Raw genomic sequence first — 70432 nt, 5'->3', positions numbered from 1 at the left:
CCCGGCTTTGGGATGGGCCCTGGGCCTGGAGCAGGAGCAGCTCTGGAGGGCCCCAGGGCCGGGGCTCTTGTGCTGGCCTGGGCAGATGGGATGGCAGCAGGGGCTGCAGAGCTCTCAGCACCTCAGCCCGAGGGGAGCAGGGCACCCAGGGAGCCTCCTTTGGCCTTGGCCAAGCCCCTTCCCCCATGGCTGGGGCTGAGTCCTGGCTGAGCTGCAGCTGCTGCTGTGCCCTGGCCAGGGGCTGAGGCCGTGGGGCCAGTGGCCAGAGCAGCCTGGGCTGAGCAGAGCTGTGGGGCCAGAGCCGGCTGGGCTGTGCTGGGGAGAGGCCCTTGGTGCTGCACAGAGCTCAGGGCAGCTGGCAGAGCTTGCAGGGAGCTGGGCTGGGCTCAGAGAGCCTGGCACAGGAACCATCAGTGTCCATCCCAGCCTGGCTGAGCGTGCAGGGCAGGACTCAGCCCAGGCCTTGTGGGGCAGGGCCAGCGCCTGTGCAAGGCATGGAAAACAGGCAAGTGTCTGAGAGAGGAGGCTGCTCTGTGCCCTTGGGGGCAGGGACACAGCAGGGAGGGGGCCCAGGACATTTGTCTCCGCCCGCCTCTGTCCCCAGCCCTTGGCAGCCCTGGCTGCTGAGCCCAGCTTTGCCCTGGGCTGAGTTTGGCTGTGGCCCAGCTCCATCCTCCTGCGGGGCTCAGGGCCTGTTCCCGGCCATGGCCAGCCCTGGCCGGCCTCTCTGCTGGCCCAGAGGCCGGCAGAGCCCGGGGCAGGGCTGTCTGTGCAGCCCCACAGGTGCCACGGGCTCTGCAGGAGCTGGCAGAGGCTGCCCAGCAGGGAGGCCATGGGGCACAGAGCCCCAAGGCTGCTGTGGGCACCACGGCACAGGGGCCGTTCCCAGCCGCAATGCTCCTGTCCTGGGCTGGGCCTGCACAGGGGCTGTGGCACCATGGCCGGGCCAGCACAGGGTCACAAAGGGGCCACGCAGCCGCTGCCGAGGCTGGCAGCAAGGCCGGGCACAGACAAGGAATTGCTGAGCATGGCCTGCGCTGGCCAGGGCTGACTGTGCCAAAGGCAGAGCTCAGCTGCCCTTGGTGGCTGCAGGAACACTCAGGAGCCCAAAGAGCCTCCATGGCTGTGCTGGAGACCAAGGCTGGAGCAGGGAAATGCAGGGCTGCTGCGCCATGGGGAGGGCATTGAATTCCAGCACACACCTCAGCTCTCTGATGACCCCGGCACCATGCTGGGCCCTGTTTCAGACTGGAGCAGAGCAGATGTTGATGGCACAGGAGCCCTGCGGGGCTGGCAGGGACCTGCAGCTTGCAAGGTGCTCTGCTCTCCCTCAGCTCCACTCTGAGAGATCCAATCCCAGTTCGGCACCTCAGGGCACAAGTGGCACTGCCTGTCCATGGGCACACAACTGATATCTGCCTGGAAAGGGGCACAGGTTTAAATTCTTGTACATTTCATAATATACAAGGACATTTTTATTATCTGGGTCACTTGAGTACTTTTAAGAAATACCAAAGTCTTCCCTCCAGGAACAGGAATTTCCTGGAAGTGTATTGATGGGAGAAGGAGAAGAAATACTGATCTTCCCCTTTACTTGAGTCACCAATATTGTTTACTACATCATCTCTCTCTTCCTTCAGGTATTTCCACCTCTTCTGTTGAAATGGCCATGTCTAAGGACATCTCTTCACTAGACCAGCTGGATCTATGTCCTTCCTGTTACTCCCAGATTTCCTCCTCCAGATGCTCTCTGGTCACGCAAGGGCCTCTCAACTGACTGGTTACATGCTTTGAGCTTCAGGGAGTTGCCCAGTCTTTAAGAAGTTCAAAAATAAATATCACATTAATCAACACCTTACTTATATTAATATCTGTCACAGTATTGCCTTTTCTTATGTCTCTGTCTAAAACTGTTCCTGTATGGAAATCCCTTGGGGATGGGGGACATGTCAGATGCTGCTGGGACATCACAGAGAGCTGAGGGAAGAGCTGTGATGGTTATTAAACTGTTCAAATGTTCAACTTGTGTTTGTTGGCAAGAAACCTTTCTGTGCTTCTGAGTGTCACCAGTCCCTGAGCCCAAAGGACACAAACCTGATGAGTTGTGGTTCCCTGCAGGGGCCCTTGGACCTTGGCTCTGCCCAGGAGAGCTCTTCATCCACTTTCCCGCTTTTCCTCCCTCTGGGCATGGAAGGAGCTCGTGCCTTCAGTGTGTGATTCATGTGTGCAAAGAGCAAATCTGGGCAGAATTGGGGCAGGGAGGGTTTGGGGGGACCTTGGGACCTGTGCTGGGCACAGAAGGTGTTTTCCATTGCTCTGAGACTGTCTGCTGTGCAAAGTGGATTTAATATCCAGCAGAGGAATGAGTTTTGCATTTGATGGAGCTGTGCCTTCCCTTGGCTTTGCTGACTGACAAGAAATGAACATCCCTCTAGGTCTGGGGCAGCTCCTTCTCCAAGGAAAGCAGGTGGGAGTTGGAGCCAAGGAGCTGAAACTTTGGCAAAAGGTTTAATAAGACATTCAATGAACACAAAACACTTCTCAAAGCTGTATATTGGTCCATTCAACTTCACAAACTCTAAGCCATCTGAGTTTTAAGTTGCTCAACATTTTCAAGAAGTCAGAAATAAAAGAACGAGAGACAGAAATAGAGAATGATGAAAACGATTTGGAGAAGCACACACAGAGCTACCATCTCCTGGGTTACAGCACTGTTTAGATAGAAATTCCAAGAGGAGGTAGGGTCAAGATGTGTGCTCGCCTTGTGCTCAGCCTTAAATACCCCTTGGTCTTCCTGGGCCCTTCCCCCAGGTGGGACTTGGGGTCATTTGGTCACTCAGGAGCTGGGCTGGGGGCTCCAGAGGTGGCTGTGGAGCATTGCCTGTGCTGTGCCAGGGACTGGCAGACACTGCTGGGCTGGGATAGAGGCCCTGGGGGGATTGGGGTTCCAGGGCAGGGCAGGGCTGGGGTTCCAGGGCAGGGCAAGGCTGGACCTGCCCCTTCCTCCCCCCCACACAAAATGTTTCCAGCCCACAATCTCCTCCAGTCTGTCACAACAGGCAGTGTTGGAGGTGAAATCCCAGCTGTGGCCATGGGCACCTGCAGGAAGAAGGACAGCTCTTTTCCATAGGAATGAAAGCCCCAGTTCTCGGTTTATTTCTGATTTAATTGCCTGGAATTTATTTGGTTTTGTTGTTGCTTTGTTTCCTGTTTTGTGCCTGAAGTGTCCAGTCAGGAGCAGAGTGACTCTTGCCAAGGAACTTTGTGGTGCTGTTGCTCAATATTAAATCTGGTTTTTGCTGCTCCCTTGCTGGGGATTTTTTCAGCGCTCTCAAGCCCTCGTTGGCAACAGGGTGAAGGAGCCCTGGGCCAGGCTCTGGCCCTGGGGGACACGGGGACGCTGCCGGGGGGTCCCTGTCCCCTGTCCCGCCCCCCATGGCCCTGTGTCAGGCTCGGGGGTCGATCTCGTGGAACATCCTCTGGGGGAGGCTGCGGCGCCGGGGGCGGGGGGACCCGGGGGGACAGGGGACCCCGCTGTGCACGAGCAGCGTTGGACTTCTCTGGGGGAACTGGGAGGGGGGGCTGGGGCAGAGTCACCTCCCCACTGACCTCACACAGCCCCTGTGATGTCACACAGCCCCTGTGGTGTCACAACCCACCCTTGGATGCCACATAGCTCCCTTGTGATGTCATAGGCCCAACTCTGCGATGTCACTCTGTGATGTCACAAAGCTGTGCTGTTACAGAAGATTCTGTGATGTCAGAAATTCACCCTGTACTATGATGTCACAAAGTCATCCTGTGACATCACAGTCTGTTCCATGATGTCATAGCCTGCTCTATGATGTCACACAGCCAACTCAGTGATGTCACAACCCACACTCTGATGTCCCTGAGCCACTCTCTACATGACGGCAGAGTCTGCCCTATGGCCTCACACTATGATGTCACACCCTGCTGTGTGATGTCACAAGCCCCTCAGTGATGTCACAAAACCCTCCCTGTGATGTCATACTGCCACTCTGTAATGTCACAGCACACACTTTGACCTCACTGCCCGCTCTATGATGTCATACAGCCATGCCATGATGTCACAGCCTGCTCTCTGATGTCACACTGTCCCCTCTATCATGCCATAGCTGCTTGATGACCTCACACAACACGCTCTGTGATGTCATAGCCCAATCTGTGACCTCACACAACCCACGCTGTGCTGTCACACAGCCCCTCTCTGACATCACAGCTGCTCTGTGCCTCCGTGACACAGCCACAGAGGCGCTGCTGTGACACAGCCCCCTCTGGGACACCCCACAGCCCCTGCCAGTGCTGAGCCCCTGTGAGCTCTGTCTGCGCCCTGCTCGTGTCCCTGCGATGCCCTGGCAGTGCCCCAGCCCTGCTGGGCTGTGCACAGGAGCTGCTCCTGGCCACAGCTGTCTCTCTGCAGCGCTGCCCTTGCCAGGAGCTGCCTCTGGGCCAGGAGCCTGGCCCAGCTCAGCAGCACAGACACAGCACCAGGACGTTAATGACCCTCTGGGGCTTTGGTGCTCTTTGCATCGGACCCAGACCTCAGAGTGTGCTCAAAGAACTTCTCAAGAACTCAAAGTCAGATTCAAAGCCCAGACTTTCTTTAACTTTTAAGGGGTCCCACTGAGGGACACAACTCATGTGAAAGTGTCCCCGGGTTCCAGTTAGAGCAGAACACTGGAGGCAGTGATGACAGCTGGGGACAAACAAGGCAAAGGTGTCTCTGGTGCTGAGCAAACCTGGATATCACCATGGTGTCCTTGGAACTGCATTGTCACACTGACCTACGGTTCCATGAGGTTCCCCAGTGTCACCATGGTCACTGTCAGAGGCTGGATGAGATCAGTGTCCCGAGACACCTTGGGTTGAGCTGTCAATCAGTCCCACAGCTGGGACAGCGCTAACCCGGCTCTGAACGCCCCAGCAATCACAAGACCCAGCTGGGGGGAGGCCCACGAAGGCCCAGGGGCTTAAAACCAAGGAGCACAAGGTCAGCCCCTGCTATGGACTCTGCCTTCTCCTGGGGTTTGTGTCTCACCCACACTGGAACCCCAGGAGCTGGGAGCCACACGTGTGTCTTTCTGTGGAGCTTCTGTCTCTCTGTCTCTCTGTCTCTTTCCTCTCCTTCTAATGCTCTTTCTATGGAACATTTTTGGGTCCCTGAACAACTGAAGTGTTTAAGGCTGAGAGGTCCAGCTTGTTCTGGTGCTTTCCATGAACTGATTGAACTCTTGATTTATGAACCCATGCACTAGATGTGGAATCCTCTACACTGAACTCAGAAACAAACGCCCTCTGTCAGAGCATTTTCATCTTCTAGATCACTTCCAAGATGCCCATGGTGATGTTGCAATGATTATCACACAGCTCTCCATTTCTGGATGCAGGCTCTGCAGATTCTTTCTCTGCATTCAGTCAGGCTTGCATTCCCTGACAATTCCTGGTAGCCCGTCATGGTTTCTTAGGGCAGAACAGTAACAATGAAAACCTTACCAATGGCACAACTGCCCAGCCCACAAGGAAAAGAAAGAACAAGCTGTCAAGTTCTTCAAACATTTGTCCTGCTGTGCTGCAAGAGTTGAGCTGCACACAAGGTGTGGAAAGCCTAGAGAAGCTGCAGCTGGTGGCACATCTTGTGACAGAAGCTGCACCTCGTTCTCCAGGAAAGGTTCTTGGAAAGAGCAAACAGGAGTGTGGAGAAGATTCTGGGAAAACTGAAACAGCTTTTAGGAAATGAAATGAAAATGGAAAGAAACAATCCAAGGTGTTTTTCTCTGTTTATTTTTATGCTCCCCTTTTCCATGGTGCACTGCTTCTCCATCCCCTTAATCCAAATAGATCTCAGCTCTAAGATCCATGACATGGCAAGTTTTAGACACTGTAAAATACCATGAGCTACACACAGTTTTTGCCTTCCCCTGGTTTACTTGGAAAGCAGTGATGGAGACTAAGTGCAGCCCTTGGGTCAGGTACAAATTCAGCATTCAGGGAATGTGCTCCCCTAGGGTTTGATCCTCAGCGGGGACAATGCACAGCAGCGCTCAAGGGGATTCCTGTTCCCCTGTGCAGGAGTCTAGACTCTGAGTCTGGGCTGAACAGGGCAAAGTTCCCGTGTTTGGACAGGCTCAGGGGCTGCCCCCGGGGAGCGGGGGGCTGGGCGCGGGGGCGAGCGGGCAACGGAAAAACAGACACGGGGACAAACGGCCCCGGAGCTTCAGTTGCAGCGGCAGCAGCAGCGGCAGCGGCAGCGGCAGCGGCTGCAGCAGCGAAAGCAGACAAAGCAGTGATTTTGTCGCATTCCTCTTGATTCTCCTCTCCCTTTCCCGCTGTCCCCTCCTCTCCCAATCTCTCTCTCCCCATTCCCGGCCGGGCCATGTCCTCAGCCCGCCCCCAGCCCCGGGCGGGTCTGCCCCGGCCCCGTCCCCGTCCCCGGCCGTCCCGCCGGGGTCTCGTCTTCGCCCGGCTCTGGTCGTGCTGGCGGTGGCGCTGCTGGGCGGGTATCAGTGCCTGGGGCTGGGGCGGCACCGCCGCCCTCTGGCTCCGCCTGGCCCGAGCCCGGCCCCGGCCCCGACGTGGGCTCCAGTCCCGGCCCCGGCCCCGGCTCCTCCCGGGCCCCGCGGAGGACACACGCGGCGCGGCCGCTCCCGCCGCCCCCGCTGCGGCTTCCCCGGCCCGAGCTCCGCCGCTCGGCAGCGCGGCCGTCGGCCCCGAGCCGCCGCTGTCCCGTTCCAGGGACAGAACGCCTGGGGAGGGCCGGCCCGGGGCACTCGGGGGGCGCTCGGGGGCCGCTCCTGGCCCCGGGCCGAGCGCTGACAGCCGCGTCCCGCCCGCAGGGAAGGCGCAGGAGGAGGCCCTGCAGGAGCGGTACCGGCTGGGTTCGCTGCTGGGCAGCGGCGGCTTCGGCAGCGTCTTCGCAGCCACGCGGCTCTCGGACGGCGCCCCGGTGAGCGGCGGGGCCGGCGGCGGGCGCAGGAGAAGAGGGCGGAGGAGGAGGAGGATTAGCAGGAGGAGGAGGGGGAAGGAGGAGGAGGTGGAGGGGGCGGAGGAGGAGGAGGATGGGGCTCGGCGGGGCGGGTGGTGCGCTCAACCCACTGCTCTCCCTTGCTCGCAGGTGGCCATCAAAAGGGTGCCACGGAACCGCGTCCGGCACTGGGGCGAGCTGGTGAGTGAGCGGGGCCAGCAGCAGAAGCCGGGCCGTGCCGGGTGGCGAGGAGCCGGGGCCCGGCAGGGTGGGAGCCGCCGGGAGCCCTGCAGGGAGAGCGGGCATGGGCTGAGCGGGGCATGCAGAGCATCCCGGGCTGGCTGGGGGGTTCCCCAGCCCTGGCACGGCCTCAGCCCCACTGACGGCATCGCGCTCCTCCCGCAGCCCGACGGCACCAGCGCACCCCTGGAGGTCGTGCTGCTGGACAAGGTGTCCTCTGGCTGCACTGGTGTCATTCAGCTCCTGGAGTGGCTTGAGCTCCCTGACAGCGTCGTGCTGGTGCTGGAGCGTCCGGAGCGGTGCCAGGAGCTGTCGGGTTTCCTGGCGGAGCGGAGGTTCCTGCCGGAGGAGGAGGCGCGGGGGCTGTTCCGCCAGGTGCTGGAGGCTGTGCGGCACTGCACCAGCTGCGGGGTCCTGCACAGGGACATCAAGCCTGAGAACATCCTGCTCGACCTGGCCACCGGGCAACTGAAACTGATTGACTTTGGCTGTGGCGCCTTCCTCCAAGACACAGCCTACACCCAGTTTGCAGGTGAGCTCTGCCTGGGGATGCTCCTGGGCATCTCATGGCCCAGCCGGGGTGCAGCCCCAGGGCTCCCCCTATTGCAGCCAGGATGGGATTAATGCTGGAGCCAAGCTGATTTGGGTGGGGGTGTGAGGGGGACCAGCTCCAGCCCTGCAGACAGCCTTCAGCACCCACTGTGGCCTGGGCTAAGGCTGGAGCTGAGGCAGCCAGCCTGACAAAAACCCCAGTGGGGGTAGCAGAGAGGGGCGTCTGACCCTGTGCCCTGGATGGTTTGGTGTGCAGGCGAGAAGGGCTTGGACTGCTCTGCTCCCATTGTTTGCCTTGACTGGTTAACATTTTTGGGGGGCCGTGCAGGCGGGGAGTAGAGCGGGCTTTCTCCACCACTGGATGAGTTTTGCTTTTGTGTGTCATGGTTGGGCCTTCCCAGGATTTCTGCTGCCCTCTTCCAACACCAGTGGCTTCTTTTCCAGCCCCAAGTCTGTACACAAGTCCCAGGTGCTGGTGAGAGGGCAGCAGTCACCCTGTGTGCCACTGGGGCAGCCCCCACATGCCATGGGGTGCTGGGGCCAGGCTCTGGGAGCGGCAGCGTCCCCCTGATGAACTCTGTGTTCCACAGGAACCCTGTCCTACAGCCCACCAGAGTGGATCCACCACCAATGCTACCACGGCGAGGCAGCGACGATCTGGTCCCTGGGCCTCCTGCTGTACCACCTGGTCATGGGGAAGCACCCGTTCAGGAGGGGCCAGGAGATCATCTGGGGGCGGATCTTGTTCCCACGACGGCTCTCTCAAGGTGGGTCCTCATCTCTGGCCATGGGGGCAATACCAGTGCTGGGAGACAGCAGCAGCTCATGAGCATCCTGCTCTGGCAGCTGCTGAGGAGGTGGCACATGTCCTGCTCTCCTGCTCTCCTCCAAACACAGAATCCATGGGGAAGTTTAGGCCCAGCTCTGGGCAAACCCAGCATGGCCTGGGCATGGGAACAGGGGGGCAACTTCTCCAACTGACTGGTGATTTCTGGTTTGTTTCCCCAGAGTGCCAGGATCTCATTAAGAGGTGTTTGTCCATGCAGCCCTTGGACAGGCCATCCTTAGAAGAGCTTTTCCGTGATCCATGGGTGCAGGGTGGTCTTCTGCCCTAGAAGATGGGAGAGATCCACGTGCACAGTTGGATCCAGGGGCCTGGCAGGTAACAGCTCCACACATGTCCTGGCAATCAGTGGCAAAGCCAACCAGACTGGTTTTGTCCTGCCTGTGTCACTGCCCAGGGGGCATCAGATGGGAACATGCAGCCCTTGTGCTGGAGCTGAGCTGCTCTGCCCAGCACTGCTGGCCACCATCTGAGCTGGTTTTGCTTGTCCTGGTTCCCTGACAGCTGGGGCCCTGGGCAGAACCCTGACAGCCTGGGCTCACCCCAGGGAAGGAGAAGAAGCCCCTGGAGAAGCTGTACCAGGTGGGGCTGCTGCTGCTGGGGACAGTGAGGACGACATCAAAAATGACAACCTCTTCTTCCACCTGGCCACCGGCAGCTGAGGATGATGGACTTTGATTCTGACACCTTCTCCAAAGCCAGGCTCCACAGGGAATTTGCAGGTGAGTCCACACGCAGGGGGATGCTCCCAGATTTGGGCATTGCACAGCCTGGCCGGGAACCAAAGGTTCCCCCTTTGCTGGGGCGGATGCAGCTGATCCTTCAGTCGGCTGCCAGGCTGCTTTTGGCAGGGCTGGGGGGATGGGCTGGGGTGCTGATGAAATGGGAGTGGGCTCCTGGCCCTGCCAACAGCCCCAGCACCCACCGTGCCCCGGGCTGGGGCTGGGGCAGCCAGCCCGACACAAAGACACCCCCATGGTGGGAGCAGAGGTGGGACTCCAGAACCTGTGCAGGGGCTGCTTTGCTTTGCAGGCAAGGAAGGGCTTGGGCTGCTCCACTGCCCCTGTTTGCTTTGGGGTCACCGTTATTTTGGGGGGCAGTGTAGGGGGGAAGGGAGACAGCCTGGGCTTCCCTCACCTGTGGGTGGGTTTTTCCCTGGCATGCAGGGGTTGGGCCTTCCTTAGCCCCTGACAGAGATAAGATTTTTGACCTTTTTTCTTGTTCCCCTTTTTGTCTGTAATCTATTTTCAATAATTTGTTGTGTGTTTTTCTAGAGGAAGCGTTCCAGGTGGGGTCCAGTTTGGATGGGGAAATGCTTGGGAGCAGCTGTGGCGTGGATGGGCCGTGCCCTGGGAGAAGGATGAGGACATCGTTTGGGACCAGCTTTTCTTCCAGCGAGGGATGGCGTGAGGTGGGTCCTGTCTGCTTGGCATGGTGGGATCAGAGCTTTGGGGAGATGGCAGCGAGCACAGGAGCATCCTGCTCTGGGCAGCTGCTGAGGGCTGGATGTGCCGTGGCCGGCTGCAGGCTGGGCACATGTCCTGCCCTCCTGCTCTGCTCCCAAAGGCAGCAGGGATGGGCAGCTCTGGGCACAGCTCTGGGCACGGCCAGCATGGCCTGGGCACCGCGGGCGGCTGGGACAAGGGGACAGGAGCCTTCAGCTGACGGGTGCTTTCTGGTTTCTCTCCTTGCAGCCGGGCTCTGCGGGTGCTGAGGCTGCTCTGGGCTCTGCCAGGGCTCTGCTGGAGCTCAGCACCGGGCCGCAATCAGCCAAAGAAGAAATGGGGTGACCTGCAGCACAGACCTGCTTGAGCATTTCAGCATCACGGCTCAAGTTTGCAGAGTGTACACCTCCAAGGGCAAACATGACACCACCCAAAAATTAAACTTGTTCAATAGCTTCTGAAATTAAATCAATCTGGGATGACCCCAAATCACATTTTGCAGCTTGCTCAAGCTGTAGCTCAGCCCTTCTCTGAACTGTCTTCTCCCCCACCTGCCTTTTACTTCCCAACTGCTCCCTCTTGTCCCCCAGTGAGTTCCCAGCCCATGGCAGTCTCCATCACACTGTTGCCTTCCTTGGTGCCCCTCACCATGAGGAAGGCCGAGCCCCAGGCTTAGGGACTCATCCTGTCACTGGCTGAGGAGCAGCAATGTCTCAGAGCTCCAGTGGGATTTTAGTGTCATTCAGAGCTGCTCTCCAGCCCTCAGCTCTCCTCACTGCTGAGTTCCCACTCCCTTTTCCTCGTCCTTGCAGAAGGATGAGCTCAGTGAATCCCCTTGAGCCTCCCCACTCTTCCCAGCCCACGCACCCCCCTCAATTAGGCTGAAGCTGCAGCTTCTCTGTCTCCTCTGGCACACCAGTCCAGTCCCCTGTGCGGGGAGCCCCAGCCCCAGAGCACAGCACTCAGCAGTGCACTCCGGGCTGGAGCAGCTCCCTCCCAGTCCCAGCCCAGGGACCCCTCCAGCCCCGGGGCTTGGGGCACTGTCAGCACCCGCTGCTCCAGCCACCGCTTCTGCTGGCCCTGACAGCAACACCCAAACTGGGGCTGATCCCGAGGGAGCAGCAGCAGGGCCTGGATCTGATCCCTGACTCTGGGGCAGGGCTGGACAAATGACCCCCAGCAGCAGCAGCAGCACGTGGAGCTGACTTTCAGCACAGCCCCTGCCACTCTTGCCTCCCGTGTGCAGCGGTGTCACAGCAGCCTGAGGCACCTGGGAGCCCCCAGGGCCAGCAGGGACTTGAGATGGCAGCCCTGGGCTCCTGGAGCTTGTGCAAGGAGCGGGGCTGGGGACTCCCTGTCCATGGGGAGCTTCCAGATGGAAAAGGCTGCTGTGCCCAGCCAGCTCCAAGGGCAGAGAAAGGAGGGTCTCGACCACGGGATCTGTGCCAGTCCCACAGTCCTGGGCAGCAGCCACCGAGCCCTGGGGGAGCAGAGGGCACAGCAAGAGGGACAAAAGCAGGCAAGGTCAGAGACTGGAGAGAGCCAGACCCGGCAGCAGGAACAGCTGCTCCATTGCACTCTTGGAGAAAGCTCTTGGCTGGTTCAAAGCGCTGAAAGGCGTGCAGGGCAGAGAGGAGGCCACACCAAACACTGCTCCTGTTTGCACAGCCTCCCCTCTCCGTGTCCCAGAAGGAATTGGATGGACTGTGCTCTTCTCTCCGAGTGTCTCGTTCAGCACGAGCAGCTGAGCACCAGGAGCTGAAGGAGCTGAAGCCTCAGGCCTCAAGAGCTGGGCCTGAGGAGACTTTGTGAGCAAATGAATGCTGCTAACATGGACCTGGCTGAATGCAGCAGATGGAATCATGGAAACACAGAATCCTTTCTGTTGGAAAAGACCTCTGAGCTCATCCAGTCCAGCCGGTCACCCAGCAGTGTCGAGCCCAGCACTAAACCACGTCCCTGAAGTGCCAAGGCCTGGACAACAGCCCTGAGTGAGGCCCTGAGCCAAAGGTGGCCTCTGGATGAACCTTCCAACCAAAGGTTATCTTTGTATCTGCTCACTAATGAAATATGCATGGTCATTAGCGCTGTGATAGATGTATCCACTCATTAGTGAAACATGGATTGACCTTTCTGTGTTTAGAAGGCAGACAAGGCCATGAAATCTGACATCTGGCCTTGTCTGGGGCTGAATGGTCAAAGTCACCTCCCTTGGTTCCTCTTGGGCCCTGGCCAGGCTTTGGGAGGAACCCAGGAGGAGGATGAAACCAGATGTTGCCGCACCAGAAGCACTGTCAGTTTGTTCATTCAGCGCTGTCAGAGCTGGGCCCTCTCCCAGCGAGGCTGGAGCCTCACCTGTGGCTGGAGGCACCTGCAGGAATTCCCAGTGTCCAGGAGTGGCTCTGCAGCCCTTGGCTGTGACAGCTTCCCCAGCTGCAGTGTGGATCTGGGGCATGGTAAAGCCTGAGGGTAACTGGGGCTGGATCTTTCTTAATCACTGCTGCAATCTCTGGTGCTGCTGGCTGGGTGCATTGCTGAGCTGCTCCTTTTGTGATTCTTTGCTGCTTTGAGCTACAGTCAATGACACTGAGTCCTTCAGTTGGTGTCTGTGTCTTTGGTGCTGACCCTGCCCACTGGGGAAACAAAACTGGCACAGTCTGGCCAGATCACAACAAAATGTCACTTTTTAAATGTAAATGTGAGGAATCAGTCCCATCAGAAATTCCCAGATGGGAAGCCCTTCCCTGGAGTTCCCTGCCTCTGGAGTGGGCTGAGGTCAGAGCACCCTGTGAGCAGTGGGGCACTCGGTTAATAGAGGCTGAACCCCTGGATGTCTTCAAATGCATCCCAAAATTGCATATGGAAGAAGGAAAAGAACTTGTGGGTTTGGGAAGATGAGGGAGAATTTTCTTAATGGCACATTGGAAACAGCACCAACAGAAGGAAGAATTGGTTTTGGAATGCTCCCACATGGAGGGACAGAGGAAGGTTTAAATCTTGGGCTCAGGTTCATTTGTGCAAGTGAAATATAACATTATTATTATTGTCATTAATAACAGTTATATAAAAAATATAACATGATTATACATTTTTTCAGATAGAATTAAAAATTGATACTGTGAAATAAAGGCTGACAATGCCAATATGTTAGTTTTGGCTGCTGAGTGTAACACTAAATACCCTACAGAAAAGGACTGGCCAAGACCCAAATGTCACAATTGAACTTTGTGAATTGTGTATCATGAAGAAAGGAGGAAGGGATGATGTGGAAACCCAGGACACCGGGAGTATTTCTCTGTCTGCCCTGTGTTAAGTATTTATTCTCTATCTATTGATATGATTGATAACATCTTCCACTTACTACCATACTGTAAAATAAGCAATTAAGGCTCGATCAGGATTTCAGTTTCTTCCCAGAAGTTACAGTGATTTTATTTTTCACAAGCCCACAAGATTTCAGGCGAGCTATGTTCAGTGTCCTAAAGAATTCTTTTCTCCAAGGGCTATCCTTGAGGTCCAGTATTTTTTCTGGCTCCCATTAAAAAATACCATAAGCCTTCTGCCTTGTTATTTACCTTCTTGCTTTCCACAGAGCAGTTACATTGCAGTAGGAAAGCCAGCACCAGCTGTATTCATGCTTTAAAATCTTTAGGAATTAATTGCATTTATATAAGTGCCAAGAAATTTTATTCTTAAGACTGTATTTTACTACCCTTTCTGCTGGAGCCAATCTTTGCACCCCACACGCACACACACAAGCCAAAACCCAGAAATGACTGTACTCAGCAACACGGCTACAAACCTCATCGGGAAAACCAAGTACATTATAAACATTAATTAATTTCAGCCACATGCCCTCCTCAGTGAAGTGGGTAATTACTACCCCCATTCAGCACAAGTGGGAAAACTAAAGGAGAATGATTTGCCCAGGTCAAACAAGGTGTATGGCACAGAACAGAGCGCCCATAACCCTAGCCAGCAGCCATCCTTTTCATCCTATAACACACCTAACTAAATTCTTTCAGTCCAGTAGGCAAATTACCAGAAGTCCATATGATAAAAGCAAGGCTACTGTTTCTTCCTCAAATATAACTAATATGTCCATCTCCTCACTTGCCTACTTTAAGTATTCTCATGAATATTCACAGCAGAGTTTCCCCCTCAGAATGTTCTGGAGAAAGAAAAAAAGAGGAACGACCTACTTAAAAAAATCTATATCTAATGACCTACTGCAACCTGGAATCTTTAATTGGCTGTAAGGTGATTAACTGTGTATGCACAGCCTAAAAGGCAAAAACCAAAGTTTGTGGACTGGCCTGCAGTAAGGAGGCTTGAACTGGCAACCTGACAGAAGCTTAAGAGATTCACCTAATTTACATATATATTCGGATTTTTTGCTTTTCAGGGGGGCAGAGGGAGGGACAGGGTACATCATAAATAAGCCCAGTTTCCTTACCACAGCAATAGAAGCACTTTGTTAGCTGATTTCATCAGCAGTATAAACCTGCACCTAATTGTTTCTCTCTGCACCCTGGGCTTAAAGGAAATAAGTTAGCTGATGGGTTAATTCAGGAGAATTAACTCCCATAAACACAAAGAACAGTTGGGTTGGAAGGGACTTTAAAGATCACCTGGTTTCATACCATGCTTGCCACCCTGTTCCCTTCACAGTCTCCACTTCCCTTCAGCCTGTCTCAACTCCTTCATGGGTTAAAGTGGAGGGCACTAAAATTTTTTATAGGGCTGGGTGGAATAAAAAAAGCCCACAGTGCTCTCCAGAATCACTAGAAGAAGTCAGAGCCTGCTGTGCTGACTCTGCCACCAAGCTTTTTCCATCAGCCTCAGGAGCCCCACCTCACATCCTTTTATCACTACTTTCCATTTCCTTACCTCAGCAATTGTGTCAGATGTGAGCAAGGGATATGTGGTGGTCACACTATCTCAGCTCATCAGTCCACCACTAATGCCTTCCTGTGTAAAGACATCCCTTGGTTACATAATATATCCTTGACACCATTTCTGTTTACATTAAATTAAAATTAATCAGCCAGGCACTTGCCACAGCAATCCATGTAACTCAGCTTGGCAGCTTGATATTATCAGTGGCTCAGCAACATTAGCTTTGTAGGGTTAGGATCTCCTGGGGACTCCTTCCACGAGAGGACTGCAGGTGTTGTAGTCATAAAACATTATGCTCCCTCCTAAGCATCTGTATGACAACCTCTTCCAAGGACAGCAGAGAAAACTGCAACGGCAGCTCAAACCTGATTTATTAGCGTGGGCATCACAGGTACACAAGTCCTTAAGCTATCAACTCACCCTCCAGCAAGAAATCCCACAGTTCATTAACCCTTTCAGTAGGTGTCCCAGTGCAGGTCTGCCTACTGTCAGACATCAGACTGAGTCACATCAGGGAGGCTTAAATCAAGTTGGCCTTTTCCTTACTTATTCTGCCCCCAAGATGTTCAGTTCTTCAGACTTTTGATGCAAATTATTCCCAAGTGTTTACTAGCATTTTAGTTCCTAACTACTGTAGGAGCAACCCTGCTTTGCTGTTGTCAGATCAGTTGCCCACGCTGAGCTGCTGGGTATCAGCTGGCAAGGGTAGACCACAACATCTTCTGGTGACCTGCTTATTTACTAGAAATAAATATCTGTAAACATCCCTGAACCCATGCCAGAGTATTCAGATAAACCATTTTGGGACAAAACTAAACAAAAAAGACACCAATGCATGAAAAGAAACTCTTTAGAAACTAGGTTTTCGGTCTCTGCTGCTTTCTTAAAGATTGGCATGGTCATTTCAAAGCCTGTTAAGGATAGCATCAGAACAGTCAGGACAAACAGTGACAGTCTTTGCACCCAGACAAGCAGATTGTCCCAGCCAGAGGAAAGGCTGCCTAAAGGTACAGCTTCTGCCAGAAGAGAGAGCAGCTGTTGCACTGGAAACAGAATCAACTTCAGCATTAGATTACAACCAATGTGACAGGGTTTTGTTTTCCCTTTACATTTTCTGTTAGCCAAAGAACATTTCTGTGCTTAGGTTTCATCCCATCTAAAGGCAGGCTATTAACCAGGATGGTTTCCCAGGAAAAGGGCAAAACACACATACAAACAAACAACACTTTTTTTTCAAAAAAAGAACATTTTTCCTACTACTATTTTCAGTGCAGTGAATAACCCAAGCCAACCTATACATTAATAATTTTCCTAGAGACAGATATGCTTCACTCTTGACCTGCAATTGCTAACTTGTCTAGACACTTGTGCACATGTGTACATGCATGCAAAAACATTTATATAAATCTATACTTGTGTGTGAAAAAAGACTTGTTAAATCAATGCAAACCCCACTGACATCCCTCCTTTCCATGTTCATGGAAAAAAAAAATAATTTTCCCATCTGAAACAATTCATTTCCCTGCCAGCACTGCAGTGATAATTTTTTTGTAGTTTTAAAGATAAAACTTTTTTGTTTTTCTGGTGTGGAGAGATTTAGAACAATTTGTCGAAACCTTAATTAACTTGAGAAACCATGGGAGTTGCCAGACAAAAACTATTCTTTTTAGAAAAAGCCAGGAAAATATGAATACTTTCTTCCAGCTTGGAAGTCTGCTGCTTCATTCTTTAATTAGTCATATTGCTGAAGGTTGGATTACTCATGGAATTACCTAAAAGGTGTCATAAAAAAGATTTGCAATTTTACTACTGAAGTTACACATAGGTTCTAAGATTTGAAGAACCTGACATTCATATCCATATATTATGATGCTGAGGAAAACTCGAGACAATACCTGCTACCTTTAAAAGGCTCCTATACCTGAAAAAGGAGGAAAAAAGATTGTTAATTTATGCTAAACCTAGCCAAAGAAGAAGGATGTTGAAAGTGAATTTTCAGTAAGATCTGAAGATGAGAGAAAAGGGCCAAACTCTGTGCTTATGAAGAACAAGCAGTTCACAGTCATTATTAGGCAGCAAAAAAATCCAGGGATTTCACAAAGATCTGATTCAATCACATTCAGTAGAAGTGCAGTGTTTTCACTGCTGCCTTCGCCACTCTGAGTGCACAGGTGGCTACAGGGGAACAGGCTGAGGCTGCACTCTGACCTGAGATCTGTTTAAAATCTTCCCCAGTTTTGTTATTGTTACAACTGGACCCAGCCAGTCTGTTAACTGTGCTACTGAAATAAGGGTTTAGAGAAACAGAATCAAATCAAGCATGGGATATAAATCACTCTGCTTAAAAGCAAGTGCTTTTATTCTCACTGTTAAGAGTCCTAGATCAATTCAGCAGATCTTTCAGACCCCCAGCAGGAATGGGCACAGCCACTTTTTGTCTGGTTTCATCGTAACACGCACAGGATTTCAGTAGATCATCCGTAAACCTGAGCTGCCGAGAAAGAACCAAATGTGTCAATGCACAGTGCAGTGCCCAGGAAAGGTCAAAACGAGGGACCAAAGGCAGTGTGGACCATCAGCCATCATGAACCGTGCTGAGAACACTTTCTTTGCTTCTAGAGTACCTGCACCATGTTGGTCTTTCTTAGCCATAATAAGAAGAGATCAGAGGGATGAACATTAAAGTGCCCCCTTCTTTAGGAGTTCCAGCATTCTCTCAAGTATTTTCCTACAGCAATTATCAAGACAGCATCCTCTGCTGTCATGTTTTATTATGGCTCTAAATCTGCATTCCAAAACCAAACTGCTAGTACCAACAAGATCTCTGTGTGAGTGGCTGTGGGGGCGTGAGAGTTAAGGAATGGCAACAGAATCACCCAAAAAGAAAAGCTTTCCATTCTGCAGTCCCAACCTACCCACCACTGACTGTACCTGTTAAAAGCAATATAAACCAGTAAACTCAGTACCAGCAGACCACACTCCTGTAAAATACTAAAATAGCAATGCTGCAAGTACTAAAGACTAGAAGAGGATGTGAAACTGCCAGCAAACTGCATTTAAGCTGGAAGAGAAGAGACTTGTGTTTGTCCTTATTACTGTGAGGGAGAAAAAAATAACATATTCAATGTAGCACATCCAAAGCAACTCCATTTTATCATCTCAGGCTTCATCTTTGCAGCCAAAGAAGGATTTCTGCTGATTGATTGAAAGCATTACCTAGAGTTTGTGCTATACTTTATTTATTCATTTGCAAGGAAGGAGTCTCAGCGCTCATTAGGTATTTATTCCATTGACCCGTCTTATCAAGGCTTTTGAAGTGCTATAAAACAGGCTAATCAGGTGAGCAACATTTATATTCATGGTTAGAGTGGCTACAAATGAATTGATCAGGTCCAAGGAAGCTTTCAATGGACGAGGTTTGAGGTTTTGCAGCCCAATACTCAGAGATGCTAAGGCTCTTCTAAACGTTACCTTAGGGATAATAACTGGGAACCTCCCTGTGTGAAAATGAACTGCTCAGCAAGTTTGGTTTTCCCCAGAGAGGGTGGCAAACTTTGAAGAGCATGATTCCAGTATCATGGAACTGGTACATCTCTAACCCACAAGTGGGAGGAGCAAACTTGTGTTTACAATAATGACAGGAGAGTCACTACAGCCACTGGGCACACCTGCAAGGACAAGGGTGACTAGCTTCAGACACGTTGTGGTATTTAGAAACATGTCCCTAAGAACACAGTGCAACTGCAAGAGCAGGACAGAGCAAAGGCACCGTGCATGTCCAGCTGCCAGCTGGGATGGAACACGTCCAAAAAGGCATGGCAGTACTTCACTTGGTGTTTCCTTCCAGTACCCTGCAGTGTAAGGACAGCCAGCAGAATTTTTAAATTTTTATTTACAAAATAACGGCATCATTTTTTCATCCAGTGCTGAACCAAGCCATCTTGTGCTGTGCTTCAGGAACTGTTACCTTTCAGATCAGATGTAAAGCCAAGCTAATGCCCTAATCCCAAGAAGCATTAAAGATCACTCCTACTGCATTTTTTCATTAATGGTAATCCTGATGCCCTGGCCATATTCCCACCGAGATAATTGCTATTTACCTCTGCAAATTCCTCCCTTTGTTTCAACAGGGCCTAAGCAGACAAAAATCATCCCTATGTAACAGCACCAGCATGTTTATTCTGTTCTTCCCCCAGGTTCTCTGCTTGCTGTATTGGGAACATGGTGCACTCCTGTGTCTTTTAGCAGCAGCATTACCCTGTGTCATTTCAGCAGGGGATGGTGCAATGCCACATGCAGAGTGGAAAGAGGGCTTTTGTCAACACTAGACTGAATATCCTCCAGGTGCTAAGAATTTCCTGAGTAAGCTGAAGCAAACACACATTAGTCAATGTTAAGTTCGAATCTCCCCAAGCACAAGAAGGAAAAAAACCCAAGCCTGAGACCAATGTGACTTTTACCAGAGAGAGTACAGAAGACAAATCCTTGGTGAGGAGTGAGTGGCACTTGAGTGTGCAGACACCACACTGCACCATCCAGGACTCTGGCACCAAACCCCAGCTTCAAGGTTCAGGGAGATGGTACACTTGCATCTTCCGTCCTTCAGCCTCATTTTTAATTGCAATTATTTTATGTACAGGTAGGTTGTTATTCACTAAGGCGGAATTCATCTCTTGGAAATTAAGCTAAACTTCAGGAATGAAACCTGGTCATGTGGACATGACCAGGAAATTGGTGAGGCACTCCTAGAGGGAAAAGTCTATAAAGAAACATTTAAGACATTTCCTGGCTCACCGTTTGCAAGTTGCATCACCTCCTAGCAGGAGCTCAGGCACTAGTTTTTACAGTACAGACGTTTTTTCTTCCCTACTTTTAAACACAGAAGAGGTGTTTTACTTTAAAAAGGTATTTGTCCAGAGCAAGTGTAGCAGAGATTAATCTCTCCATTCTTCAGAGCTGGCAGCACAGTCCCTCCAACAAACATGAGAGATGTGGGAACTATTTAAAGGAACGCTCAGCCAGCTGCATGCAGCACACTGCATGAAACAATATTCCAATCATTAAATACACCCCATGGAACATCCTTTCCTTGACATTACTGTTTAATGGCACAAGGTAATAGCCATCAAGTTACTGTATGAAATCCCAAAATATTCAAAACAGAGGGAAGCGACAAGGGGGTAAACCTATTAACTGTGGCCTGTTAATGGGGCGTTGGCTTCTGCTCAGGTTCCAGTAATCCATGGGCACAGGGGGTTCACTTTTTACCCCTTTAAGCTGGCATAGGCCAGAGAGACCATGCCCTCCTTCGTGGGTCACCAGGCTGCAGGTGCCAAATACTTTTTATTTTCTGGGCAAGCAGCAGGTCTCGAATCTGCACATGGCATACTCAAGACTGCTCAATGCATATTAAAGTACTGTCTTTTTGCAACCTCATCTCTCCTTTAGGCAAAGCATGGACAATTTTAAGGAGCAATTTTCAGATTTTTTCTCTCACTGCTGAGCTAGCACAGCCAATGGATCATCACTCCCATTTTCCTCCTTCCATCATGGCTTGTCAGTCACAATTAGAACCATTGCTCAGCTCCTGGATTGCTGCTTATGAACAAAGGCAACTTTGAAAAACAAAAAAAAGTCAACTTCAAACCATCTGATCTCTGCTTTCATCCCTAGCCAACAGCAAACAACACTAAAACACAACAAATCCAGATGTTCATGCATTCAACAGAAATGATCAGAACATGTCACTGTCCTAATCCAAGCATTAAAAATGCAACAATCAAAATGAGGTATTAACAAGGGACAAAAGGATTTAGAGAGTACCCAGTGGCGTTCCTATCATTACCCAGAAATTATTTTTACAGTTACTGTGCTTTTTGAAAGTTTTGTAACAGATCATTAATTTGACACAGAGCAGAAACTTCCCAAAAACAGTCCTAGTTTTTGAGCGGCACTAATCCAGCTGTACAATTTGTCAAAATTTTATCCAAATTTATGAAAACAAATTCTTTACTATATTCCAGAAGATGAAAAACACTCTGCAGATGGAATGCTGGATATAATTCAGTCAGTAAAGACAGTCATGTTCATCAGAAATCAAAGGTATTAAATGAGGTTCAGCTTTGCACAGGATGTGCAGAAAAACATCACCTGCCTCATGGGAATTGTGTAGCTAACGCTCCACCCAAAAACACTTATAATTTGAACACAACATGACAACTTGCTTTTCATCACTTCCCACGAGCCTTCTGGCTGATGAGACTCTCCAGGATTTGCAGCAGAGACTGATGGCAATACCTGGCCATGGCTTAAGGTTGGCATTGGAGAGACACGTTGTAGTTTAACTTCTGTTTTAGAAAGAACATCCAAAGCTGGACTAGAGCTACTAGAACCTAACTTCTTAAACCAAAGCAGGACAAAGCTCTACTCATGGTGCTCACACTGTGTCTGTGTTTCCACAGCAGGGGCATTAAATTCAGCAGTTGGTTCTGGTGGATGTTGGGTATAAGGTCACAATTCAAGATTCAGCCCATAGGTTGCTGTTCTCCTTCCCCTTCATCCTCACCAAAACTAGTTCATCCAGGTCTTAGACATGGTCTCCCAGTTCAGAGAAAAATTTAGGAAAGAAACTGTCAGGAAAAAAATTTCCTCCTATCCCAACAAACTGGTACTAACACCTGAGGGATATAAAACCCATGACCACACATTAATGATAACCAGCACATCTACAAATTCAAGATTGCAAATATTTACTATCTCATTTCAAAATAAGGAGAGCACCCAAACAATGCCAAGGGAAAAGGGAAGGAAAACCCTTCCACAAGCTCCCTGAGAGCAATTGGTGTCACAAGGACTAAAATGTTGGGAAAACTTCTGTGTTGATGGGAAAACAACATCAGAGGTCAGAGATGCTCTGTATGCATGTCACTACCTGCAGCACCATTTCACTGCAGCTGACATGTCTACAGAAAGGATTTCCAGCTGCCGATGTTCACTGAGCTGAAAAAGGTCAAAGAAATAGAACTGACCTTTTCATGTGAGCCCGCTGGGTAAACATGAGGCATTGCTAGGCTTGAAAATGGATTAAAGGGGGCAGAAGGGGAGAAAAGCTCTTGAAAGAGCCTCCATGGATAACATCCAGCAGTGCTTCCCTGCTCCATCTAGTGAGATCTCAGCAGTCATATGGGCTTCACTTTGTTGCATTTTCAGAGTAGGGGCTTTTGGCCAAGTGTCACATCTGACAGCATATAAAGACTGGAAAGCTCTCCTGCTCAGTCACCTAGGAAGGCAGACCCAAATGAGGCTGCAGGTGCACCCTGTGCTTTACTGCTATCACCACTTGAGAGACACAGAAACAATTGCATGAAATCTTGATTTCCCCATGGTCCTTCATTTGGGGAAAAGGCAGCACTTTGTCTCTTTAGGCCAGGGACAGAAGCTGCCTTAGCTTTGCACAGCCAGTATTTCAGCAGTGATCTCCTCTCACACCCCAGCTCTTCAGCAGTAAGAGCTAGCCAGGCCCTCGCTCTCACTTCAACACACAGCACCACCTTATCTCTTCTGCCACTGCTACTAAGACCTCTTTAAAAAGTGTCAATAGAACAGGATTGCAAAGAGCTCTATTTACCAGACACACTGAACATGCATGATCCAACATCAGCATGCTGCTTCAGCAGCATGCACAGGAAACACTGAGCAACTCCAAAAAGCTCAAATTGCATGAAGGCAAGCTTAGTCCAACCCTCAGAATTTTTTAAAAAAATCTCGACCAAGAGCTGACATCCAGTTTTCAAGAAACAAGTATTCACAGTGTTAAAGACTGCATGCAGGATGAGAGCAACTGCAGGGCTTTGTCCTCCTTTGGAGATCCTGACAGCAGTGAGATACTGGGGAAAAGCACAGCACCAGGACAGCCTGGCCTTTGGATACAAGACAGTGTTCCTCTCTGGTTTCAGATCTTGTCTCGCTGCTTCCAGACTGTGGAGGACATGCACAGAGTAGAACTGAGGTCCTTACAGAAACCCAGAAACAGCAATAACCCCTGTGAAGGGGCAGGTTCAGCGCTGAGCAAACACAAACCCTGCACTTTTGAAGCCATAGTGAAATTTGTAGAAGTACAACTACTCAACTTGCTCTGATCATATCAGCACGAAGCTGCTCTTGTGAAGTCATAAATAAAAATGGTCAGCAGCCAACAACATGAAAGCTTCATAATTCCTTGGTTTTTAATATAGCAAAGCATTGTCTCAAAAAGCCTATTTGTCCTAACTGTAGCATTCTTCCATATCATGTTAAAATTCAACATTTTGGTGACTTAAAAGCCTGCTGAGGCAAGTGACTATCACCATGTGAAATGCACATGAAAATAAGCAAGCAGGAAAAGAAATACAGCCTGACCAGTATCACATTTAGAACAGTCCTGCCATTTGAAGAGAACGTGTCATTTCACAAGCCAGAGCAGTATTTCCCTTTGTGTGCATTCTTTTTTTTTTTATTTTACTTTTTTCCTAGAACATTCAAGTGCATCTTTAATGTATTATTCAAACAGAAGCATTGATTAATTAATCAAAACTCTGTTGTATAGGGATATTGGGGTTCCCAATATTCCGACAGAGACCTGCCCGGGCTTGCCTTTGTTATAAACGCCAATCACTCGTTTTAAAAATTTATAAAAGTTTACTAAAAATAAAATGGAAAAAAATAATACAAGTATAGTAATAAAGATTAAACAATTAGAGTTAGGACAATTAAAGAGACAATAACAGCAAAAGGTTACAGCCCGGGCTGGGTACCTCTCTCTGGACAAAAGTGAGCCAGGAGAAGGACCCCGATAAAAAAGAATTCCCTCCTTAAGAGGGGTAACCTGTTGCATACACAAATCACTTCATGAATATGCATATATTTATTTAAAACAAGAAGTTTGTCCGGGACTTGTTGAGGAATTCCTGTTAATCCCAGGCGCCTTGAAGTCTAAGTCGAGTTTGGAGAAGTTCGGTTTTTTGTTGATAAGGAAAGCCATAAATTCCTCTCCTCTGGAAGATTTAGGGGTTTTTGTAATTGTTATCTCTGTGTGAAGAATTTCTTGATTATCTTCTTCTTCTCTTGAGCAAAAAGAATACCACACACACATATTTTCTATTTTAAATACTGAAGCTTAATTTCAATTACAAAACTACATTTACTATATTATTAAAATGTTACTACAGCATAACTTTCCAACCTAGCATAATACATATCGTAAATATCTGCGTAGAGCCATACATTCTGCATTTTTCACAATCCTTCCTCTTTCTTTTTATAATTATTTTGGCTCGAGCAATATTTACTGCTTTCTAGTCTTCACTTTTCGTTCATTTTCTTCATAAATCAATCTAGCCTCTTGAAAGGGGTCTTCTATATTATTTTGTTTCTTTAATACCATAATCTTTTGCACCGTTTTTGTTGTATCCAATTTTTGATCCATGGTCACTAATTGCATGCCTTGAACTACACTGGTGATGAGTCGAATGAAACAGGGGATCAAACAAGGAAGGAATATTAGACCAGCTGTAGCACATAACAGGAAGAAGCCTAGCTTTTTCCACCATTCTATTTCCAACACATTATCCCACCAGCTAGTATTCAGCATTGGTATACAAATTGTCAAGTGAGATTGGTACAGGTTTAGGTGGTGGTGCCGGCTTAGCTTTTTTGGTTATCAATTGCTCTTTTACCAGATCTTGTGCTTTATTCCCAATAGCGTATGTGAAACAAATCCATTTTTCCCCTTTTGGGCATTCACTTCTCGCCCTGTTACCACTTATTCCTAAATTCTCAGTAATCCAGTACTTTTGTCCACTGTGCATGCAGTTTCTTAATCTGGATGGGTTATAACAGTGACTGTTGACATGAGTGTGCGAGATAAAAAAAAGGAGCCTCGGTGTCTTTCCATATACAGCTTCTGGTAACACCTGTAGCATGGCTTTGTCAATATCCCAAAAGGGAAAAGACAGAAAATGAGTGACAGAAAAAGGAGAGGTCCAGTATGGCTTATACTCCCACCTCCCATGCCTATGGGGTTGCAACCCACAGCAGGTGTATGTGATCTTCTTGGTGGCGATTATAGAGGCCAATCTGGTCTTGCCCTCTCTTCTTTTGTCACTTTCTCTTAGCTAATTTCCAGGCAAATCGTTTTTGACACTCCTTAACGGTGGTCTCCCACTGTTCCTCAGCTATTTCCCATTCAACAGGCACTAATAATTCCCATCCACAAAATAAAGTTATTATTTCAGTTGTTTCGAGCTCTGCTTGGATAGGGGATTTAGTTGACACTCGACACTTTTTGCAATGGGGGCGTCACTTGTGTGAACTACAATACCAATTATTCCCACAATTCAAACATTTACATTTAACCCAACTAACATGCCCAGTATTTGGGTGAATCAAACAGGGTATATTACGTGGCACTGATTGAGGTTGTAATCCGCCCTCCTCTTTGTATAAATCACAGGCTAAGGCCAAAATACAGGAGTTTTTTTGTCCGAAACAGTCCTGATCCTCCTGTCTGTGGTGGCAGTATTCCTTCCCAAGGAGGGTACCGGAGGCACCTCAAAGTTTGTCCAGGCAGTATTTGAAACTACTGATGTAACTCGGTCTTACTTCCCAGTTAGGTGTGATCCTGTGTATATTTCTTGGATCATTCAGGTCTTCCCAGTTCATTACCACCCATTCCCCGTTTAAGAGTCAATTTTGTATCACCCGGTTCAGAGGTTATCGTCCACTCTTTAGGTTCTTCTACAGGTCCTTTGATTCTGCTGGCGTGGATCCACCCTCGTTCCCTGGTCCGGATCGCAGCCTCGGTCGTCAGCAATACCTGAAAAGGACCTTCCCATTGTGGAGTTAAAGATTGTTCTTTCCATGTTTTTACCAACACCCATTCCCCTGGATGAATATTATGGATTTTAAAGTCTAAAGGTGTGGTTTGGGGGATTATTCCTTTTAACCTTAAATTTTCAAGAGTTTTGGCAATAGTGTTCACATACTTTTTAACATTTTCTTCCCCTACCTCATGGGTAGCATTTTCATGTAGAGTAGTCAAAAAAGGTAATCCAAACATCATTTCATAAGGTGACACTCCCAGGTCTGACCTGGGTTGTGTTCGAATCCTCAGTAAGGCTAAAGGTAGGCATTGTACCCATGACATTCGGGTTTCAACTATTAATTTAGTTAAAGTTCTTTTTAAAGTTTGGTTCATTCTCTCTACTCGGCCAGAACTCTGTGGATGCCATGGGGTGTGTAATTCCCATTTTATCCCCAAGGTCTGAATTAATTGTTGTAACACTTTTGACGTAAAATGTGTTCCTCTGTCTGAGTCTATCCTATTAACCATTCCATATCTTGGAATAATCTGTTCCAAAAGGGTTTTACTTACCACGTTGGCTGTAGCCGTGGCAGTGGGAACCGCTTCCACCCAATGAGTTAGATGGTCTGTTATTACTAATAAATACTTCCATCTTTGAACTTGAGGGAGTTCAGTAAAATCTACTTGAATACTTTGAAATGGCCTAAGAGCTAATTCCCGACCTCCCAATGTGGTTTTTCTCATTACCTTTTTATTTATCCTTTGGCAAGTTATACATTTTTCAGTAACCTTCTTTGCTATCCCAAAAATCCCAATATACCCATAGTTCCTTAGAAAGTGATCACACAGAGCCTGAGTACCCCAGTGAGTTTTTTGATGCATGTCTTCTAATATCCTTCTAGTAAGTATTTTATTAAGTAATTGTCTTCCATCAGGAAGTTTCCATTTCCCTGATTCATCTTGTAAACCTCCTATTTTTTTTAATTCTTTTTCCTCTGCTTCACTAAATTTTGGAATTTCCAATTTCTCCTCATTTGGAGTTAATATTAGCATAACTCTTTCAGTTCCATTTTCTGCTGCATCCTTAGCTTCCTGGTCTGCCAAATTATTTCCTCTTACTTCTGGAGTCACTCCCTTTTGGTGACTTTTAATATGTACTACAGCTATTTCTTCTGGTAATCTTAATGCTTCTAAAACCTCTAAAATGAGCCCCTCATGTACTAATCCTTTTCCCCTTGAATTAAGCAATCCTCTTTCTTCCCAAATTTTTCCAAAGGTATGTACTACTCCAAAGGCATACCTTGAATCAGTATATATAGTTCCCTTCTTGTGTGCTAAATATTCCAGTGCTCTTTTTAGAGCATATAATTCACAGGTTTGAGCTGACCAGTTTGAAGATAACTTCCCCTTTTCAATGGTTTGCATGTTTTTCCCATCAACTACTGCATACCCTGACATTCTTTTTCTGGTACTGGATAATTTCTAGACAATCATGTATTAGATTTTCTGTTGGTACACTATAACCTTTTGGAATATTTAACAAACAGGTTCTTTCTGCTCTGGTATCTACTACAAATTCCAATTCTTCTTCTTGGGGACCTACTTTTAAAGTTATCACAGGCTCTAGATGGTATCTGTCCCCTAGAAAATAGAGCCTTGGACACCCCTATTCTTCCTCTTTGCTCATCTCTCAGAAGATTTTCAGATCTGTTGCTCTCTTAGGACAATCTCTCTTATAATGTCCTTTGTTCTTACAGTAAAAGCAGACATTCCTGGAATGCTCCTGAGATTTGGTTTGTATTGGGGTTTTATTTTTTTTTTGCTCCCCTGTCTCTACTACTGTCATATCTAGGAGTAGTGTTTGTGTGTTTTTGATTTTTTTCTTGTAATTGTTTTCTCACATGGTGACTGCCACAATCCTTGCTTTTAGTTTGGCTTTGGCCATAGACTTTCTGAGCCTCCTTTAATAAATCATCTAATAATTTGTCATTCTGATCTTCAATTTTTTTCCATTATCTGGCCAAGCACAAAGTTAATCTTTAACAAAGCTTTTTTCACATCAATTTCAGGATCCATTCTGGAATGTTGCCTTATATTTCTCCCAAGTCTGTCCAACCATTCAGTTGGAGTCTCTTCTTTCTTTTGCTGTGCTTCAAAAGCCTTTTTAGCATTTTGCCCTCGAGGTGCCGCCCCTTTTATTCCTTTGATTATTGTATTGCGATAGTCATTCATAAGTTTTCTCCCCTCCTCACTATTTTGACTCCACCCTGGAGGTTCAGTTGGCATTATGTCTTCTCCAGAGGGCCCCTGTGGATGTTCTTTATTCCAGGCTTTTATGCCTGCAACTCTTATAATTTCCCTTTCTTCCTGAGAAAATAGTATCTTCATTATAGACTGCATTTCTTCCCAGGTATAAACGTTTGGACCTAAAAATTGGTCAAGTTGTTCAGCTGTGCCGATGGGATCCTCTAAAATCCCTTTGATTTCTTTTTTTTTTTTAAATTTCTGACTTCGGAAGAAGTCAGGGGAGCATTCACAAATCCAATCCCACCCCCTCCTATCGGGACCTCTCTTAGTGGAAATAGACCAATTTCTTTATTCCAATGTTTTTCTGCAGCTTTATTTTCGTGTGGTGAGGAAAAACCAGGAGAAAGCTGCCTCTTAACTGCACCTCTAGTATTTCTATAAGGAGCATCTTCCTGGGACAGGGAGTTCCTTGGAGCCGGAGCTGCGGTTTCCAAGGGAACGGAGCTCCGGGCAGGAAGGGCGGTGTGAGGAGGACAGACCATAGAGGCCAGGTCCTCCAGAGGCGGAGCACGGGCGGGGTTTGCTGCCGGAGCTGCTGAAGGGGCAGCATGTCCGGGGGATAGCGGATGGGAGTGCGGTCAGCCTCCACGTGGCTCACGGCGGCGGAGCCGGCCGCTCCCGGCAGAGGCAGGGCAGCGGCGGCAGCGCCCAGTGTAGCCGGAACGGGCAAAGCCGCGGGGCATGGGGCCGAGAAAACCGCTGCGGGAGAAGCGGCCAGAGACGGGACAGCCGGGACTGACGGGAGCCCGCCGGGCGCGGCCAGCGGACCAGCCGCGGGCAAACCGGGCAGGATGGGGAGGGGGCCGGTCGGGCAGCCGCGAGCAGCGAGGCGGGGGCCGGTACCGAGGCGGCAGGCGGCGAAACAGGGACCAGGGGGGTTGCTGCGGGCAGCGGGGCGGGAACCCGCAGAGCCGCCGCCGCGGGAACGGGAACCGGGGCAGGAACACGCGGCGAGCCAGAGCCCGGGGTGGGCGCAGGCACCGGGACAGGCACCGGCACCGGGACCGGCGGAGCTGAGGGGAGCGGCTCGCTGGGACCCGAAACCGGTGCTGGGGCCGCAGGCGGTGCAGGCGCGAATGGGAAGGGAGGAGGTAACATTTCTAAAGGATCCCATTCTTTTTCTTTTCCTCTTTTTTCCTCTTGCTCCCCTCCCTTCTCTTTCCCTTTTTTCTTTTCTTGTTTTGTTTCGGGGATTTCTGATACCTTAAAGATTTTTACTTTCCTAAAATCCCCTGTCCAGCACGTGGCATATTCTCTTTCTTCTGAATTAAACGGTTCCTTTGACTTTACAAATACATTTAAAGCCTGACAAATCCATTTCTCAAAAGAACCATATCTAGGCCAATAAACGTGGTCAGATCTTATTTCCTTTGTTGGCCATTCAAGCATACAAAATTGTATCATCTTGACTTTGTCTGGTTTTTTTTGTACATGGGTTTTTTTCCCAGTTGGCTATCATAACTCCCAGAGGACTATCTTGGGGTATTTCTGTTGATAATTTCTTACTCCTTTTTTTCTTTCCTGTATTCTCTTTACTGGATTTCTGTCCCATTTTTCAAGATCTTATCTATTCACCCCCTGCCTCTGTTTTTCACTTTCCTCTCACTACCTAAATACCACTTTTCTTTCAACTATATTAAAAAAAAAACTCCTTTTTCTCACAATACACTTTCCTCCAAGGAACTATAATAAAGCCTAAAATAAACTATCTACATTACATATACTTTCATTCGTCCACATTTACTCAACTTTATTTTTCACCTACTCTCACACACAACAAAACAATCACAACAACAAGGTACCTTCTAATTTTAACACCTATTACACGTTTAGGTGTCCCTGGCCAGTCCCAGTGTTCTTGGATACCCCTCAATCCGGCTGTGTTGTTCCCAACCCCAGATTCTCTCGGGTGTGCCCTCACTCCAGCAAAATTTTACTCAGTCCTGGGTGCTCTCGAAGATTAATATCTCAACCCAGCAACAACCCTGGGTCCTCTTGAAGATTAATATCTCAACCCAGCAGACTTTTATTCAACCCTGGGTGCTCTTGAATATTAATCCCTCAACCCAGCCCATTCAATTCAACCTAGCAAAAAAAAATTTTAAAGGCCCCCCCCTTTTTACCTTCTTATTTTCCCCAATGGATTATACCAGGAACACCCTCGGCTTCTTCTCTCCAAGGGCTCCCACTCCTTCCCCGAAACCCAATCTAAATTTTCCCCGGAGGGATTCTCTCACTCTTTTTATCACTCTCTTCGTGTCTCTTTACTGGCCATTTTTCTCTCGAAAAAGACGGAAACGCAGCATGGGAGACTACTGCACTCACTTAGCAGGTCTGGGGTACCCAGCCCGCCTCTCATTCACACACATTCATCCCCCCTTATCCACCCCATTCACACACATTCATCCCCCCTTATCCACCCCATCCCAACAAATACTTACCTATCCCTTGTCCTTGGGTCTTTGTTCTTCGTGTACACTTTGGTCTTAGGGGCTAATTACCGCGGTTTAGGAATTCTTTCCCTTTTCTTTGCTTTATTGTCTCTTTTTGTCCATCGGATCGTAACCTGCGGTCTGTGGTCACACCAGGGGAACAGAGTGAGGCTGCCTAATCAGGGCAGGACGCGCCTTCTCACTCTAATTCTCCTACAGCACCCACAGCGAGGTATTAAGAACCATCCTCTGCTACCATTTGTTATAAACGCCAATCACTCGTTTTAAAATTTATAAAGGTTTAATAAAAATAAATTGGAAAACAAATTAATAAAAGTAAAGTAATAAAGATTAAACAATTAGAGTTAGGACAATTAAAGAGACAATAACAGCAAAAAGTTACAGCCCGGGCTGGGTACCTCTCTCTGGACAAAAGTGAGCCAGGAGAAGGACCCCGATAAAAAAGAATTCCCACCTTAAGAGGGGTAACCTGTTGCATACACAAATCACTTCATGAATATGCATATTTTTATTTAAAACAAGAAATTCGTCCGGTACTTGTTGAGGAATTCCTGTTAATCCCAGGCGCCTTGAAGTCTAAGTCGAGTTTGGAGAAGTTCGGTTTTTTGTTGATAAAGAAAGCCATAAATTCCTCTCCTCTGGAAGATTTAGGGGTTTTTGTAATTGTTATCTCTGTGTGAAGAATTTCTTGATTATCTTCTCCTTCTCTTGAGCAAAAAGAATACCACACACACATATTTTCTATTTTAACTACTGAAGCTTAATTTCAATTACAAAACTACATTTACTATATTATTAAAATGTTACTACAGCATAACTTTCCAACATAGCATAATACATATCGTAAATATCTGCGTAGAGCCATATAATATGCATTTTTCACAGAATTAAAAATTGATAATGTAATATAAGGCTGACAATGCTAATATGTCACCTTTGGCTGCTCGCTGTGACACTGAATACCCTACAGAAAAGGACTGGCCAAGACCCAAATGTCACAATAGAACTTTGTGAATTGTGTATAATGAATAAAGGAGGAAGGGATGTTGTGGAAACCCAGGACACCGGGAGTATTTCTCTGTCTGCTCTGGGGTGTCCTGACCCCCAGGGGAGCACTGACTTTGACCCTCATTCATGGAGAAAACTTCCAAAGCCTCAAGGTAAACTAGAAACCACAAAAGTGTGAAATAGATTGTAGAGATTGTAGAGAGGAGTTTAGTATGTCACATGGGTAAGAAATTAAAGCTTTAGGATTTTTAGTATGTTATAGATGGATTCAAGATTGTTATAAATGAATGCTCCAATTTATTAATTAAAGAAAATTTATTAAATTGTCCAAATATAAATTTAGAGAATAACAACGAAAAGCCACTATCAAAAAAAGGTCAGTGCCGAGCCCGGGATCGGCGCTGGTGAGACACAGGTTTGACCACTGCAGCATAGGGTCCCCTATGTTCACCCCGACTGTTCTGTCCAAGTGATTTATAGATGGTTTTTCTTGCCTGAGGCAAAGTCGCTTTCTTCTTTTCTGGGCTGCACCTATTCATGTGGAGTTCCTTCACTGTGGCAAGTTGAACAGAACCCGTCCGATCGATCCTGCTCCTGGAGTTCAGTATTCAGATGTATCTCCCTGATGGTTCTGGTTATCTCACTCTCAACTACTTACAGCGTGTTTCTCGTTGGGCGTTCCAAACATGTACATGTCACTTAGGGCGTGTAAGTGGTGCCATTGTGTTCAGCTGGATAAGATATACAGAAGTTTATTACATACAACAACTTGCAGAGTAAAATCTCGGACACTTTGTTATATATGGGATTTGACGCAGAAAAAGGGAATTAGAGAAAGGGAATTAGCTCATAAAATGAGAAAAAGACGAGAATGGAGATGCGTGAGGGAAAGAGAATGAAGAGAGAAACAAAAAGATTAGCATATAGAATAGCATGGTAGGTTAGTGAACAAATTTTGGAATAGCAACAGCAAACCGTTTTACCAGCTCAAATGTGCAGCTACCAATAAAACAAAAGCAGCCAGCAAAGCAGTTCAGTAATGTTTTTCTTTCTAAATGTCCAGAGGGATTCAGCAAATCGGTACAAACATTCTGAAATACCTTGGCTAATGCTGGAGAATAGGAGGGGAACAGAAGCCCCCTGTTTTAAAAATTCTGCACTGGGACATTGAGCAGTCACTGTGGTGGTGAGATGGTTTCTCCTTGAAGCTGATGAGGGACAAAGCAAACCTCCAGCCAGCCACCCTGCTGAGAGCTTGGCAGTAAAGAGCCTGCAGCCAAGTAGGTGCTTTTCATCAGAAGTATTCAAAATAGTGTGCCAATATCCAAACCTGACCACTGATTGGTTTGACCCAACTTCCTGAAAAAATTCATTTCCATGTCAAACCACGACAAATATGTAAAATGTAACATAAGATACTTGAAAAATGATGAATGCCAAAGGATCTGAGTATTCGATCTTTCCTCAAAGAGAATCCTTTTTGCTAACATCTACATGCCAGGAGCTGCAGTGTAGCACCAGGGAGACAAAGGAACCCACCAGTGCTGAAAAGCACCCATCTCCAAGCCGGCCACGTCCATTCGTTTGCAAATTAGGTCCTTTTCTCCCTGCTGCCAGCTGCTGGTTTGAAATACTGTGAAGCAACCTTCCCGTCCTTGGTGGGGTACTTAAAAAAACTTACAGAATATTTCTTACCAATATAACATATTTCATACATCTATTTCTCACAAGCACGAATTATCTAAAATACACATAACAATTCCATGAGTCTATCTGCATTCAGCCAGGTCCATGTTAGCAGCATTCATTTGCTCACAAAGTCTCCTCAGGCCCAGCTCTTGTGGCCTGAGGCTTCAGCTCCTTCAGCTCCTGGTGCTCAGCTGCTCGTGCTGAACCGGACGACTCGGAGAGAAGAACACAGTCCATCCAATTCCTTCTGGGACACGGAGATGGGAGGCTGTGGAAACAGGAGCAGTGTTTGGTGTGGACTCCTCTCTGCCCTGCACGCCTTTCAGCGCTTTGAACCAGCCAAGAGCTTTCTCCAAGAGTGCAATGGAGCAGCTGCTCCTGCTGCCGGGTCTGGCTCTCTCCAGTCTCTGACCTTGCCTGCTTTTGTCCCTCTTGCTGTGCCCTCTGCTCCCCCAGGGCTCGGTGGCTGCTGCCCAGGACTGTGGGACTGGCACAGATCCAGGGGTCGAGACCCTCCTTTCTCTGCCCTTGAAGCTGCCTTTTCCATCTGGAAGCTCCCCATGGACAGGGAGTCCCCAGCTCCGTTCCTTGCACAAGCTCCAGGAGCCCAGGGCTGCCATCTCAAGTCCCTGCTGGCCCTGGGGGCTCCCAGGTGGGCACAAGTGGGGCAGCAGAGCCAGCAGGGAGCCTGCGAGTCTCTTCCAGCCCTGTCTGCTCTGAGTTTGGGCCTTGGAACCTCAGGTGGCCAAAGGCAGCTGCTGCTGGTCCCCCTGTGTGCCCCCGTGTTTAGCAGTGCTGCTCCATCAGTCTGTGCCCAGCAACGGGGAAAAGCCTCAGCCCTGCAGGGCCAGGAGCTGCCGGGCTCTGCCTGAGCAGCTCAGCCAGAGGGAAGGGAGCTGCTCCCCACGGGAACCAGGAGCCAAGGGCTGGAGCACCTCGTTCTGGGGCAGAGCCCAACTTCTGTGAGGGAGTAACAGAGTTATTCACGTGCACTGGTGTGTCAGCTGTGCAGGTGCTGTGCCTGCACACACATGGTTCGAGATGTGCAAAAGAATTCTGCAACTCTTGGCTGGACCAGGATGTCAGCAGTGCTGAACTCCAGCTTAGTCCAAAGCAAACACCTGACACCTCTGCTCATATCTGCTAGATTTTTTACCTCAGGGTATCCAGAGAAAAGTAAACGGAGGAGTAAATATTTTCATTGTTTATCAGAAATGTATCTCATTTTGCTGAACATTTCTTTTTCAGGACGTGTTATCTGCTTAAAAAGAAAAAGAAAAAAGAAAAAAAAACCGAGAAAAATATGAAAGAGAAAAAAAAGAAACAAATGTGTAGTGAAAATCTTTTGTAATTTGGATTAAGAGGTAACTGATCTATTTAAAAGGAGAACTCATTTACTTTGTGCATGTTCTGATGGCCTGGATCCATCTTACGGACTGACCTCAGCATTCTTTTTTTTAAAGACTTTGGGTTTTGTTCCCTATATTAAGATTTTGTTTTTAAATTGGAGTTGAAGCAATAGGAGGATGAGAGATGGATTGTGCACAACTGTGTCTTGAGAACAAAAATATTGCAGTTTGAAACTTGGACCTAAAGTATTGAAAATGAAACTTACAAATCCCAGTGCATTGTGTGACAGCAGCTTTTCCTATAGGATGTGCAGCATCACAAAGACATCATCAGTGGGGTTGGGAGTGCTTGGAGCTTTGTCCTGTGCCACTCTGGGATGTCATGAACCAGGACTTCACCTGCCACCAGCCCAGGTCACCCTCTGCCACCGCAGCTCCTTGGGCCTTGTGTCCCCAGAGCAGACACAAAGTGTTTCTGCTGCTCCCCCTTTGCACAAATCCACAGAACACTGGGATTTTTCCAAGCCTCGTGTCTCCATTGGGCCATATTCCCAAAGAACCAGCAGCACATCCTGATGAATACGGCGAGTTACGTGGATGGTTGTCAGCTCCACTTCCTGCCTAGAAATCCTGCAATTGCTTCTAAATGCTGCTCCTTCAGCTCTTGGACACCTTCTCACACAGAGATGGGGAAAAAAATCTCCTGGCCACCGGCTAAAAGTTGAGTTATGCCCAAGTTAGAGCTCTGTGGGAAATCTCTCTCCCTCCCTGACGTTTGAATGTATCTGTACATGGGGGTGTGCATGGATGTGTCTTGTATACAAAGGAAGGAGCGTGCAAGCAACAGGACTGACACTTTCAGGGCCCATGCTATTCCATACCCATGGGCACAGAGACATTATGGAAACCCTGGCACAGACAGGGCCTTCTGTCCATGGGTACAGAGACATCCAAGAGCCCCTGGCACACACAGAGCCTTCTGTCCATGGGTACAGAGACATCCAAGAGCCCCTGGCACACACAGAGCCTTCTGTCCATGGATACAGAGACATCCAAGAGCCCCTGGCACACACAGGCCTGGCAGCACAGGTTGATTTCCCCACAGGCTGCAGGAGATGAGAACACAACATTTGCCAACACTGACTGCAAGCCACAGCTCCGGGTGCTCCCCATGAACCTCAGCTCTGGGACCACTGTCTGCCCCAAGCTCCAGGGACTGCAGTGGGAGCCCGGCCGGGCTCTGCCCTGGGGCCATCCTGCAGGGACAGCTGCAAACAGGGAGCATTCCCTTGCCACAAACAGCCAAGCCAGGGCTGCAGGGCAGCTGCTCCAGCCCGGAGTGCACTGCTGAGTGCTGTGCTCTGGGGCTGGGGCTCCCCGCACAGGGGACTGGACTGGTGTGCCAGAGGAGACAGAGAAGCTGCAGCTTCAGCATAACTGAGGTGGGTGCGTTGGCTGGGAAGAGTGGGGAGGCTCAAGGGGATTCACAGAGCTCATCCTGCTGCAAGGACGAGGAAAAGGGAGTGGGAACTCAGCAGTGAGGAGAGCTGAGGGCTGGAGAGCAGCTCTGAATGACACTAAAATCCCACTGGACCTCTGAGACATTGCTGCTCCTCAGCCAGTGACAGGATGAGTCCCTAAGCCTGGGGCTCAGCCTTCCTCGTGGTGAGGGGCACCAAGGAAGGCAACAGTGTGATGGGGACTGCCATGGGCTGGGAACTCAGTGGGGGAAAAGAGGGAGCAGTTGGGAACTACAAGGCAGGTGGGAGAGAGAACTATTCAGAGAAGGGCTGAGATACAGCATGAGCAAGCTGCAAAATGTCATTTGGGGTCATCCCAGATTGATTTCATTTCAGAAGCTATTGAACAAGTTTATTTTTTGGGTGGTGGCATGTTTTCCCTGGGAGGTGTACATTCTGCAACCTTGAGATGTGTTGCTGAAATGCTCCAGCAGGTCTGTGCTGCAGGTCACCCCATTTCTTCTTTGGCTGATTGCGGCCCGGTGCTGAGCTCCAGCAGAGCCCTGGCAGAGCCCAGAGCAGCCTCAGCACCTGCAGAGCCCGGCTGCAAGGAGAGAAACCAGAAAGCGCCCGTCAGCTGAAGGCTCCTGTCCCCTTGTCCCAGCCGCCCGCGGGGCCCAGGCCATGCTGGCCGTGCCCAGAGCTGTGCCCAGAGCTGCCCATCCCTGCTGCCTGTGGGAGCAGAGCAGGAGGGCAGGACATGTGCCCAGCCTGCAGCCAGCCATGGCACATCCAGCCCTCAGCAGCTGCCCAGAGCAGGATGCTCCCGTGCTCGCTGCCATCTCCCCAAAGCTCTGATCCCACCATGCCAAGCAGACGGGACCCACCTGACGCCATCCCCCACTGGAAGAAAAGCTGGTCCCAAACGATGTCCTCAGCCTTCTCCAAGGGCACGGCCCATCCACGCCACAGCTGCTCCCAAGCACTTCCCCATCCAGACTGGACCCCACCTGGAACGCTTCCTCTAGAAAAACACACAACAAATTATTGAAAAGATATTACAGACAAAAAGGGGAACAAGAAAAAAGGTGAAAACTCTTATCTCTGTCAGGGGCTTAAGGAAGGCCCATCCCCTGCATGCCAGGGAAAAACCCACCCACAGGTGAGGGAAGCCCAGGCTTTCTCCCTTCCCCCCTGCACTGCCCCCCAAAATAACGGTGACCCCAAAGCAAACAGGGGCAGTGGAGCAGCCCAAGCCCTTCCTTGCCTGCAAAGCAAAGCAGCCCCTGCACAGGTTCTGGAGTCCCACCTCTGCTCCCACCATGGGGCTTTGTTTGTGTCAGGCTGGCTGCCGCAGCCCCAGCCCCAGCCCGGGGCACGGTGGGTGCTGGGGGCTGTTGGCAGGGCCAGGAGCCCACTCCCATTTCATCACCACCCCAGCCCATCCCCCCAGCCCTGCCAAAAGCAGCCTGGCAGCCAACTGAAGGATCAGCTGCATCTGCCCCAGCAAAGGGGGAACCTTTGGTTCCTGGCCAGGCTGTGCAATGCCCAAATCTGGGAGCATCCCCCTGCGTGTGGACTCATCTGCAAATTCCCTGTGGAGCCTGGCTTTGGAGAAGGTGCCAGAATCAAAGTCCATCATCTTCAGCTTGCTGGTGACCAGGTGGAGGAAGAGGTTGTCATCCTTGATGTCGTCCTCGCTGTCCCATGCAGCAGCAGCCCCACCTGGTACAGCTCCTCCAGGGGCTCCTTCTCCTTCCCTGGGGCCAGACCAGGCTGTCCGGGTTCCGCCCAGGGCCCCAAGCTGTCAGGGAACCAGACAAGCATAACCAGCTTGGATGGTGGCCACCAGTGCTTGCCACACCAGGTGTCCAGCTCAGCTCGAGCCCAAGAGCTGCGTGTTCCCTTCTGCTGACCCCTGCTTAGAGCTACAGGCAGGACAAAACCAGTCTGGTTGGTTTTGCCACTGATTGCCAAGAGATGTGTGGAGCTGTTACCTGCCAGGCCCCTGGATCCAACTGTGCACGTGGATCTCTGCCATCCTCTAGGGCAGAGGAACACCCTGCACCCAAGGATCATTGAAAAGCTCTTCTAATGAGGGCCTGTCCAAGGGCTGCATGGACAAACACCTCTTAATGAGATCCTGGCACTCTGGGGAAACAAACCAGGAATCACCAGTCAGTTGGAGAAGTTGCCCCCCTGTTCCCATGCCCAGGCCATGCTGGGTGTGCCCAGAGCTGGGCCTAAACTTCCCCATGGATTCTCTGTTTGGAGGAGAGCAGGACATGTGCCACCTCCTCAGCAGCTGCCAGAGCAGGATGCCCACGAGCTGCTGCTGTCTCCCAGCACTGGTATTGCCCCAGTGCCCAGAGATGAGGATCCACCTTGAGAGAGGCGTCGAGGGAACAAGATCCGCCCCCAGATGATCTCCTGGCCCCTCCTGAACGGGTGCTTCCCCATGACCAGGTGGCACAGCAGGAGGCCCAGGGACCAGATCGTCGCTGCCTCGCCGTGGTAGCGTTGGTGCTGGATCCACTCTGGTGGACTGTAGGACAGGGTTCCTGTGGAACACAGACAGAGTTCAGCAGGGGGATGCTGCTGCTCCCAGAGTCTGGCCCCAGCACCCCATGGCATGTGGGAGCTGCCCCAGTGGCACACGGGGGGAACCTCTGCCCTCTCGCCAGCACCTGGGACTTGTGTACAAACTCGGGGCTGGAAAAGAAGCAACTGGGGTTGAAGAGGGCAGCAGAAACCCTGGGAAGGCCCAACCATGACACACAAAAGAAAAACTCATCCAGTGATGGAGAAAGCCTGCTCTACTCCCCGCCTGCACAGCCCCCCAAAAATGTTAACAAGCCAAGGCAAACAATGGGAGCAGAGCAGTCCAAGCCCTTCTCGCCGGCACACCAAACCATCCAGGGCAGGGGGTCAGACCCCCCTCTCTGCTACCCCCACTGGGGTTTTTTTCAGGCTGGCTGCCCCAGCTCCAGCCCCAGCCCAGGCCACAGTGGGTGCTGAAGGCTGTGGGCAGTGCTGGGAGCTGGCCCCCCTCACACCCCCTCCCAAATCAGCTTGGCTCCAGCATTAATCCCATCCTGGCTGCAATAGGGGGAGCCCTGGGGCTGCACCCCGGCTGGGCCATGAGATGCCCAGGAGCATCCCCTGGCAGGGCTCACCTGCAAACTGGGTGTAGGCTGTGTCTTGGAGGAAGGCGCCACAGCCAAAGTCGATCAGCTTCAGCTGCCCGGTGGCCAGGTCGAGCAGGATGTTCTCGGGCTTGATGTCCCTGTGCAGGACCCCGCAGCTGGTGCAGTGCCGCACGGCCTCCAGCACCTGGCGGAACAGCCCCCGCGCCTCCTCCTCCGGCAGGAACCTCCGCTCCGCCAGGAAACCCGACAGCTCCTGGCACCGCTCCGGACGCTCCAGCACCAGCACGACGCTGTCGGGGAGCTCAAGCCACTCCAGGAGCTGAATGACACCAGCACAGCCAGAGGACACCTTGGCCAGCAGCACGACCTCCAGGGGTGCGCTGGTGCCGTCGGGCTGCGGGAGGAGCGCGATGCCGTCAGTGGGGCTGAGGCCGTGCCGGGGCTGGGGAACCCCTCAGCCAGCCCGGGATGCTCTGCATGCCCCGCTCAGCCCATGCCCGCTCTCCCTGCAGGGCTCCCGGCGGCTCCCACCCTGCCGGGCCCCGGCTCCTCGCCGCCCGGCACGGCCCGGCTTCTGCCGCTGGCCCCGCTCACTCACCAGCTCGCCCCAGTGCCGGACGCGGTTCCGTGGCACCCTTTTGATGGCCACCTGCGAGCAAAGGAGAGCAGCGGGTTGAGCTCGCCGCCGGCCCCGCCGAGCCCCATCCTGCTTCCCCTCCTCCTCCTTCTCCTCCTCCGCCCCCTTCTCCTGCGCCCGCCGCCGGCCCCGCCGCTCACCGGGGCGCCGTCCGAGAGCCGCGTGGCCGCGAAGACGCTGCCGAAGCCGCCGCTGCCCAGCAGCGAACCCAGCCGGTACCGCTCCTGCAGGGCCTCCTGCGCCTTCCCTGCGGGCGAGACGGGGCTGTCAGCGCTCGGCCCGGGGCCAGGAGCGGCCCCCGAGCGCCCCCCGAGCGCCCCGGGCCGGCCCTCCCCAGGCGTTCTGTCCCTGGAACGGGACAGCGGCGGCTCGGGGCCGACGGCCGCGATGCCGAGCGGCGGAGCTCGGGCCGGGGAAGCCGCAGCGGGGGCGGCGGGAGCGGCCGCGCCGCGTGTGTCCTCCGCGGGGCCCGGGAGGAGCCGGGGCCGGGGCCGGGACTGGAGCCCACGTCGGGGCCGGGGCCGGGCTCGGGCCAGGCGGAGCCAGAGGGCGGCGGTGCCGCCCGAGCTCCAGGCACTGATGCCCGCCCAGCAGCGCCACCGCCAGCACGGCCAGAGCCGGGCGGAGACGAGACCCCGGCGGGACGGCCGGGGACGGGGACGGGAACGGGAACCGGGGCGGGGACGGGGCCGGTGACGGGCTGGGGACATGGTCCAGGCCAGCAGGGGAGAGGGAGACTGGGAGAGGTGGGGACACCGTGAAAGGGAGAGCAGGAAAGGGTGCGGGACAGCGGGAGAGGGAGAGGAGATGCGAGTGGGACTCGATAGAGTATCTGGTTTCTCTGCTGCCGCTGCTGCCGCTGCTGCTGCTACCGCCGCTGCTGCTGCTGCTGCCGCTACTGCTGCTGCAACTGAAGCTCCGGGGCCGTTTGTCCCCGTGTCCGTTTTTCCGTTGCCCGCTCGCCCCCGCGCCCAGCCCCCCGCTCCCCGGGGGCAGCCCCTGAGCCTGTCCAAACACGGGAACTTTGCCCTGTTCAGCCCAGATCCAGAGTCTGGACTCCTACACAGGGGAACAGGAATCCTCTTGAGCGCTGCCATGCATTGTCCCCGCTGAGGATCAAACACTATTGGGGCACATTCCCTGAATGCAGAACTTGTACCTGACCCAGGCACTGCATTTACATCTCCAGCAATGATTAAAAAATAAAAAAACCACAAAAAAAAAAAAAAACCCACCAAAAAAACAAACGGGGAAGTCAAACTGTGTGTAGCTCATGGTATTTTAGATTGTCTGAAATTCGCCAAGTCATAGATCTTAGAGATGAGATCTATTTGGATTAAGGGGATGGAGCAGTAGTGCAAGATGGAAAAGAGGAGCATAAAAATAAACAGAGAAAAACATCTTCAGTTGTTTCTTGCCATTTTCATTTCATTTCTTAAAAGCTGTTTCAGTTTTCCCAGAATCTTCTCCACACTCCTGTTTGCTCTTTCCAAGAACCTTTCCTGGAGAACGAGGTGCAGCTTCTGTCACAAGATGTGCCACCAGCTGCAGCTTCTCTAGGCTTTCCACACCTTGTGTGCAGCTCAACTCTTGCAGCACAGCAGGAGAAATGTTTGAAGAACTTGACAGCTTGTTCTTTCTTTTCCTTGTGGGCTGGGCAGTTGTGCCATTGGTAAGGTTTTCATTGTTACTGTTCTGCCCTAAGAAACCATGACGGGCTACCAGGAATTGTCAGGGAATGCAAGCCTGACTGAATGCAGAGAAAGAATCTGCAGAGCCTGCATCCAGAAATGGAGAGCTGTGTGATAATCATTGCAACATCCCCATGGGCATCTTGAACGTGATCTAGAAGATGAAAATGCTCTGACAGAGGGAGTTTGTTTCTGAGTTCAGTGTAGAGGATTCCACATCTAGTGCATTGGTTCATAAATCAAGAGTTCAATCAGTTCATGGAAAGCACCAGAACAAGCACTAGGACTGGGACACACTGGGAGCCACTAGAAATGTGCTGGGGGTAACTGGGACCACGCTGGGGGCAACTGGGGACAAGGGTGAGTGACTGGGGCCCTGCTGGGAGAGACTGGGATCGTACTGGGAGTGACTGGGACTATTTTAGGGGCAACTGGGAGAACTGGGAACTCACTGGATGGCTCTGGGAACATCGGGGACAGTGCTGGTGGCAAATTGTATCATAATGGGGAAGAACTGGGAGCAACTGGGCTCCTGCTGGGAGCAGCCCCAGGCCCCGGGAGCCCTGCACCCCTTTCCCGGCCATGCCGCCTCTCCAGCCCCCAGAGCCCCCTTCTCCTTCACCCAGAGACACCCTGGACCCCTATTCCTGCCTTTCCCAGTGCCCAGACCCTCCTTTACTCAACACCGAGGACACCCGGGACCCCTATTCCCAGCCAGCCCGGGTTTTCCCACCTTTTGCTGGGAATGGGGACACCGGGGACCCTTGGAGTCCCCTTTCCTGACGATAGTGACACAATTAAGCTCGCCCAAACTCCTCCTGGATCTCCCCTAAGCCCCCAGTGGGGATTCCTGGGAGTTCCCCTGTGTTCCCTCTTTCCCAGGACTTTGGGGGTCCCCCCGACCTGTCCGTGCACCCCCAGATTTCTTCCACAGCCCCCTGTGATGGTGGGGGTGGGGGCCGAGTGCTGGTGCCCCCCTGCCTGCAGCAGATCCAGCGGTGAGGGGAGTTTGGGGGGGTCCCTGAGCATTTGGGGTCCCCCGGGTCCCCCAGGATCTCCCAGGACACGCGGACGCTGCCTGTGCGCAGTGAGAAGGTTCATTCCCGGCTTGGGGTCCCAGCTCTGTCACCGGCATTGCCCAGGAAGCCCCAAACCTTCCTGGGAACCCCCAAACCTCCAGGACACCCCAACCTCCCCGGGACCCCAAAACCATCCCTGGGCCCTCCAAAAATTCCTCAAGACCGCAAAAACCCCACACAGACACCCCCCAAAACCTCCCAGGACATCAAAATTCCCACAAGACCTCCAAGCACACCCCAGACCCCCCTGAGAAGGTTCGTACCTGGAAGGGGGTCCCCATCTCTGTCACCGGCAGGTACCCCAAACCAGCCTTGGGTTCCCCCTGGAATTGCCCAATCCCCCCCTTTGGGAATCCTTAAAACCCCCCTGGGAACCCCCCAAAAATCCGTCGGAACCCGAAAAACCCTGGAGATATACAAAACCCCCCCAGGAATCCATCATGAAATTTATACCCAGCACGGGGTCCCCATCACCATCATCGGCATCACCCGGGTGCCCCCAGATCCTCTCGGGACTCCCAAACCCTCCTGGGACCCCCAAACCCTCCCAGGTACCCCTAAATCCTCCCAGGACTCCCAACCCTCCCCGGGCTCCGCTGCCGGAATCAGCGGGAGTGGTGTTGGCCTCGTAAGGGGAGTTAGAGTGGGACCCAACCAGAGCGAGGGCCCTTAAAACCCAAAAATCCACCCTGGGGGGCAAAACATCCCCTACAGCGGCTTGGAGTGAGTCCCCCAGAAAAATGTCACTTAAAGCCGTCATGATCGCCCCTGAAAAGGGGCTTGTGGGGCTGTGGCCCCACAAACACCTGAAAATGGGGAGGAAAAAACACCCTTGGAGTGGTGAGGTCCCCCCAAAAATCCCTAAAAAGAGAAAAACTCCTCTTCAGAGGGGCCTGAAGACCCTTCAGGGCACTCGAGGAGGGACAAGATCCCCTCCTCTGCTGGGGCCTCTCCGAGCCGGGAGCTCTCCTGTTGGCGGCTGCCCTCGGGGGAGCCCCGAACGACGGCGGCTCCTGGGCTGAGCCCCCCTCAGCCGGGGCTGCGGAGGGAACTGGGGGGGCTGGGACGGGGCCTGGGGGTCCTGGGGTGACCTGGGGGAGCCTCAGTGGGTCCCACCTCCCCCTGTGCCCCCTCTCCCACCCCCTTCCCAATATTGCCCCCAAACAAAAGGTTGTGGCTGTGCCAGCGCCCCCACCGACCTCCAGCCCTGGGAACCTGGAGCAAGCGGAAACCACAACTTTGCAAATGCTACCTGTGCCTGAAGCAAATGGAAAGAGAACTGGGGTGTGAAAAATAAAGCTTGTTTATTTTCAGAAAAACAGCAAAGAAAACACAGAACACATTTACATTGTAAGAATATTTGTAACAACAACTATCTATGGAACATATATACCCAAGAACATATCTAACAAAAGTCTATGAAACGTATTTACAGAAGACAAAAAGAAGCCCTAAAACCTATAGCCTAAAGACAACAACAAACTCTACAACGTATGTACAAAAAGGGTGGCATCTCTGTCCGGGATCTCCATCGGTCCTTGAGGAAAAGCAAGAGGCACAGTCACTCCAATCAGGCAGAGAGGGCTCCTCCATGTGCCCCCAGGCTGGCCCAGCAAGCGCAGCACAGGCTGGGGATGGCCACCAGAACCCAATGCACCGGGTCCCACATCCCTGAGCAGGGACCACCCAGCCCAGTCCCAGCCTGGCAGCAGGGGACCCGCTCTGCCTGTGGGGACCACATGCCTGTCCTGCTGCTGGTATTGCTCTTCATCCCAAGATCATGGCCTCTTCCTCATCTTTCTCATCAATGTCCATGTCCTCAAGGTACTCTTCCATTTCCACGTCCATCTCCTCTTCCACATCTACCTCCATCTCTTCTTCACCAGTCTCTTCTCCATCCACTTCCATCTCCTCCTCTGTATCCGTCTCCATGTCCACCTCCATCTCTTCCTCTCCAGTCTCTTCTCCATCCACTTCCATCTCCTCCTCTCTATCCATCTGCATGTCCACCTCCATCTCTTCCTCTCCACTCTCTTCCCCATCCACTTCCATCTTCTCCTCTGTATCAATCTCCATGTCCACCTCCATCGCATTGTCTCCACTCTCTTCTCCATCCACTTCCATCTCCTCATCTCTATCAGCCTGCATGTCCACCTCCATCTCGTCCTCTCTCTCGGTGACAGCCTGCAGAGGTAGCAACACCTCAGAGTGGGGTCCCTGTCCCACCCCATCCCCACAGAACTCCAGCCCAGCCGGGCAGCTGGGGGGTGTCCACCTCCATGGAATGGCACTGTACCTTCCTCAGGACAAATGTGAGCATCCTGCAGGGACGGATGACAAAATCCAGGCAACAGAGATCTTTCAGGACTGATGGGAGTATCAGGGCGCAGGTGACGAGAAGAGTGACAGGGAGCATGGTGAAGGGTGAGCTGGCACGAGGGCTGGCACAGGGTGGGCTGACACAAGGGCCAGTGGTTGTGTTGTGCTCTTTGCTGGACGCTGGAAGTTCCTGCTGGAACATCACATCTGGGACATCACAGTGGATCTAAAGAGCATCTTGTTCCGAGCTGAGCAATCTTCCCCAGCCCATGCTGCTCACAGCCCTGTTGCCAAGGATGGGGCATCCACAGCCTGGGCCAGTGCCTCAGCAGCCTCCGTGTAAAAGAGCAGCTTCCTCAGATCCAACTTCAATCAGCCTCCTGCAGTTGAAAGCCATCCCCCCTTGTCCTGTTGCCACGGGCCCGGCTGAACACTGTCCCCGTCTTTCCTGTGGGACCCTTCCAGTCCTGCAGAGCTGCACTGAGGCCTCCCCAGTGTCTCCTGTTTCCAGGCTGAGCATCCCCAGCCCCACTTGGACGGCAGTCAGGTAGATCAGGGGGAGTCAAGGCTGAAGTCACACAGCATCAGGAACTGAGAGGTGGAAGCTTTAGGCCCAGGTTTGCCTCTGTAATAACAGTGGAGGGGAAGATGGTGGGACACTGGCTCTGTTCTAAGCGGTGAATATTTCCTTTTTTTTTTTTTTTTCTTCTTTTCTGTCATGCTGATGCAGGTGTTGCTGTTTGCAAGGAAGCTTGGCACATTATCCATTGTCTTCTCCATTTGTGAAACACCGAGCAGAGTCTGGGCAGGCTGATGATGCAGAGCAAAACCTGCAAATACACCGGTGATCCTGAGCCTGGAGGGTGCAGCTAAACCCGGCCAAAAATAATTTCTGGAAAGTCAAGCCTGGTTTACATTTTCTTGAGTTTGGCTATTCCTGAACCGGGGGAGGGGGCATTCGGGGGAGGGGGTACCACAGGGGTTCCCCTCCCCCATTTTTGGGAGGTCTCCCATGGTGCCCCCTCCCCAAAAAGCTCCGCGGGCCCCCTGAAGCGGCTTCTGTTCCACCGGCCGGTGCCCCCTGATCCAGGACTGCCCCCGGTGAGTCTGGGGCGCTCTGGGGGGATTCTGGGGGGATTTTGGCAGCATTTTTGGGCATTGGGGGATTTTGTTGGTAACTTAGGGGGAATTACTGAATTTTGGAGAGAATTACTGGCTTTGGGGGGTTATGGGACTTTGCAGGGTTTTGTGGATTTGAGGAATTCGATGATTTTTTTAGGGTTTTGTGGGGTTTTTTTGGGGGGGTTTATTGAAATTTTTGGGAGTTTTTTTTTTTTAATTTTGGTGGGTTTCACTGTGATTTTGTTGGATTCTTTGGGGTTTTGGAGGGTTTTATTGGGATTTTGGGGGGATTTTGGGGGCTTTTAGTGGAATTTTGGGGGGCTTTGGACTTTTCCCAGGGTGTGGGGAAGGGCTGAGAGGCACCAAAGTCTCCTTTAAACCCCTGAAAGTCTCAATAAACCCCATGAAAGCGCAATTAAATCTCACAAATTCCCATTAGAACACCCTCGAATCCCAATAAAAGCCCACAAAATCCCAATTAAACCCCACAAATCCCCCCCCAAAAATGTCTCCAAAACCACATGAAGCCCCACAGAATCCTCACGAGACCCAAAGAAATCTTGGCAACACCCAAAAAAACCCACAAAACCCCCCGCAAAATCCCCGCTAAAATTCCTAACAAACCCAAATCCCCAAAGAATCCCACTAAATGCCCCAACAATTCCAATAAAATGCCTCCAAATCCCCTAAACATTCCAATAGAACACAGAAATAATTCCAGAGGATCCCACAAAATCCCCACAAAATCCCAGTAAAACCTTCCAAAATTCAAAAGAAAACACAAAAAAAATCAATTAACCCCCAAATACCCCCAGGAAAACAACTTCCCACTCAAAGCACCAAGAAAACCCCTCAAAATCCAAACTCCCCAAAATTCCCCAACTGCCTCCAAACCCAGTAATTCTCCCCAGAAACCCCAATAATTCCCTGTAAACTCCCAACACAATTCCCAAAAGCCCAAAAAAGCCCCAGATGCCCAAACCCCTCCCGAGCCCTCCCTGGTCCCTCCCGGTCCCGCCCAGGCCCGTCCGGGGCCGCGGCCAAAACTGCCCGGAGCGGACGCGGAGGTCCCGGAGCCACCCCGGAGCCGATCCCGGGCTCGGCCTCGGGCTCGGCCCCTTTGGGGGATTTTGGGCCGAACCGGGCAGGTTTAGGGTGGGCTTCAGATCCCTTGCGGGGATCCCGAGCCTTTTTGGGTGGATTTTCAGCCCCTGTGGCTGATTTGAGGCCGAATCTGGTGGGGTTTAGGGGGGATTTCAGACCCCTTTGGGGGATTTAAGGTCCATATGGGTGAATCTTAATCTTGTGTGCATGATTTTAGGTCCCTTTTTTGTGATTTAGGGTCCATTTAAGTAGTTTTTTTTTGCTTCTTTGGGCAATTTTAGGTCAAACCAAGCCATTAAGGTGATTTTAGGCCAAAGCAGGTACTTTCAGGGTGGATTTTAGCTGCATTTGAGGGATTTAAGGGTGATTTTAAGCCATTTCATGTGTCTTTTAAAACATTTGAGGCAATTTTAGACCCCATTGTTTGGATTTTAGAGCCCTTTGGATACTTTTAATACCATTTGGCTGATGTCAGGCCGAACCATGTGGATGTAGGTTGCATTTGATGCCCTTTTGGGTGATTTTAAACCAAACCGGGCTTTTTTAGGACAGCGCGTCCCCTTGGCCCCGCTCCTTTCCCCTCACGGTTCCGCCCTTTCCTCGCCCCCTTTCCCCTCACGGATGAGGATCCCGGAGCGGGGGAGGAGGAGGAGGGAGGGAGGAAGAGGCGCAGCGGCAGCAGGGAGCAGCCGGAGGAGAGGAGGGAAGGAATCGCGTGGCCCTGGCGCTGCCTGAGCTCGCAGCACCCCGGGAGCATCGCCCCCATCCCGCAGGTGCCCGGGGAGGGGGAGCTCGGCCCAAATATCCTGGGGCTGCCTGGGTTTGGGGTTTTTTGCGGGGGATGTTTGGAGCTGGCAGGGCTCCAGAGATCAGCCGTGGCGGGCCTTAGGGGGACATCATGGGGTCTTGAGGTCGGGAGCGGCTACACCCGGTATGAGACCAGTCACTCCCAGTATGAGCCTGGTTAAGGTCTTTCAGCTCCTGCCAAAGGTCTGACAGCTCCTAGTGAAGGTCTGACAGCTTCTGCTGAAGGTGTGACACTTCCTGGTGAAGGTCTGACAGCTCCTGTGAAGGTGTGACAGCTCCTAGTGAAGGTCTGACAGCTCCTGGTGAAGTTATGAAACCTCCTAGTGAAGGTTGGACAGCTTCTGGTAAAAATCTGACAGCTCCTGCTGGAGGTCTGACAGCTCTTGCTGAAGTTGTGACAGCTCCTTCTGAAGGTGTGACGGCTCATCCTGGTGGTCTGACAGCTCCTGGTGAAGGTCTGACAGCTCCTACTGAAGGTCTGACAGCTCCTGCTGAAGGTCTGACAGCTCTTTCTGAAGGTGTGACAGCTCCTGGTGAAAGACTGAAAGCTCCTCTTGAAGGTCTGGCAGCTTCTGGTGAAGGTGTGACAGCTCCTGGTGAAGGTCTGACAGCTCCTCCCAAATTCTGACCATTCCTGCCAAAGGTCTGACAACTCCTGCTGAAGGTCTGACAGCTCCTGCTGAATTTGTGACAGCTCCTAGTGAAGGTGTGACAGCTCCTGGTTAAGGTGTGACAGGTCCTGCTGAAAGTGTGACAGCTCCTTCTGAAGGTCTGGCAGCTTCTGGTGAAGGTGTGACAGCTCCTGGTGAAGTTCTGACGGCTCCTGGTGAACATGTGAAAACTCCTGGTGAAGGTCTGACAGCTCCTGCTGAAGGTCTGACACCTCCTGGTGAATGTTCGACAGCTCCTGCTGAAGGTGTGACAGCTCCTGGTGAAAGTGTGACATCTCCAGGTGAATGTTTGACAGCTCCTGCTGAAGGTGTGACAGCTCCTGCTGGAGGTCTGACAGCTCCTTCTGATAATCTGACAGCTCCTGCTGAAGGTGTGACAGCTCCTGGTGAAGGTGGGACAACTCCTAGTGAGGTTGAGACAGCTCCTGCTGAAGTTCTGACAGCTCCTGCTGTCGGTCTGACAGGTCTTGTTTAGGTCTGATAGCTCCTCCTGAAGGTCAGAGAGCTCCTGCTGAAGGTGTGATAGCTTCTGGTGAAGGTCTGACATCTCCTGGTGAAGGTGTGACAGCTCCTGCTGGAGGTGTGACAGGTCTTGGTGAAGGTCTGACAGCTCCTGCTGAAGCTGTGACAGCTCCAGGTGAAGGTGTGACAGCTCCTAGTGAAGGTCTGACAGCTCCTGCTGAAGGTCGGAGAGCTCCTTTGAAGGTCTGACAGCTCCTGGTGAATGTCTGACAGCTTCTGGTGAAGGTCTGACAGCTCTCAGAGCGTCAAATTTACGTGGCTAGAGGGTGGTGTGCAGAAAGGAGACAGAGGAGTCCTGTAAAAGTCCCTTGATTGGCATAAAGGGAGAGCGTGCATCAGGCGTGTGTCCAACGCAGTCTCCCAATCACTTGGATCAAGTAGCCTTCTTTTCTTTTTTCCCGGCTGCATTTTCTTTCATTCCCTTTCCCCCTTGGCTGAGCTACTTGGAAGGTACTCGGGACTTCCCGATCTGCCCATCATGTCCCCCTCATTACGTGCCCTCTATAAAACACACGATCCACGATCATTTCAACTAGCTAAATCAATTGATATTTTTAGTGAGCTTTACTGATTGACATGGACTGCTCCTCAGCCAAGGCCATGCTAAACTCCTGAACTTAGGGAAGAAGAACAAAGACTTTATAGGGTTGTGAGAGACGAGGTGACATTTTGCTGAAGCCAAAAGATTATTCAGCTAAAGAATGAAAGCTGTTGGTTCTATGTGTTGTTGTTTGTGGTTTGGATATGTTCTGGTTGGTTTGTTGGGTGTTGCTGGAGAGGGGCGGGGTTGAAGCCCTGACTAAAAAGGAATTCAGATGATGGGGGAGTAGACAGAAAAGCAGGTGGTCAGGAGAGAATGGAAGTGCCCCAGTACCGAGCCAATGGGAAAGGGGACGGGGACTGCCCCAGCCGGGAAATGCCCGAAAATTTTCCACTTTGTTGGAAGGTGTGTGTGTTCTGCTCTCGGGAGGGACATGCAAATTCGGCTCGGCTGAATCGGTATGAATGAACAGTTGTTGCCCTCATTTTTAAAAGTGTTAAGTTTTCTTTTATAGTTCTTTTGAAAGTTTTAAAGTTCTCATAAAACTTCCTTAGCCTTCTGATAATGTTTACATATTTCTACTAAAGTTCTCATGCACTGTTCATGCAAATAATGATTGTTTTACATTTTTCTTTGTGGGAGGAGAAAATTAATAGACTGTTAGTTTGACCAGTGTGGTTACAGAAGTGGCAATTTCATCCTCCAATCTACTGCCACTTTTAGAATTCTATATATTGCAAAGTCAGAAATAAAATTAACTCTTTTTCTCTCTTGAACTCATCAAGCTTCTGTGTACTCCTTTGGTGCCAAATAGCAACAAAGTTTCTTTTTGCTTTGAAGACTTTGTCCCCATTTAATTGTGTCAAAAAGCCTGTTCATTTCTAACAGGATTATAAATATTAAGTTCTTCACCCAGGGCAGATTTAAAGCCCAAACTCCCATGTCACGTCCCCCAGACTTCCGGAACATCGCCAGAGCTCCCCCAAACCCTCCTGTCAGCCCCTGGAAACGCCCCAGAGACCTCCCAACCCCCGTTTCAACCCCGCAGCTGTAACTCCCCCAAAGACCCCACCCCAGCTGCCCATAACTTCCCCAAAGCCCCCCCAAGCCCCATATCACATTCCCTGACCTCAAACAAACCCTTATTCTCCCCCCTGCCCCCCTGCAATTTCACTCACACACGGCCATGGCCTGAGGGGACACGCTGGTGGTCTTCAGGTGGGAGCTGGCCAGGGCATCCTGACCAAAGACCTGCGGAGCTTCAGCCTTTGCAGGGGAGGCTGGCAGCAGCTGCACCCCCAAAACAGCCCCTGCAGCCCCCTCAGCCATGCAGCTGCACTGCTGGATGACTGGCTCTACGTGTCTGGAGGTGCAGGGGGGGCTCGGGGCATCCTAGGGTGGGCTGGTGGGATTTTCAAGAGGCTACAGGGCCAAGGGGCCTGGAGGATCTGGAAGTGCTGGGGGAATTTGGGGAAAGGGGAGGTTGGAGGGATTTGGGGAGCTGTGTCATGACTGGCTCCATGTGTTTGGAAGTGGGAAGGGGTATCAGGGGGTCCGGGGCAATTTCTCGGGGGGCTTTGCAGGGACTATAGTGGCTGGGGGAGCTTCAGGGCATCTTGGGGGTGTGGGAGCATTTTGGAATGAGAGGGGATACGGGAGGGCTGGGGGGCAACGTGTTCTATGTCTTTAGAAGTGGGGAGGGGACTGGGGGCTGATTTTGGAGCCTCCACTGATTACTGGGTGCCCCCCTCCAGCAAAGGGCCAAGGCTGTTTTCTCCTCCCATCTGGGAGGGGGGGTGAGCTTTGAGGATCCCATCTTCAGTCGGGGGGGTCCCTTTGTCACTGAAACTGTGTGAAAATGAAACATCTCCAACAGCAAATTCAGGGTTAGAGAATCAAAGGCGTTACTTTATACTGGTCAGGACGTGCAACAGAAATCATTGCATCTACACATTGCCCGGGTGTGCAGCCAGCAACACACGGGCAGGAGGACACAGATGGCGCTTCCTGGCTGGGAGAGGGCTTGTGGCCATCTCCAGGCACCGGTCTGACAGGGATCCCCGCAGCTCCGGCCCTGCACAGCCACTCTGTCGCCAGCACAAAGGCTTCAGCAGAACCAGCAAAGGCCAAGGGGCTACTTTTCCCTTCCCCACTGCTGGCCTGGGCCGCTTGCTGAGCACAAGGACCCGTTTTCCCCTCTACCCCTGTGCTCTGCAGACCCTGGGCAGCAAATGAAAGATCCTGGGAGTCTGTCTATTACAACATATCCTACATTTTTATGCTAAGGAAAAAGGAAAATAAGGAAAGAACAATGTTGAACAAATGAAACATTGCTTCTGGCTCAGGTGACCCCAGCAGACAGAGCTTCTGGGATCAGCTCTCTGCAGAGCTCCAGCAGTGCAGCCAGCTGAGCCCTGAGAGACGAGGCCGTGTCCTCCATGCCCTGTGGAGCTGATCATGCAGGCTGTCGAAGATGGAATATCGAGCTCTCTCTACTGCCTGGAGGACGTACAGTGTTTGAATTGCCAGGCTTCCGACGGCGACGCTGATGTCATCTGCCATGCCTTCAAGGGCTGAAAGAGAGAGGAACAGAGCCATGGTCAGTTCCCGGATCTGAGGGGACCCGAGGAGACCCCCGTTCCAGGGCCGTGCCAGCCGGCTCTAGCCATGGCCAGCAGGGAGCAGGGACCAACAGGATCAGCCCGAAGCTGCTGGCCACGAATCCCCCAGGTGGCCCTGACGTCTCTGTGTGCTCTGCCCACACCGCCCCTCGTCCGCACAGGGAGCAGAGCCCTCGGCAGCCGGGGCAGGGCTTGCAGCTCCCCCGCCAGCCCCCGCTGACAGCCCGCTGCCCTCACTCACCCTCACAGATGAGCTGGAGCTCTTCCTTCTTCCCCCTGAGGTGCTGCCCGGCCATCCCTGTGAACACAGAGCCTGTCACGGCCCAGCGGCACAGCTCCCTGCCAGCGGCGCTGCCAGCCCTGTGGCCACACGGCCTCCTGGCCCGGCAGGGCTCAGCCCGGGCCCTTGCCGCACGCTGCCGGCCCAGGGCACGGCTGCGAGAGGGCGGCAGCAGCGCCGAGGCCAGGCGGGGCTCCACGGCGCCGGGCCCGGATGGCGCTGCCGGGGCAGCAGCCGGGGCTGGGGCCGAGCTGCGGCGGGGCGGGGAGGGAAGGGGAGCCCGGGCTGACGGCTCACCGATGAACCTGATGGCCTCCTCTCGCAGGGACTGCTGCGGGCTGTCCAGGTACTGCAGGGCCCGGCGCAGGTGCTCGGCCGCTCGGCTCCTGTCGTCGGCCAGCTGCAGAGAGCGGCAGGAGGGAAGGGTTGGCGCGGGCTCAGCCCCTGTGCCGGGCGCTCCCTGCGCCCAGCCCCGGCCTCCCCTGCCCGCACAGCCCTGAGGCGCGGCCAGCAGCCGCGGGCGCCGGGCTCTGGAGGGGGCAGAGGGGCGGCTGCTGCCCCGGGAGCCGCGGCGCCGCCCCGCCCCGCGGCCCCGCCGGGCCGGGGCTCCATCGGCCCCGGCTCGGGCCCACGGGAGCCTGGAGAAGAGCCCGCGCAGCCTCTGGGTGCAGCAGCGGGCAGGGGCACAGCTGCCAGCCCACACACTGAGCACCACGCTCAGGGGGCTTCTCCAGCCTGAGGCTGGCACTTCCAGGCCGTCCTTACCAGGCACTCGGTGAACTTCCACAGCTTCTTGTTCTTCACCAGTTTTTGAAGATCCCTCCTCTTCAGGAACTCAGCCACACAAAGCAGCGTTTCCTGAGAAACCTGGAGAGCAGCAGAGATGCGGAGATGGCCCCACAGCCCAGGGCGCAGGACCTGTGTCCCTGTGTCCCTGTGCCAAGGCCTGGAGGAGGCTGCAGCCCACGAGGCGCTAGGGCAGGAGGCAGCTGAGCCCCCTCCCAGGGGGACAGCAGCAGCCCATGAGTCCTCACCTGTGCCACATGCTGATTCTCATCATGGCAGTGGAAGAAGAGTGGCAGCAGGCTCTGGCGCACGTGTGTCTTCAGGGCCTTCTCTTCCTTTTCCAGTGGAAGAGACATCAATGTTTGGAAGAGCAGTATGGAGAGCAGCTGCACATGGCTATTGTCCTGTATGAAAGGAAGAAAAAAAGACCTCAGCATCGGCTGCACGGGGCTCAGCTTGGCTCAGGCCTGCAAATCCACAGGGCACAAAGTGTCCAGGCAGCAGTCAGTGGCCGTGGCTGGGGGCAGCGAGCCTTACGTGGTCAAAGAGTGGCAGGAGCGCCTCAACCAGCTGCAGTGCGATGGGGCTGGGTATCAGCATGGCCTTGTCCCAGAAGATAAAGCTGAGGAGCCTGACTGTCATGCTGACTATCTCTCCATCTGCGTCCCACAGGAGCTCCACAAGACTTTCAGTCAGGCTCCACATTTTTTCGCTCTGTGCAGAACACAAGTTTGTGAAACGCCATCCTGCTGCCGCAGGGCCTAGGGGCCAAAGGGCTGTTCCGAAGCACTTGGGCAGTTGAACCAGGAGGCAGGAGAGCTGGGAGCAGCTGCCCCAGCGCCCAAAGCCCAGCCAAGCCCAAGCGACTGCATTCCCAAGCGCAGCCTCAGCCGCTGCCCCCTTCTCACCATCAAGGGATCATCGATGAGCACAAGAAGGGCCCTGAGCGCCAGGCGACGCCTCTCCCTGCACTCGCTCCGCAGGTGCCTTGACAAGATTTGCAGGATTCTCTTAGCACCGCGTTCACTCAAGTTCAGGCACTCAAGAACCTGAAAGGCACAGGGCAGTGACAGGGGACCTGGCCGGCAAGAGCCCGGAACAGCACAGGGCTGGGCCCAGGCAGCAGCGCAGGGCGCGGGCACCGTCCCAGGCAGTTGCGGCTACGAGAGGGCAGAGAGCTGGGAGGCAGCTGAGCGAGGCAGCGCTGGCCATCAGGCTCACCTCCACAAGGAACGCCAGGGCGGGCAGTTCCCAGCGTGGCTCCTGTGTGCTGAGCAGCCGGAGCAGGTCGCGAGCGATCCTTGAGCACAAGGGGATGGAGACACAGGACATCTCCCTGGCAGGAGAAAAAGAAACCAAGACTTTGGGCCGGGGGACAAACCTCTCCCAGGACTGACTCACAGAGGTCTGGCCTTTCCCCAGCATCCTGTAAGGGCCCTGGGCTATTTGGGAGGTGGCTCCTTGTGGGCCCCCTCCTCTCCCAGCCTTTTCCAGTCGGCTTGGCTGTTCCTCGGTGACAAGGCCCTCTGGCCCACGACCACGGGGACTGTGTGGGGCACCCTGGGCACTGAGCACAAATGTCAGAGGCAGTGGGGAGAAGGGGGTCTCACCTGGCCAGCAGACCCACGGCATAGTGGTGGGTGTCAGCACACAGCAGCGTGTCCCAGCCACACTTGCGTTCTATTGCCACCACCACATCCTCGTGCTGCATTTGGCAGAGCAGGGACTTCAGGGTCCGCACTGCAAACCTGCATGCAGAGCAAAGCCCAGGTCACGCTGGGAGCACTGGCTCCTGCCCTGGGCACCTGGCAGGGACAGGAGGACTGGCATGGAGCACCTGTTGGGGTTGGTGGCAAGGCCGTATTGCTGCTGGCATCCCTTCCAGAAGGTATCGACCTCCGCTGGCACATCCAACGTGCTGAAGAACACTTGGAAGAGCAGATGCACAAAGAGGCGGGGGAAATACACGGTCACTACATGTGGGACACAGGGCATCTGGAGGATCTTCCACATCACCACAGTTGCCTGCAAAGGACAGAGCAGCCCGAGACAGTGCTCAGTGCCGAGGTGTCCGTGTGGCAGGGCCCGAGCATGGGAGGGAGAGGCCCGGAGAGACACAGGGGGAGCACCGGGCCTGGTGGCCCTGAAGCTGCCCCGAGGCCAGGTTTCAGCCCAGCGCCTGAGGCAGGGAGATGCAGTGGGGGAAGGAGGATGCAGAGCTGCTGGACAGGTGGCTTTGGGGCCAGCAAAGGCCAGTGTCAGAAACTCACAGCCAGGACAAAGACACCCGTTTTGTCCCCATCGGAGGTGCACGTGCTGTGCTCTGGCCAGCTCCCCAGCACATCGAGGAGTATCAGCTGCGCCGGCTCCGCAGTCCTGGGCGAGCACATGATGCTCTTCCACATGGTCAAAGCAGCTCTGTGGGGTCAGAGCTCTGTCTCAGAGGAGTCTGGGACACAGCACCGTGGCCTGGGCGGCAGCGGGGAGCTGAGCTGGCTGCCAGCCCTGCCTCTGCCCACTGCCCCTCGCCAGCAGCACCCAGACAGCCCAGCCCTGTGGGGACAGGTCCCTGAGGGCCAGCGAGGAAGCATGGCAGAAGGCTCGGGGGCTGACGTGCCAGGGCTGGCAAAGGGAGCAGCCAGAGGGCCCTGGAACTCTCTGTTGGTCAGACACCTGGGACAGGCTGTATAGGCTGATGGGCTGGGGAGCCCTGAGCCCTCTGGGCAGGTGGGCCCCATACCTGTCACAGGATGGGGCCACACGCAGGAGCGTCATTACTACGTCAGCAGGCTGCTCTTTGGTGAGATCCAGCAGGGCCCTGTTCAGCCTGTGCTCAGCAAACTGATTGGCCATGAGCCACTGGTGGATGTACCTCACCATGGCAGGCACCTGGAGAAGGCACGGGGAGACTTGGAAAGCTGCCAGAGGGAGGAATGTCCCCAGCTTCCCCAGAGAAGTGCTTCCCTTGCCACCCCACTGCCATGGCCCTCAAAGCCAGGGATGTTCCACAGAATGCTCCAAGCGCGGTGCTCGGCTGAGCAGTGACAGCAGGCCCAGCCCAGGTGGGGATGGCTGCAGGTACCTGCGCTGTTCTGCGGAAGAGGCCACGGGTGCGTTCCTGCTCTTGTGTGCGCTGCACGGCTGCATCTGGCAAAGAGCGAGCGCAGCCTGAGCTGAGGGGCTGCGGGCGAGGCCGGAGAACACAGCCCAGCCCTGCGCTCCCCAGGTAGGAACAGCCCCGGGATGTCCCAAGGGATGGAGCACGGCTCTGGGGTGTCTGTCCTGGCCCCTATTCTGTCCTGTCCATGGGCATGTCCCCAGGGGATGGGATGGGATGGGATGGGATGGGATGGGATGGGATGGGATGGGATGGGATGGGATGGGATGCAATGGGATGCAATAGGATGCAATGGGATGGGATGTGGCCAAGCTGGCTGCAGCCACCAGCCCTGCAGCCCAGCAGCCCAGCTCTGCCACTCACCCTCCTGCAGAGGCTTGAACCGCACCACCTCTTCAGTCTCCTGTGCTGGGCCAGCTCCAGGGCCTTCTTCCTCTTCCTCCACCCAGGCCAGCTTGGGCACTCTCAGGGATCTCTGCTCCATGTCAGTGACTGGATTTGTGATGACTCACAGGAGAGATGTCTCAGAAATCTCCAAGTCAGCAAGGCCTGCAGTCGTGCCTGGAAGGCACCTTCAAGAGAGAAGCCTCAGGAAGGCTACAGGACAGCAAGTCCTGCACTCTGGTCTCGAGGGCTCCTTGCCACAAGGACAGGAGACTCCTGTCAAGGATTGTGGTCTGGCCTCGAGGGCACTGGTGGCAGGGATGGGAGATGCCTCTGGGGCACCAAGTCCCACGGTCTGCCCTCGAGGACACCTGCAGAAGAGAAGCCTTGGGAAGGCCACGGGTCACCAAGTCCTGTGGTCTGGCCTCGAGGTCAGCTGCAGGAATAGCACCTCGGAAAAGCTCTGGGTCAGACACGAACAAGTGTGCTGTGCGGGGGCTCCTCACGGCACCGCTCTGTCCCGTCCTGTCCCGTCGCGTGCTCCGAGCACTGTGGTGTGGCCTTGTCACCACCAGCTCCTATGTCACCCCGTGTCACAAAGGGCCCTTGGACACGCTGTCCCGTTCCATGCCACGGTGACCATGCTGCACCATGTCACAAAGGGCCCCTGCACACACTGCCCCCTGCCCTGGGACCACCCCCAGCCCACCCAAAGTGGCTCAGGTTGGAAGGAATCCCTCACCCCAAGTGTCTAAGACACCCCGACAGGATCTTTAGGAACGGCTCAAACCATCAGCAAACGCTGCCCTGCTCTGCGGGCTCAGGGCAGCAGAAGGAGGCCCCAGGGCTGCCGACGCAGCTGCGCTGGGAAGGGCATGGGGCCTTCCACAGAAGCTGGCACGGCCTCCTTGGGACACGTCCTGGCTGGTGGCCATCCTAAGCGTGGCCGTGTGACACAGACAAGGAACGTGTGGGCCAGGGCAGGAATGCTGCTCTGACCCCTTGCGCCCGGGGAGCGCTGACATCAGCAGATGTGGCAGGGTCCCTGCCCAAGCAGACCTGCCACCCCCGAGCCCTGGCAGCACCAGTGCCTGTCTCCTGCCCCAGAGACCTGTGCCCGTGGGGGGGCTTCTGTGCCAGAGGGAGCCAAAGCCCACGTGCATTGGGGGCTGCGCTCCTGCCTGCAGGGGCTGTTGGCAGGAGCACCTGGAGCAACTGCTGGCAACACTTGGGTCTCTGTCAGAAGCTCTTACTCCATGCTGAAATTATCTTCTCATTGAAGTTATTGCCTTCAGCACAAAACCTCAGCGGCGAAGGCACAGAAGAATCTGGCAAGTAAGAATCCTCAGTTCAGGAATGCTTTACTTCCCATTGCTCGACTCAAGTAGTTCCAAAAAGTTGCAAACTTCCCAAATTAATTGGGATGGCCTGAGGAGGTGAAGATTTGTAATTTTGCTTCCCATCTCAAAGCAGCAACTCATTTGCCTTAACTTCATCCACTGAGGGTCACTTTACAGAACATAACACTACACAAAAAAAGGGCAAAAAACAAGGGCCATGCTTTGGTTTTCTAGGAAGGGATGATAATATCCTAATTCTCTTAAGGAATAAAAGCTCTCAAGAAATGAGAGTCCACTCAGTGGTACAAAAGTAGCCCAAAGAAATGAGTAGATTACAAAAGGGCTAATCCTCCCCCTGGTACAGATTTCTAAGTGGCCAGTAAAGTACAGCTCTCCCCTCTTGTTCCCTGCAGGAGAATCAGGACCATGAAGAGGAAAAGTCACAGATATTCTTTCTGCCCTCCCTAACCAAAACTGTGCCAAAGCACAGATGCTGCCTTCAAACTGACTCAAATTCCAGCCTAGACCTCTCACCTTCCAGACAACTCCTTCTCCAACACCCCCCCAACACCAACCCCTCCAGACTCCCACACAGAAGCCCTCAACACCCCGCCAGGAGCCCCAGCTGTCCCCATCCCTCCGCAGAGCTTTCCCACCCTCCAGCAAACGCCCTGGTTCCCTGCAGGTGCCGTGGGATGGCACTCAGGAGGATCTGCTCCAAGGCCTTCCCCTGGAGCACGCTCAGGCTGCCAGGCCTATGGATCCTGGATCATCCTTCCCACCGAGCCTTCCCGTGCACGGCTGTTCCATTTGCACCTTTGCGCTCAGCTCGGACTTCTCCACTTCACCAGGAGTGCTGGGAAAGGATGGAGAGCAGCCGGGCAAGCTCTTTCTCCAGCTCCCTCTTTACCCTTGGGGAGGGAGAACATTCCACAGGAAAGCAACTGGTGCCACAAGGAGCGGGTGGCCTCAGGCACCTTTGGGGATGAAACAAGGCCTTTGTTTGACATAAGTAAGCACAAGCAATGCACATGAGTAAACAAGTAATTAGCACAGACATACCTAAGTACTTAGCACCAGTTAGCATAAGAAGAACCTGGTGGCCTAACTTGACATAAGAGTGACCTGACAAAAAGCTTTAGACATAGTCTACCAGAAGAACTAAGGGCAAGTGTGGAATCAGCCCTGTGCAGGGAAGCTGTGATGAAGACTTTGTGCTGCTTTGGGGCATCGAGACCGCTCCTGGCCAGCGCCTGGAAATCAGCTTCAAGTTTGGGAATCAGACACAATGTATTTCTAACCCCCTGCCTATCAAATCACCACAGCCGTGTAAAGAAGGACGGTATGTTTGATACATTCCTACATCAACCCACTGAAATTTATATGTGGCAGAGAAACATTTTAGTGGGTGCAGACCCCTGCCCTCCCGCCAGGTCAATAAAAGGGCTTTTGGTAGACCATACATTTGGCTGCCGATTTGTTTGAACGAGGGAGACCCCTCAGGACTGCTGTATCCTGAGGGAACACCATTGGCCTTGGCCTGTAGGCACCTGCACAAGCTTAAAATCAGCTGCCTCAGCTTCCAGGACCTCTCTTGGCCAGCATCCTGACGTGGATGCAGGACTGCTGTGAGGCACTGCTGGGACCCAGCGGGACAGGACCAGCTGTCTCGTGTCCACGCAGCACCCCTCACACAGCCAGGGCCATCCCAAAACCAGTCAAACTCTCACGTGTCAGCAGAGGGGAGCAAGGAGCACTGGGCTCCTCTCAGGGTATCTCAGCTGGGCTGGCTCCACAACATGCCCCCACTCTCAGGCCTGCTGATGCCCAGCTGCCAGAAATGCCTACCTTGTTCTCTCCAGGATGTACAGGGAGAGCCAATGAGCAGGACGCCTTGGGAGGCAAACCTTCCCAGCCTTTTCTGAGGCCAGGGACACACCAAGATCAGCCAAGACTCTCCACGCTGCCTGGCCCACACAGCCCAGCTCTGTGCTGGCTCTGGGCCACAGCAGCTTCCACTAAGCAAGAGGCAAATGCACATTGCCAAGAGTTGAAACACAGCAGACAGGGAAGAGGTGAAAAGTGTGTGTGTAAAGGCCTTTTAATTCACAGCTCTCAGAGAGAGCTCTGGGGCTCACGGCTGGACAGAGATGCTCCTGCTCATGCCTCTGTCCAAAGGGGGAACACACCCTGCTGCAGGTGCTTGGGTTGGTCTCTGCAGGTCCAGGCAGATGCCAAACCCGCTCTTCACAGCCTTCTCCCTTCCCTTGCCACTCTGCCACAGAGAGCCAAAGGGGGACCCTTGCACCTACCTCACTGGGAGCTCCCTGGGAAGCACTTTCCTTGAGAAGCAAGCCCTTTTCCTCCAAAGGCATTTCCCCAAATGAAGCTTTCTTGGGCAACACCAACACACTCTTAAGAAAAGCTGGAAAGGCTTAATGACTTCAGGTCCTTTCAGGACAGGCACTCCAGCTGTAGCTCATATTCTCCCAAGTGTGTTTCCAGGTGGAGGTTCAGAGGGGCAGCCCCAGGCCCTCTACAAACACAAGCTGCCTGCTGCCTCTTCACCTGCCTCAACTCCTGCCTGCGGTCACGGCACCAAAACCAGGCTGTTCCAGCCAGAGCCCAGAGCCCTGTTCCCGCAGGAAGCTGTTGCCAGCACCTTCCAGGACTCTCCGCTGTGCATGCAGAGCTTTTCATGCCCGCTCCCAACAGGCTTTGGAAGGCAGAGCACAACCTGGCTGGCTCTGCCACCAGCACAGCCCAAACACTGGTGGAGGAAGAAGTAGCAGGGGTTGTTTTGCGGCCATGCCCAAGAGAAACTGGAAGGGTGCCCTCCCTCTGGTCTCACTTGGTTGGCTTTCTGACTGGCTCTGAGCCTGGAGCTGCCATTGCTCAGTTGTGGGGACCAGAACCACACCCGGGATCCCGGCACTGCCTGACCGTGCTCCGGGCACTCTGTGCAGAGATAAACAGTGTGTATCAAGCTTAAAAGGGGCCTTGACCAAAAGGGCTGCTGGTAAGCTGCTCAGAGACATCTGGTGCACAGCTCAGTCCCTGTGTGAGTAAAGGTTTGGGGCTTGCAAGCAGTCGCCAACCAAGCATGGCCGGAGGGAGGGGGAAGGGTCCATTTGCCAATAGAGCGGCAGGAGGAAGGGATATTTACTGTTCAATTCTGTGACCACTAGTGATCCTGGGGGTGGGTCAAGTGAATCTGGACCTTAATGCTGTGATTCTACTTACTGCTATTGTGCGCTTATGGTGTCTGGACATTGTGGTTAATGTAGGTGGGTTTTTGTGATTGTGTGAGTGAGTGCCTTTGTGGGCTCAGTTATACGAAGGAGGGGGCGAGTGAGTGAGTGTACCCATGGTGCGGGGCGGGGAGGCTCTGCCCACTAGTGAGGCGGCCATGTGAGGCCCAGGGTGCCGGATGGGAGGCTGTGTGGGCAGATAGCGTCCTGCGGGGAGGCAGCTGGGGAGAAGCAGAGCAAGCAAAGAAGTGTGGGTGAGGACACGTGGCATGTTTGAATGTGTTTGTGTAGATTGTGCATGTTTTAACTGTGGCTAGACGAACTGAGAGGATTCCACTGCCTCAGTGGTTCGGGTTTGACCCCTGGGAGTTTGTAAATCCAGTGAATCACTGGATAGATAAAGGGGATGAATGGGTTTATTTAGAGGGACTTTATTGGACCTCAGCTAATGGTAACATAAAGGTAATTTACATAGTTTCTCTAGATTGGAAGCAACCCACTGTGGAGAATTTAGAAATTCACGAAGGAGTAAGTGGAATAGCCTGCCTTTGTGGGCAATTCTTGGGAGCCTTGGGCACCTCGAGAGACTGGCACCCTCCATGGGCACTATTGCAGTGCGGAGTTTGTGAGAAGCGTTGGTATTGCTGTTCAGCAGGCGGCGGGGCATATGCTCTGAGTGTGGATGGATGTTTCCTAATTGAGCCCATTTTGAACCTCAGATTTTAAAGCTTGTGTGTGGAAAATCACATCTGGTACCTGTAACCTGGGGTTGCACGTGGGAGGAGAATTGGGAAAGGACTGTGAGGCTTTGTGAAGAGAGTTTTGGGTGGAAGTGAGAAGGAGAAGGAGATAATGGGAACGCACCAGAGCAAAGAAGTTACCCCGAGCTAGCTCTTTAGGGTGTATCTTAACCCACTGGAAAGAAGTCACCAGTAGGGGGGGATTGGAGAACAAGATTTAATCCAACACTGCATGCGGTGGTGGCCATTATACAGGCTGGAAGATTGAGCCAAGTGGCCACCGGCAGGAACTTTAGATTGTAATACCTTGTTGCAGTTAATGCGGTTTTTAAGACAGGAAGGAAGTAGGATGAGGTCTCTTATGCTGATATGTTTCTCGCCTTACGAAATCATCTGGAATGGGAGAGGCACTGTGGGCTCAGCGCTCCCTCAGACCCACTGGTGTTAGCCCTTGAGAAGGAAAACAAAGGAAATAGAGGGCAAATTAAGCAATGTTGCTCAGCGTGCAGCATAGGACAGCCATGTACCAAATCAGATAAGGTCTACCGTGCTGCAGCTCAAGAACAAGATACAATAGATTTGCTGAAAGTGCCTCCTAGGAGACGGGAAGATGAGGATGAGGATGAGGATGAGGATGAGGATGAGGATGAGGATGAGGTGGACTTTCCAAAAAAAGAGGATGCAGGCTTGGAAGGGACATCTACTCAAACCCACTCCCCTCCTGGCAGTCCGGTTTTGTCCAGAACCAGGAGACAAGCAGTGTTACAGGCCGCTCTGCGAGAGGCAGTGGGACCAGAAGGAGGGAGACTGATGGTTAAAGTACCATTCTCCACCCCTGATCTAGAGGCGTGGGAAAGGATTGCTAAAAATTACCACAGCAACCTGACACTTATTGCGAAGCATTTACAATATGTTATCAAACAACACAACCCAGATTGGAGAGACACCCAGGTATTACTGGATACTTTCACTGAAACAGAAAAGCAGCTGATCCTGAGAACAGCAGGGGCTTTGGCAGAGGATCACCGTAAAAGCCAGTGATTGGATGTAAGAGAATTTTTCCCTCTCCAAGGGATCCTAAATGGGATCCAAATATATCGGCAGAGTTTCAGAAATTAGCAGATTATCAAGATTGGATAGCACTGGGAGTGGAGAGAGCTATCCCAAACACCAAAAAATGGTCTGTCCTGTATTCTATTAAGCAGGGGCCTTCCGAGACTCCATCTGAGTTTCTAGAGTGTCTAAGGGATGCTATGCATCGCCATGCATCATTAGACCTGGGGTCTGAGATAGGAATTGTGGTGCGGAGAATCACAAATGGGACATCTCGCCATGATCAATATGATCAAGTGAAGCCAATTTTATTGTACAGAGGCCTGTATTTAGAATCAGTTCTGCTGTGCAAGAGTCTCTATCTAATACATGATTGGTTAATCCTAGCTGTTTATGCGTCTAAAATTAAATGCTGGTTGGATCACCCGATTCTTCATGCGTCTTGCTTTGGTTGTCTGGCCCACCCTGAGTTCTCTTTTTTATTTTGCTGACAACTTTGCGGATTCCTCTGACTTCTTCTTTCCTGTCGTCAAGGATTCACTGACCCCGTTTCTAGAACTGGTTCCTTTGTTACCAGAAGGCTGGACTGTGCATCTGCTGAATGTGTCCATTGTCCTGCAAAAAATCCTCAACAGGGGATGTTCTATTAGTTCCAGAAGCAGGGTGAAATCTATTAGGGTGGGATTTACAGGTGCAGTTAGACATTGGAGTACTGCCAGAGGAAGGAAAAATGGTGGTTAAACTTCTCCAATTAACAGAAGAGAATGAGGACAAAATTCATGAGATGGTGCGGGCAAAACCAAAAAATTAAGGTAAATTGAACATGAAACCTGTAGTAATAAAAACAGTTGATGAGAACCATCCAGTTCAGGTATGACAATACCCACTCTCCCTGGAAGGGAGACAAGGACTGCAGCTGGCCACCCAGGACCTACTTGAGTAGGGTGCCTTAGAACCATGTATGTCCCCCATAATACACCTGTTTTACCAGTAAAGAAGTCTGATGGGACTTACAAGCTTGTCCAAGATTTAAGAGAAGTTAACAAAAGAACAGTGAATCAGTACCCAGTAGTGCCTAAGCCCTATACACTACTGAGTAATATCCCCCCAGCACACCAGTGGTTTAGTGTGATAGACCTAAAAGATGCCTTTTGGGCATGTCCACTGGCAGGAGAAAGTAGGGATATGTTTGCCTCTGAATGGGAGGACCCCGATTCAGGGAGAAAGCAACAGCTTCGGTGGACTAGGTTACCACAAGGGTTTTCCAAATCCCCAAACCAAACAATTCTCCATCAAACCTGAGATAAAGATCATCCAGTATGGAGACGATTTGCTTCTCTCAGGACGGGAAGAAAACAAAGTTCGAGAATCCACCATAGCATTGTTAAGTTTTCTGGGGAACCAAGGACTTTGAGTATCAAAAGGGAAACTCCAATTTGTAGAGAGGGAAGTAAAATGCCTAGGACGTGTGATTTGTCAAGGGAGCCAGTGGCTGAACCCTCAGAGAATTGCAGGGATTGCCTCACTCCCACGGCCAAAATCTAAGAGAGAAGTCAGAGGGCTTTTAGGCCTGTTGGGATAGTGTAGGCTATGGATTGAAGGATACATGCAGGCCATCAGGTTCTTGTTTGAAAAGTTAATAGAAGAAGAGATAAGGTGGGAAGAAGACGACAAGCAAATTTTGAAGCTTTAAAGAAAAAATTAGTCAGTGCAGCAGCACTGAGTCTTCCTGCCTTAGACAAACCCTTCTATCTGTTTGTGGATATAGAAAAAGGGGCAGCACATGGAGTGTTAGCCCAGGACCGGGGAGGATCCAGGAAACCAGTGGCCTGTTTATCAAAACTGCAAGACCCTGCCAGCTGTGGGTGGCCAACCTGCATTCAGGCGGTGGCAGCGAGCGCCCTACTCGTAGAAGAAAGCAAAAAATTAACCTCTGGGGGAAAATTGAAAATACATACCACTCACTCAGTAAGGAGTATCCTCAGCTAAAAGGCTGAGAAATGGCTCACTGATTCCCAAGTGCTAAAATATGAAGCCATCCTAATAGACAATGGATAATTAGAGTTAATTGTGAGTAACCAACTGAACCCTGCCCAGTTTTTAGATGGAAATCCAGGTGAGGAATTAATATATAATTGCCTAGAGGTTATAAATTATCAAACTAAAGTAAGAGAGGACCTAACACATCAACCATTCCAAGGAGGGAAATGATTGTACATTGATGGATTTCCACAGGTAATCCGGGGACAATGGGTATCAGGATACATTATAGTAGATGAAGAGTTAGTGGCCCTAGAAAAAGGAAAGTTACCTTCCAACTGGTCAGCCCAAGCATGTGAGTTGTATGCCCTAAAGCAAACTCTGGAAATATTAGCACAGAAAAGAGGAACAATATATACAGACTCAAAATATGCTTTTGGAGTAGTGCATACCTATGGGAAAATCTGGGAAGAGTGTGGGCTATTAAATTCAATGGGGAAAGGAACTAAAAACTTATTTTAGAAGTGATAGAAACCTTACAAATACCAGAAGAAGTGGCAGTAGTATATGTTAAAGGACATAAAAAAGGGGTGACTCAAGAAGAACAGTGGAACCATTTAGCAGATTTAGACGCTAAGAATTCAGCCAAATCAGGGTCAGAAAAACTAATGATAGCATTAACCCCTATGGGAGAAATAGAAGAAGTTCCCGTATTCAGTGAGACAGAAGAGAAAGAATTCCTTAGAATAGGAGCTAAGAATGATAACAAAGGGAAGTGGAGATTAGCAGATGGGAGACAAATGTTGAATAAACTCCTTGCCAGGAAAATGTTAGAAGGCATACATGGAACAACACATTGGGGTACACAAGCGCTAAGTGATCAATTTCTAAGGGACTGGGGCTGCATTGGAATTTTTTTGGGATAGCTAAGCAAGTAACTGAAAGGTGTGTGATATGCCAACAAGTGAGTCAGAAAATCATGAGGAAAACACCCAGAGGAGGGCAAGAACTAGCCTTAAGACCCTGTCAAAACATCCAAGTAGACTTTACCGAGCTTCCCCATGTACAACGGTGGAAGTTTTTACTAGTGATAGTAGGCAACTTGACTCACTGGGTAGAGGCGGTACCCACGGTTAAAGCCAATGCCAATGTTGTGAGTAAAACACTTCTAGAATCAATCATTCCCCAATATGGGATGGTGAACAGGATTGATTCAGACCAAGGAACTCATTTCACCTCTAAAATATTGCAAAAAGTTGTTCAAACCCTGGGAGTAAATGGGAATTACATACTCCATGGCATCCACAGAGTTCTGGTCACACTGAGAGGATGAATCAAACTCTTAAAAGAGCTCTAGTTGAGCTGATGACTGAAACCCACGTCATAGATAAAATGTCTCCCTTTGTCCTTATTAAAAATTAGAAACCAACCCCGGTCAGATCTGGGGGTGTCACCCTATGAAATGACATTTGGTTACCCTTTTTGACCTCACCCCAGAGCATTGCCATCTATGAGGAAGGGGAAGCCAATGCCAAGAAATATGTTATGTCTATAGGAGAAACCTTACAAGGGCTAAGACATAAAGAGGCAATTCCTCAAACTAACACCCTGGATTTCAGAATCCATAATGTTAATTCTGGGGATTGGATCAAGTAATGATCAAGTCATGGAGAGATCAACCTCTAACTCCTCAGTGGGAAGGTCCCTTTCAGGCACTGTTCATCACCGAATCAGCCGTGTGAACTGCAGAGTGGGGATGGACTCATGCCAACAGATGGACTCATGCCAACAGTTAAAGGCCCGGTAGAAGAACCCAAAGAGTGAACTACAACATCCAGACTGGGTGAAACGAGATTGACTCTTAAGCAGAGACTGAAAGACAACCAGAAAGACACCAAGATGCCCAAAGTCAAGCTTCCACCAACCAGTTTGAGGACTGTCTTCCTGTGTTAATGGGTGAGAATTATCAGCATCTGTTGATGGGAAGTACACAAGGGTCCGTAAAAGGTGATGGGACAGCTTCTTTAAGAAAATAAGACAAAGGAAGCAGGGCAAGACCCCTTTGTTCACTACCAAGAAGACCCCATAGCCCTGCTGTGGGTAGCAACCCCGTAGGCATGGTAAGGTAGGGACAAAAGGCCATACTGGACATCTGTAATTCCCCAACTGTCTTTGAATACAAAAGGGACTGGAGGGCGAGACCGAGCTGGCCTCTGGACCCCTAAGATACAATGACTATGGATCGCAACCACATAGGCACGGTAGATGGGAGTCAGAGCCATACTGGACCTCTGTAAGGCCCTTTTGTCCATTCCAAATAAGTGTGTCTAAGGAAAACCTGAGATTTTTCTCCTGTTCCCACTGTCCTTGCCCACATCAACAGCTGCTAGTATGACTCATTCAAGAGAGAGAGAATTTTTTTAATGTAATTGTTCAAGCAAAATGACTTATAGAAAAAGAAAAGGGGGTTTGTTATAGATGGGTAATCCTATTGTTGACTCTCACAATTAAGGGGTGAATATTAAGTATATGTTAAGAGAAGTTGTGTAGGTGTATAGTTATCTTTCCCCTCCCTCTTGCATTGTTATCACGGGATGCCCTCAGTAGTCAAGGCATTTGGGAGGGTCGGCTTGTTGCTATGGCAGCGCCTGACCTCCAATCAAGCTGTAAGAAAGTGATCTCCACCACTGGACAGTGAAGAAGAAGTGGATTGACAAGACTTTGGGAGGGGCTAGAGGTATAAAAGATAGAGCATCCATTTTGTAGATGAGCACAGGGTGACTGAATGCTTTGCTTCTGGCACTGTATTTATTCTTTATTCACTCTTCTGTTGTATTTTGATAAGGTCCTAATAAACCATTTACATTTGTGAAAGTGAAAATAGTTTCTCACATGGGGTTAGGGAATGTGGGGCAAGGTGTCCACACTGGGTCAGACCTCAAGTTAAACTTCTCTGACCTGGCCAGACCTCTTTAGGAGCGGCCCTACATCAATATCAATCACAGAATGCTGCAATCACCTCTTCTCTAATGAGAACAGTAATAAAAGACACTCTTTAAAATAGGAATACATATTTCTTAGAAGCTCTTTGAAATATTTCTCCATAACTGTATAAGGAAACCTTCTTAATGAACTACATTAGAGCAGAGGGAAATCAAGGCAGAGCCATGGTTTGTCAGAAGTTGCTTGATCCTAATGAGCCCTGTGGTGCATTTGGAGCTGAGCCCTGGAACCTCAAGGCCTGAGAGGAGATTTCACAAACCTTTCCAGGAGTCAAAGTCAGAGGAAAAACCCAAAATGTCTCAAAGCATTAATGGGTGCCACTGAGGTCCATCCCAAACACAGGCTCCTCATGGACTCCTTGGAGGAGAGAACTGGAGGCCAGGATGGTAAAAAAAAAAAATCTCAGAAACTCAGTGTGGAAAGGAAAATCCAAAGTACCTTAAACTCCTTGAGTATCTCAAAACATCAATGAGCCCCACTGAGTGTCAGTACAAAGCTCTCAAGGGACACGTTAAAGCAGATAATTGGGGCCATGATTGCACAAACCTCTCACAGAGTCTGGATCAAAAGGGAAACACCAAGTACCTTAAAAGAACTGAAGTACCTTGAAGCATTAATGAGCCCCACTGAGTGTTGTTCCTGACAAAGCCTCTCCAGGGACTAATTACAGCAGATAATTGGAGGCCATGATTGCACAAAGCTCTCAGAGACTCCAAGGCAAAAGCCAAAGCCAAAGTGCTTTGAAAAACCTGCAGTCCCTGGGAGCATGAAGGAGCCCCCAGGGCCATTCCTGAGCAAGGCTCCCCAGGGACTCCTTCCAGCAGATCCTTGAGGCCACTGGGATGTGGGCTAGGGGGGGATGCTGAGGGCAGGAAAAGGGGGTGACAGTGCCCAGCCTGGCTGGGGCTGTGCCAGGAGGCCCCAGCCTCAGGACAAGGTGTCTCCTCACGGCCCTTGGTGGCATGGCCCTTGGTGGCACAGATGCTGCTGTGCCCCAGGGCACCAACACTTGGCTTCTCTTTGTCCCCACCTGTCATCAGTGCCTCCAGTTCTCTGCTCTGCCTGGGGCCTGGGGACACTTTCTCAGTCGTGTCCCTCAGTGGAACCCATTAAAAGTCAAAGAAACTTTGGAGTTGGATTCTGTCTTGGAGTTCTGGAGAGGTTTCTGCAGCTCCCTCTCAGGGCCTGATGTTCAGGGCCTGAGCACAAAGCCCCAGAGGGTCATTAAAGTCCTTGTGCTGTGTCTGTGCTGCTGAGCTGGGCCGGGCTCCTGGCACAGAGGGTGATCCTGGTAACCAAGGAGAGCTTCAAAAGCACATTTCTCTGGATGAGCAGCTCTTCTCCCAGCCCAGCAGGGCTGGGGCACTGCCTGCAGCCAGCCCGGGCACAGCACAGAGGCACAGAGAGCTTCCATCAGTCAGGGCTGGGAAGGTGCTGAGAAGTGCCTGGGGCAGAATCAGTGCCAGCCCTTGGCACAGGAACCTCTGGCTGCAGGACAATGCAGCTGCAGCTCCTGGAGTGATCTCCTACAGCTGGAACATCCCAATGCCCCCAGACCCTGTGAGTACATTCTCTGATCATCTCTTGTGCAGAGCAGCCAGGGGTGCCCAGGGCTGTCCTGCAAAGCAGGGTCCTGCAGCTCAGGGCGCTGTGCTGGGCCAGGGACTCTGCTGCCTGCCAGGGACAGCTCTCAGCCGGCCCGGGGAGCTGCTCCCAGCGCTGGGGGACAAAATGTGGGTGGAAGGAGACAGCTGGAAAGGCTGGAAAGTGTTCTTCTTGTGTGGTGAGGATTCTGTATTGCTCAGGATTGCTCCCAGCATGACATTTACCTCCAGAACATTTCCAAGCATATTAAACAGGGAGCACAGCCAGTCATGGGCTACAAAATGGGAAAATCCTGCATTTTTAGTGTACTGATCTGTGTTGCCTGTATGGGAAATTGCACATAGATATTCATTTCTCAGTTCACCATGAGAAATATAAAAAAATTGTCTCAGATCTGAATAAACCAGGCAGTGACAGAAATGAGCACAGGGCCCCTTAGAGGCAGCATCAGTGTTGCTTTTCCAGCCTCCTCAGGGTTGCTCTGACATTGCCATCAGAGCCTGCAGAGCCAGAGCTGCCCCTGGGCAGTGCCTGAGCTGGGAGGGGTCTGCAGGGCAG

General features: G+C 51.7%; 1 protein-coding gene and 1 long non-coding RNA gene across 2 annotated transcripts; one reads left to right on the top strand and one right to left on the bottom strand.

Annotated features, from left to right (window-relative positions):
* Positions 1-9936: 9936 nt before the first annotated feature.
* On the top strand, positions 9937-10538 carry LOC137467948 (uncharacterized). The gene is made up of 2 exons (XR_010995680.1): positions 9937-10032; positions 10316-10538. It is a non-coding gene; the product is annotated as an uncharacterized lncRNA (long non-coding RNA).
* Positions 10539-16880: 6342 nt separating this feature from the next.
* On the bottom strand, positions 16881-56286 carry LOC137467942 (maestro heat-like repeat-containing protein family member 9). Its single transcript, XM_068179347.1, has 5 exons — positions 56141-56286; positions 55671-55818; positions 55238-55425; positions 55016-55148; positions 16881-16886 (listed from the first exon to the last, which is right to left on the bottom strand). The coding sequence occupies exons 1-5, from the start codon at positions 56278-56280 to the stop codon at positions 16881-16883; spliced, it is 615 nt and encodes a 204-aa protein (XP_068035448.1). The 5' UTR covers positions 56281-56286.
* Positions 56287-70432: the final 14146 nt, after the last annotated feature.

This window comes from Anomalospiza imberbis, unplaced genomic scaffold, assembly GCF_031753505.1.
Source record: "Anomalospiza imberbis isolate Cuckoo-Finch-1a 21T00152 unplaced genomic scaffold, ASM3175350v1 scaffold_89, whole genome shotgun sequence".
NCBI classification, from domain to species: domain Eukaryota; kingdom Metazoa; phylum Chordata; class Aves; order Passeriformes; family Viduidae; genus Anomalospiza; species Anomalospiza imberbis.
This window is presented reverse-complemented; position numbering and strand designations above follow the sequence as displayed.

Excerpts from the sequence above, each read along its gene's own strand:
- LOC137467942 (XM_068179347.1), bottom strand. The coding sequence starts at position 56,280 with ATGGTGAGGTACATCCACCAGTGGCTCATGGCCAATCAGTTTGCTGAG. Across the intron at positions 55,426-55,670 it reads CGGGTGTCTTTGTCCTGGCT|GCAACTGTGGTGATGTGGAA; the intron begins GTGAGTTTCTGA and ends TGTCCTTTGCAG. Across the intron at positions 55,149-55,237 it reads CTTGCCACCAACCCCAACAG|GTTTGCAGTGCGGACCCTGA; the intron begins GTGCTCCATGCC and ends CTCTGCATGCAG.